The sequence below is a fragment of the Canis aureus genome, chromosome 16 (assembly GCF_053574225.1).
Source record: "Canis aureus isolate CA01 chromosome 16, VMU_Caureus_v.1.0, whole genome shotgun sequence".
NCBI lineage: Eukaryota > Metazoa > Chordata > Mammalia > Carnivora > Canidae > Canis > Canis aureus.
In genome coordinates this window covers 55164859-55236947 of record NC_135626.1, presented here as the reverse complement: position 1 = coordinate 55236947, position 72089 = coordinate 55164859, and positions in this window count along the sequence as shown.

Sequence of the window (72089 nt, the reverse complement as noted above, 5' to 3'; positions counted from 1 at the left end):
TGAGAGCTTTATCACAAGAGACAAAATGTGAAAGATAAATAAAATTTCTCAAATTAAAAAAATTCTTAAAAAAAATTCTTAAATTTATCACAAGCTGTACTTTGTGTGTATTTTTTTTTAATTAAAAAGAAAAAAATTTTAAGTAATCTCTATACCCAGTGTGGGGTTTGAACTCACAACCCCAAGACCAAGAATTGCATGCTCCACTGAGTCAGCCAGGCTCCCATCACAAAATGGAAAGCCTATTTGATTCTGGAAAGCCTATTTTAAGTTTTCCCAACTCCCTAGCACCCACACTTTACCTTTTAAGATTTTTAATATTAGAATTTAACTGAAAAGTTCTCAATAGAGAGCAATTTTGCTCCCTAGGGTACATTCGAAAATGTCTGTGACATTTCTTTGGTTGTCACAACCGTATGTTTGGGGGTGGGAGAGGTTGCTATTGGCATCTAATGGGTTAAAGCCAGGAATGCTGCTCTACATCCTACAGTGCACAGGACAGTCTCCACAGCAAAGAGTTATTTGGCTCAAAATGTCAGTAGAACTGAAATTAAAACTCCTGATTTTTAGCTTGTTAAATAATCTCTCCACTGTATGTCCTCTTTGAACCAGTATCCCTCACATATCCCTGGATATTCTCTTTATTCACAACTCCATATATTTGCTTGGGCATAATGTAAATAAATATATATGGATATGTAAATATACATAGATATGTAAATATATCTGTGTATATGTATGTATGTATATTTGACTTAGATTTATATAGGTCAGTGCTGGGAGATGGATTTATTTTTCTTTCCAGAAGGGTACACCAAATTTAAACTTGGGGAAAGGGTAGTAGGGACAAATCAGTTATTTCAAGAACAAACTTTAACATTAACCTAGACAACGACAGCCTTCTTTCTCTAGGCAGATGACACATCTTCTCTAGATTGTCTTGTAGAAATTATAAAACCCTATTTTTGTTGTTGTTTTAATTAGTACTCTGAGATATTCAGTCAGTATATGTGAAAATAAACATTATTCATTCTCTGGCAGATTAAACTTAATATTTGTCCTGTCACCCTCACCCTCCAGTGGAAGGTTAACAGAGACAGACTTGCCCACAGCCATAAAATAAGTCCTGACAGGCCCGGATTTCCATTTCCACTTTCAAGAATTAAATCAGCTGTCCTATGAACTAGAAATATGCATGGAATCTCCAGTTTTAATTTGGCATTTTTATTTGCCTAACTGCTTTTAATTTTATTAAGATTTATTTAAACAATTTATTCCTATGAGTAATTATTTTATTGTTTTTTAAAAAAATATGACTCATGTTTATGATACAAATTCCAAACAAAAAGAGAAGTCAAACAGACAAAAACCACAATTTCCCCTAATCCAGTATTAACCATTTCACATACACTCCTGACAATTCTCTCTACTGACACATACAGAGATGGGTGGATGCATAATATATGGATACAAGAAAGCAGGAATCTAACTATGTAGAAGGCATTTTCATGAATTACCTTTAATTTTCCTTAAATTTAGTAGTAGAAAAACTGAAGTAAAGCTGAATGATTTCCAAGCTCCAGATAAATATTTCATAAACACTAGTGGGATGAGTTCTTAGAGCACTTCTCTATGGCAGAAGCTTTCAACTTTGCCTACACACTGGCATCAGCTGAAAAGCCTGTAAAAATCGAAAAGACCTAAGAGCAATTAAATTAGAGTCTCAAGGGATGGGACTCAAGTGTTAGTGTTTCTTAAAGCTCTGAAATGATTCTAGTCGGTACCCAAGATTGTGAACCATTGCTCTAAGATTAAGAAAAAAAAATGACAATGAAAATAACCCAGAGTTAAAATCTATACTTCTTTTAAAAATTTTTTGAAGTTAATTGATTTGCTATAAAATATGAGGAAATTAACATTCTCACACTTTCTCCCACTATTTTGCTGCCTCCTCATTTTTGTGGTCTATAGTATTTTTACTTTGTCAGGGTTTATAACATTTATCCTTTATACTACAAAATTTCCCTCAGTCGGAGGAGTAATCAGAGAGATGATGAGGATGGAGAAAGATATTCCAGAACAACAACAGATCCCTAGGCATCAAAGAATTTATGAACAGAGACTGAAGTTTGGCAGGGGGCTGGCTACACCTGCAAGGAGAAATCTCAACCCAATTCTTTGTAGCTTCTTACTTTATTATTAATGAAGTATTTGTGTTTACTTTGGGAAATAGGAAGATAGATGATCAACTACATCTTAGATATTTTTATTCAACACTTTTTTTTTTTTTTTTTTTTTTTTTTTTTTTTTTTTTAGTTATCATCACCTGTGCTGTTTTGGGAGACAAGTTATTTTTAACTATTTTTAGACCACAGGCCCCTTTAACTCTCAGAACTATAGGAGTCCTGACTGGAGATGGAGTGAGGAGTACCAATTCTCAGAGTCCTGAGCCAATTTTAAATGGTTTACAGACTTCAGGGTAAGAATCTCTGTTTTAAACATTTAGTTTTGCCGGCTCTCCTCTTTGTTTATTCACTGACTAAATTGCATTAGGGTGAATGGGACCTTCCCAATGAAGGAATAGGTTTCTGATTGAGGGGGAAAACTTAGGAATACGTTACTATGTATGCTATTTGAGAGTGTACTTTATTTTTTCTTTCTTTTTCGTTGGAATGCTGCTAACTTCTTACAAAACATTAAAACATTCACAAAGCATGGCCAGGTAGTTCAGACAATTAGGGCTGCACAAGGTAAGTAAAAAGGTCTTCTCTAGAAATAGAGATGAGAATACAATTTAGTATCCTAAGTAGTTATGTTTAGAAAAGCAAAGATGGGTCTGGAGGGGAGCCAGTTAGTATAGCGAATTTTCAGAGCTGTGTAAGTCTTTCTTGGACATTGGGATTAACTCACTGATGTTCCCGATTCACCCATGACCCATCTGGGACATGATCCATACAGACTGGGGACACAGGTCTTTGGTTTACATCAGAATGCTAAAAAGTTTCCAAGACTACTAGTGCTTCTGTTTCTTTCTTCCATTGCTGTCCGTTACTGTCCCTTCCTCTCCCACCTTGAATTCACTGGGTAAGACTAGGGGTTGTTGGATTTAGGCTCCAAGGCAACTTTCAGACAATTTCCTTCCTTCCTTCCTTCCTTCCTTCCTTCCTTCCTTCCTTCCTTCCTTCCTTCATTTCTTCTTCTTCTCCTTCTTCTTCTTCTTCTTCTTCTTCTTCTTCTTCTTCTTCTTCTTCTTCTTCTTCTTCTTCTTCTTCTTCTTCTTCTTTCTTCTTCTTCTTCTTCTTCTTCTTCTTCTTCTTCTTCTTCTTCTTCTTCTTCTTTCCTTCCTTCCTTCCTTCCTTCCTTTTCTCTTTCTTTCTTTCTTTCTTTCTTTCTTTCTTTCTTTCTTTCTTTCTTTTCTTTCTTTCTTTCTTTCGAGAATTTTGTCATTATTGATACTCCATTTTCAACCTTGAAGACTATCTTTATAACTTCCGAGCAGATCTGTTTTGCTCTTAATAATAACCATTAAAATAATCCTTGGGCACCTAGGTGGCACAGTTGGTTAGGTCTCCGACTGTTGGTTTCAGCTCAGGCTGTGATCTTGGGATTGAGGGGTTGAGCCCCTTGCCAGGCTCCATCCTGAGCATGGAGTTTGCTTTAGATTCTCTCTCCCTCTCTCTTTCTCTCTCTCTGCCTTTCTCCCACTTGTACACACACTCTCAAATAAATACATCTTTTTTAAAAAGTCATTCTTTTCTTTATGGCATTCTGGGATCACTCTTCCTTTGTTTCCATAGGTCCAGTGATCTCTGTATTTTCTCTCCATGAACCATCCTCAAGTGTGGCCACATCTTAGATCTCATCATTATCAGAACAGCCCCAATTTAAAAGGTCTCAGAATGTGAAAATCACCTCTCAGGACATGACCTCCTTTCCATTCATATTTTCCATGCCGTCCCTCATGCTGGGTGTTCTATTTTTCTTCAGAGTAATTAAATTTCATTGGCATAACACTACAGATTTCAGTGGGATTTCTCATTCACACAAATCCACCGTGGGTCAGCAGGGCCTCTATCTGGGGTCCAGGCTCCTTCTAACTTGTGACACTGCTATTCCACTCAATATATGGCTTTGAAAGTTTAATAGTGGTAGAATAGGATGGAGGAGACACAGTGACCTTTTCACTGACTCATGGTTTAAGAGATGCACTTCATTTCTGCTTAAAGCCTATTGAATTAAGCTTATCATTTGGCCTTGGAAAGGCTGTGGTGGAAGCTCAGAGATGCACAGAGCCTGGGAGTATTTGGTGGGCCCTGATTGTCCCTGCTGCTTCTAGGATGCTTTCCAGTCTCTTAAGGTCTTTCCTAAATGTCTCTTTCCTGCTAGCTCCATGAACTTCTTTTATCCTTTTATCCATTATTCCTTTGGAATAATGAGGCCCATCATGTCATGAAAATTCTGACTCTCTTCAGAGTCCATGGGAATTTTCTTCACAGATTCCCATGTTATTGCCTTATTGATCCCATATCTCATATCCATAGGCAGCTTCTACTGCACACCCTTTCTTCCTGCTTTTGTGGTTTGCCATGGGCAATGTAATGAAATCATGTTAATTTGATACAAGGAAGATTAAATCTATACAGTTCCAGGTAAATCATAAAGTGCTCATTATTCGTATCTAGTTGACAACTTATTCTGTGATGATTTTTTTAAAAAGATTTTACTTGTTTATTTTAAGAAGTAGAGTAAGACAGAGATAGCATGAATGGGGAGGAGGAGAAGCAGAGGGAGAGTGACAAGTAGATTCAGTGCTGAGTACAGAATGTAACACGGGGCTCAATCCCACAATCCTGAGATCATGACCCAAGCTGAAATCCAGTGTCAGATGTTTAACCAATTGAGCCACCTAGGCACTCCTATTTTGTGATGATTAAACCATTTTCATATTTTTAAGTTGCTATCTAATCCATAGCTCTTCAATTTCAGCATATGGATTAATATTCAATGTTAATGAAAGGCAAAAGATCTGTGGCCAGTTTGTTGGAATATTCCTCAACTCTTCAACATTTTATCTGTTCTCAACATTAACTGTTCTCAACATTTTATCTTTGTTCATGTTCTCTACTTTGTCCCTATCTTAAATACTTTTTTTCCTTGCTAAAACATGACTCTTCATTTGTTGTCTTGATCAAGTCCATGTCTTTACTAATCATATGATGTTGTGTTTCGTTGACATTCAGGCTTTTCATTATTTAAACTTTTTCTTTCCAAATACTTCTCTAACTGTACGTATGCTAAATGTTTGCTCAGTCCTGAACTTTTTACTACAATATCCCCTTAAGCTACTGCCCTAAATCCCACCTACTTATTAGTATTAAACACATAATAGAGAAGTCTGTAGCTGATACTTTTGCAAAATAGCTTTACCTCCAAGTGTGGACACTTCCCTTGTTTGAAATCTACACATTTAGATGGTTATTAATGGTGTCCTAATTACTAGTTCTTTTTCTTTTTTTTTTTTTCTAATCACTAGTTCTAATTGTGTTTCATCATTCTTGGTATAATTCAGTCTTCAACAAAGTTTAATATTATTGATTATTCCATAATTTTCTCTTTCCCTAGCTCTTGTCATACATTGTGTACATACATATCTTCTACATTAGTGATGAATTCTACTTATGGATTTTTGGATGATCTAATTGTATCCTTCCTTTCTCCTACTGAATGCAAAAGACTGAACTCTATTTCTCTCAGAAAGAATGAAATTTTTCAAACTATAGCTCTTATAGGGGATAGTATATAAAGTATCCAGTGCTTCACTGCCTGAAGCTAAATAGAAATTCCTGCCCTTTCTGGTTTTTATTTCTCTTAAACATGTGGCCAGTCTCCAGCTAATTCGTAACAGTCTGAGGAAAATCCCACCATTGCATCCTGGGTCTTGTGACCTATGACCAACAAGGGAAACTTTGGATCCGTGATGTTTTGATGTATGAAAACCAAATCCAAATAAAATAAAACTAAAGTGAAGAGCTATTATCTGGAGGTTAGCCATCAGCTAATCTGACTGGTTATCAGCTCAGGATGGTTGGAGAGAGATTTGTCATGGACCCAATGTCAAGTCTGTAGCATTGGAAGGAAATAGAGAATTGGTTGTTTGCTGAAATGTGATAACTAATCTGTATAATCCAAGAAGAACAAGTGGAAATGTTGGTTCTTTGTGACACTTGACAGCTCCTAATAAGAATGGTTTGGCAATATTCATCTTCTTGAGGATTTTTATTTCTTTTTAGGCATCTTATCTGAGGTTTCGGTTGCTATCAGCAGGATCTTTTGTGAAATTACATTTTTCTTCATAATTCAAAATTTTGTTGGAATTTATCCATCTTTGGGTTTATTTCCATTAATATTATTCAAAACAGATTGAATCTGTTTAATCTCTATTTTAAGATGTTTAGCTTTGAGTTCCAGAAAATTTTCCTTAATTGTGGATTTGATTACTGCTTATTGCTAGGGTTGAAATTGTTCATTTTTTCCACTCTTGGAAATAATTGTGATTTTTATGTTTTGTATTTATCATATGTCTTCTTATCAGTTTTGGTCCTTTGTCCTTTACCTCTTCATTGTGGAAGAGCTTATCAAGTTTGTTCCAATTTTAGTATATGTGCTGCTGAAGCGAGCACTCAAGTTTGTTTTGAAGTTAGTGAAACTTTTTACATGCCATTACTGCTTTTAAAAATCTACCATGAAGATTTTAATTTTGCCATTGTAATTTTAATTGTTATGTATTTCTCCATGTTTCTCCTGTTTTTTTATGCATGTGTTTGTTTTATTTTGTTTTAGCTTATTGCCTTTGTAGCTTATTCTTTTTGTCTCTCTGTTTCATTCCATCTTTTATTAATTAGCCTGTTTGCTACTCATGGATTTTAACCTTTGCTTGATATAAGACACTTCTTGCATACTATGAAGAGTGATCTTCTGTCTTCAGAATTGTATTTTCTTCAGAAGTATATTCTTTATGAGTTTTTATTTCCTCTTATTTTAAAAATCTCCCTAGCCTTAGGTCCCAGTTGTTTTCCTTTTTTTTTTTTAATTTTCTATCCTTAAATGGTGAGAATCCATTCCCATTTAGTGTTTGCAAACATATAAGGTATGCATAATGTTCTTGGTTCTGTTCCCCCAATTATGAAGAGAAAACTCCCAGCCCAAGATTCACAAAATAAAGTAGGGTTTTTAATTTAAGAGTCACTTATTGAAATCACCTGAATTTTGGGTGGGTGGATGCTCTCTAGAGGTCATCAAATCCATCTCCTAGTTTCCTGGAATAGCTGTATCTAAATTGCCCTATGTATATCTCTCTAAAAACCAGGACTCCAATGTGACTGGCTCCCTCCCAAGTGGCTACTCCATCTCTCAACTCCCCGTCTTTCTCAGGGTTTGGTTCTAAGTCTCTCCAGGATCATATGGAGATAAGGCCTGTGGTTTCTGGGGTAGCCCCTGTGGAACCTAGTGTAGGGAGGCCTGTCCCCACCAAGCCTTGAAGCTCCAAGCTTCTCACTCCACATACAGCAGACCACGACCTGTGCCAATTTACTGGTTGTTTAGTAGCTTCAGCAGCCTGTAACGAAGCCTCAACCTTTGTGCAGGGTGCTCCTGGGAAAGGCCCCAGTACCTCTAGGGATCCTGGAGGATTTACCTACAGGATTATAGGCCTAATCATTTCAGCCTAACCAAGGTCTGAACTAGGCCATTGACTAATATCCAAACACAAAGATTTCATTTACACCAACAAAGCTTCTAGTACTTTAACAAATAATGACTTTTCATTTTCTACCACACTTACTTTAAAACAAAACTGCAGTGACCTGTGAAAAGATAGTCTATGTTAGTAACTGGAACAGATAATTTTATCTCCCCGTCTATATTTATGTTATGCGTATGTGTATGTTTTACTTTTCCTAACTAAAGATCCCTTATAGCCCTTTTAAACCAATATTCTTGCTCACTTTTTAAAGAGAGGAAAGATTTAGGCTGGATAAGTAGCATAAAACTTGATTGTCTTGTGTTTATGTGAACTTCTTAGAATTGTAGGAAGGGACTGTGATACTGGTGATATTGGTAATGGTTGATAAAAGCCTTTCTGCAGGCTAGTCAAGCTGGGATTAATTGCTAAAACCAGATGTAGAGCACTAAGTATCAACTTTTGTTAGGAGGAATTTGAGGAGTTACTGACATTCTTTGCAAAGGTGGAGGTAAAGTGAGGGATGGCCTGCAGAGGTCCATCACCGAGACAAGAAAAATCAGTGCCTTGAAATCAACAGTGAGACAGCTCACTTGCAGAGGAGAGCAGTTCTTGTGCAGCCCATGAAATTGTTCTGATATGCTTAGGGATGTGCTTTTGGAAAAAGGAGGGTGCCTCTTAGAATTCTTGACAGGACTGGCGAGGGCTTCTAGCGTCTTGCAGATGAGCCTGCTGGGGAAAGTGGTCTTCAGTTCATTCTTTTGTGACCACAAACAAATGAGTCTGGATTCTGAATGAACTTGGCCCTGGGTTCGACTGGTGATATAGTGGCTATAAATCTTCCCTTTTAATTTTAGAAGCCAGTCCCTTACTTTATTTGCCAGCCTTCAGTGCCTGTGATTTTGAGGGCAGCTCCCAATGCCCTCTAATAGCTTGAATTGGTGTGATGAAGATCAGTAAGGAAGACGTAATGGATAGATACAATAATGCACTTGGATATCAAGAAACTTTCCATGTTCCTGAGTCTTTTGAAGTTTTAGGTAGTAAAGATCTCAAGAAATCTTTTTTTTTAAAGATTTTATTTATTTATTTATTCATGAGAGACAGAGAGAGAGGCAGAGACACAGGCAGAAGCAGAGGGAGAAGCAGGCTCCATGCAGGGAGCCTGATGTGGGACTCGATCTGGGGTCTCCAGGATCATGCCCTAGGCTGAAGACAGACACTTAACTGCTGAGCCACCCAGGTGCCCCAAGAAATCTTATAAAAATGGCCCAAATACAAAACAAAACAAAGCAAAACAAAACATAAGCAAACCCAACACAATTAAAAACTGGAAACCAACTTTCCTGCCATTATATCCCCTGGAAAATGCTTTTTTTAAAAAAAAAAGTTTTTAAACTTCAAGTTACTCCAGTAGTTATACGAGTTAAATATTTAGCATATTTTATTTGTGCTTTTAAAAAATTATTTTTAATAGACAAATGCATATATGTAAATATTTGTGTGTGTAGAGATAGAGCTATACTAATTATATTTTTAATACCTCTCTTTCCTGTATCACCATTTAAGTTTTAAGTTCAAAGCCTGAATCTTACTCTCATTAACCCCCAGCCTTTTTGTAACTTTCATTGTTATTCATATAAGCAGTAGACCAGCTGTATAAGAAACTGAAATAACATAGCACATATTGTTAAGTACAAAAAACATTTCCACTTCCCCTTGTTGTGAACTGTTTAGGCAAGGGCATCTAGTATAATTATGGCCAATATGAAATGAGAGGAAGTGTGCTAAGGAGCTTGAAGGTAGGGTTTTGTGGCTAATAAAGAGAAGACATAAGCAAGAGAAACCTCCTTTTCCAATTTTGGTCACTGCCCTGTTTGCTTATGAAAGCAGCCATACTCTAACACTAAATGCTACAAGCTGAGAACAAAGCCAGGATGCTGAGGATCGCAGAGCAGCAAGATGGAAAGTGACTGGTCTTTGATGACATCTTTGATCCACCGAATTGTCCAGTCCTGGATCTACCTGAGCTGAGGACTTCTTCACACATAAAATCATGAAGTTTATCAGCTTATTGTTTTGCTAGTTTAATTTAGATTTTTTATTTTATGGGATTTTAAGGCATTCTGATTGGAAGAATCTGTTTCTCAGATAATAAAAGAAGAGCTTGTGGTTATTTTGTTCACAAAAAGTAGGTCATTGGGAAGTTAACCTATGGAGTCTTGTGTGATGGTCACAATCTCTTCTCCCAAAATAGTTTACGTTGCTGGTGGCATACAAGTTAAGAAAGTAATGATGCTTTTTATGGAATTCGGCTGGGATTTTTTATAACCAATAGGAACTTAGGAACACGACTAAAAATAGAAGCAGCTCCTCTTCTTTTTAACCCTCCCCCCACCCCCGAAAACTAGTTCCTACTGCTATCCAAGAAAAATAGGAAGCCCCAAGCTAAATCATACATGTCTACTTGCATAGTGCATGTGGAAAAGTGTTAGTATGTTTAGGTCTATTTGATTTTGTGATCAATGCAGTGACTTCTTGGAATTTTTGCAGAGTAATGACCCTGTGTTTTAAGACTAAGCACCATATGAATAAATTTTGTAACGCATTGTCACATTGAGTTTACTGTGGTGGCTCACAAAGCTTCTAATGGAACTCAAGAATTTGTATCTAGTTTCTACAGTTAGAGTAGAAACAATGAGAATCACTTGCCAGAGTTAATGGCCTGCTCTCCAGAGTTCTGAGATTCCAGCTCATCTGTAGGCAAAGAAATGATTCCTACTCAGTGACGCTGATGTGACTAAAAACAGAATGATTTTAGTATCTTAGATAAGATGGAAACTGGATTTGGATTTGCTTTCCATTGCTTTTACACTACCTTTGGAATATCCTCACACCTGTACACTTACCTAGGAGGTCTAGGCAACCTTGAAAGGTAAAAGACATTTGTGAGTGTGTGAATCATTAAATTATTTCTCAATTAGGTGTCACAAACTTCAGTGTTGTACCATAGCTCGGTTCAAGGGGCAGTAATCAAGTTGTGTCATGGTAACCAAGAACGTCACCATGTGAAATGTTTCTTTCTGATGATTAGAAGAATTGGAGCTCAAGGAGAGGTGACCTTTATTTAAAGACACCTGACTCCACTAGATCTACACATAGAGAAACTATGACTTAAACTTTCTAATAATCATTAATCTATGTTCTTTCTTTCTTTGTATATATTGGACAAATGACTTTTTAGAGGGGATAACGGAGGCTGTTAACCATACTAATAGGGATCCCTGGGTGGCGCAGTGGTTTAGAGCCTGCCTTTGGCCCAGGGCGCGATCCTGGAGACCCGGGATGGAATCCCACGTCGGGCTCCCTGCATGGAGCCTGCTTCTCCCTCTGCCTGTGTCTCTGCCTCTCTCTCTCTCTATGTGTGACTATCATAAATAAATAAAAATTTTAAAAAACCATATTAATAACATGCAAAGTCAATGATATCAGTAACTTCATAAGGGAAATGATAACCATATGTGAATGTAATAATGAGCAAGCGTAACTTAAACCCTATATAGAGTTATAATTATGGATGTTTCCAGCTGCTATGCAACTATCACTGTCTTTCCAAAAGATGAAAAATGCTGAAAACATTACAATAATTAATAAAGACATGGACACATTAAAGATATTAAGGTATAAAGCAGATTAGCTCTTATACAGGCAGACTTTTTGCACATGCTCAGTTTATGATATTTAAAGATGCTGGGTTGTGTCCTAATTTGTCTACCTTGGAAGACTGTGAGCATTTGCTGCAGGGACCATTGTTTCTTCAAATCTATAGTTTCAGAACTCAACAAGATATTAAGTAAATGGATACAAACTAAAATTATGTGAGGGCTAAACGAGGAAGAGCTGTGTGTCCTATAGAAACTGCAAATATTCGCTTGCAAAGATGTTTCTATTTTTCTTTAAGTCTATTTTGAGAGTTTTTGATAATTAAATTGTATTCAAGAAAGATTCTAGGGCAACTCTACACTAGCAATATAGAACATCAGGAGGATGTGTAAGTTATATTATGTAAATGAGTTATTTTAGTTTTTATTTAATTTGCACTCTTCATTTTTGGGGTTGTTAAATGTCTTATGTACTGGTGTTTCTAATTTGTTTTCCTTTTTAAATTTGCATACTTCTAATGGAAAGGAACAAATTAAATAACACTGAACACACACAATTACTTAAAAAGAATTTTGATTATGATAATGCCATGTATGATGTGTATTTTCCAACACCACCAAGCTCTTCTACAGTTCTCAGAGGGTACTGAGTGGGTGGCCCACAGTTTAGCTCAATTCTGCTATTACCTGGATTAGTATCACAGGTAAGGGCTCAGTCCCATAAGACTGCCCACAGTTAGTTGCCAGTTTCAAGTTCAGATTGTATATAACCTGTGCTTCTGACTAGAAGTTTCCCATAAACCCCTCCTTATATTTGATTAATTTGCTAGAGCAGTTCACAACAGTCAGAGAAAAATTTACTAGTTTATTATAAAGACTATTATGATGAACAGTCAGATCAAGAGGTTCATTGGGTGGGGTCCAGCAGGATCCTGAGCGCAGGGTTTCTGTCTCCACAGAACTGGAGTTCACCACCCTTTTAGCACATGAATGTGTTCCCTAACCCCAAAACTCTGGAAGTTTCTTTTTTTTAAGATATATTTATTTATTAGGGGATGGAGGGAAAGGGAGAGGGAGAGGGAAACCCAAGCAGACCGTGCTGAATGCAGAGCCTGACATGGAGCTTGATCTCACGACCCTGAGATAATGGCCTGAGTTGAAATCCAGAGTTGGATGCTTAGCTGACTGAGCCACCCAAGAGCCCCCTTTTTGGTTTTTATGGGGGCTTTGACTGATGAAATCATTGGCCATTGGTGATTGGTTCAACCTCTAGCCCTCCTCCTCTTCCTGGAGTCCAGGGTATGGGACTGAAGGTCCCAACCCTGTAATCATGGTTAGCTCCCCCTCATCCTTAGGAGCTTTCCAAGAGTTACCTCATTCCCATGAACTCAGGTATGGTTGAAAGGGGGGTGCTATGAATAACACGACACCTTCATTACCCTTACCACTTAGGAAATCTCAAGGTCTTAGGAGCTTTATGCTGGAAACAGGGACAAAGGCCAAATATATATTTCTTATAAATCACAATATCACACACAACATGATAGTGATAAGAAATGAGAACCTTATTGTCATGAAAGTGAATGTCAGCAGAAATGAGTGTGGTTTAGTTTTTAGCTAAGCTCTTTCTACTTGGTTGAAGATTTTGTGTTGAGGTATGGCTCACTTTAAGAAAACTTCCCTTAAAATATGTATTTCCAAGAAACAATGGAGGTCAAAATCTTTTTTTTTTTTTGGAGGTCAAAATCTTAAATTATTATAGTAACTAACATTTGAAATGAGCTTTAGAGTTCCAAAATTCAGATCCATTTCTTCTTCTCAGTCTTCAAATAGCCATGTGACATAGATAGGATTATGACATTCCCCCCAGACAAGCAGTAAATATAAAGAATAGAAGTTAAACTTAGCATTTTGGCTAAATATGCAAATTGCAAAATATGTCCACTTTCCCCTCAGAAGTGATTATTATGTTCCTTGCAAGAGCTCTCTGTTTTTTTTTTTTTAAGATTTATTTATTTATTTGAGAGAGAGAGAGAGAGAGAGAGAGCAAGCACAAGCAGGAGGGGCAGGAGGAGAAGGAGAGAGAATCCCAAGCAGACTCAGTACTGAGGGCAGAACCTAAGGGGCTCTGAACCTAAGGACCCTTGCGATCATGACCTGAGCCAAAACCAAGAGTCAGATGCTCAACTGACTGCATTACCCAGGCATCCCAAGCCCTCTCTATGTTTTTAAAAAGACAAATATGTTGTGAAGTTTCTCGAAATAATAAGACCTCTTATTCAGTGGCTCCTGAGTCAGAGTTGATTTGCCATACTTTCTGAGAACTGAGGCATTAAAGAAAGAAAGAAAGTGGGGAGGTGAGGGGAGTGGAGGGAAGGGGAAAAAGAAAGAGAAAAGAAAGAAAGAAAAGAAAGAAAGAAAGAAAGAAAGAAGGAAAGAAAGAAAGAAAGAAAGAAAGAAAGGTTGTATTACTTCTTAAAGGGTCCCAGATACCAATAAGAAAAGTGTTTTGGCCTTTGCTCTGATGCCTATCTGATGACATGAAACAATAGAATCTAACATATTTTAGAAGTCATTAATATTCAATATACTGCACCAATGAATTCATATCTACACATAGCAAGAAATAGAAGAATTATTGTTAATGTCCTTTATCCTGTCATGAATTCATGGTCTCTTGAAGGTAATAGTCATTATGAAAAAGGAATGCAAAGAAAATATCTGTATTCCCATGTTTTCTGTTCATTTGGGGTATATGCTCCACACTCACAAAATATAAGTGACTGGGCAGAGATAAGTTGCTATTCTTTAAAGTTTTTTAGGTAAACGTACATTTGTTTCATAAAGGCTGGTTCAGTAGTTGAAAAATCTCTTTGAATCAGGGGTCCCTGGAGCATACAACATAGTTCAAGTTTTCATCCCGGGTTAGGCAATGGGGGAGTTGCTTATACTGAGCTCCAGCTTGGGAACGCGAGAAATGTAATCTGAAGACTGAGAGGAGTAAATTCATGAGGTTACAAATATGCTATCATACTTGGGATTACTGAGGAGCATGTAGAGATATGCATGTTGCAGTGAAATGCAATTAATTCAGCACAACATAGAGTTTAAAGTGGCAGCTCTGGGTTGGGATATCTTCTTTTGAATTTTGGAACCAGGGTTTGGTTTGTTTGAGCCCCAGCAAGTTTCCTAAACTTCGCAGCTTCAGTTTACTGAATTGATAAATGTGTCTAATGTAGTGCCTAAGGAATAATGAGCTAGTGCTTGTAACATGCTTGGCACAATAAATAATAGCTATTACTATCACTGTTGTTATTACTATCGGTCAGCTACTTGAGTTTCAAATATGACACATGACGTTTCCTTAATAGGAGATCAACATAGATATAAGAAGTAATTATCTTCTTTCTATCATTTCTCCTACACTTTGTGCTTCCATTTCACTCTAAACAAGAAACCACTGTTTGCTCTTTTAGTTCAGTGTAATGTAATACATATTAAGGATCCCATGATAAGTAAATTTCAGAGCAATCGGTAAAATTTTACCAGGTAATGAAACCATAGCCTGGTTTCAGTGGACGTCATTTGTCTAATAATCGGCCTTCAAAACCATTTGTAACTTAAACTTGAATCCCACCAGATGTTCTATGTAATGATAGAACATTTTTTTTCTTCAAGATTAGGTATTGCCCATGTACTTGGGACACACCACTTTCCCTCTGCCTTCCCTAATCACCACAAGCCTCTGGGATATGAAATCATAGTATGATCAGAGTTGCCCAGATGTTCTGAAATCTGTTACTCAGCATTTACTATGGAAAAAATATATATAAGGCTATTGACTTTCAAAAAATGCAAACTTCTTTCCCAAAGCTAAGCAAAATGAAAAGAGAAGTAAAGGATTTACTCGTTAAAGGAGAGAAGAGCAGAATGGGGCTCACTGAACGTAGGAAATGGAGTAGTAAGAAATGTTCAAGTGCAGTAATAGGTTTCATTTTCAGATTTTGAGAGTTATACTTTGAGGAAATTTCTGCACAGATTGCCTTACAAGTTACACTTTGACTCAAAATGGGTTTTGTACGTACTCCAAGTCCTTTTTCTTTTGCCTTGCTGTTGGTGCATCTGCCTTATATAACTGTCATGAATTTTAAGAGATTTTTGCCAATATTAATTTATCCTCAGTCTATCTTCAGCACAGCAAGCAGCCAATCCTGTTAAAACATCAGTGATATTATGCGACCGGTGTGTTTGCATGAAGGCTCTCCATCTCCTTCAGTATAAAAGCTCAATGTCTGACAATATCCTCGTAATCTGGTCTCTCAGCACTTTATCACACACTTTTCAACCTCTCTTTCACTGGGCTCCAGCTGCACTTTTTTTCGCTGTTCCATAAGCCCCCCCCCCAGGCATCCTCTTGGCTTTTACCTTTGCTCCTGCATCTCCTTGGAATATTCTTCTCCAAGATACTTGTTTTGCTTGATCATTTACACCTTTCTCTTCTAATACCCTATATAAAAATGCAACTTCTTCCCTCAATGCTCCCTAACCCTAGCCTGCTTTATTATTATGATTTTTTAATATATCTCTTGCTACTATTTAACATACAATATATTTTATGTTTCCTTTTTGTGTTACCCTCTGAAACATAAGTGCCAAGATGGCTGGGGTTTTTATCTATTTTATTCTCCACTGCATCTTTACCAGCTAAAAGATCTCATATTAGGCATTCAATAAATATTTGCAGATTTAATTGGTTAAGTAATCAGTTGCTTGGCCAAGAGGTTTCAGGGAAATGTGTTTTTCTCCCAAATTTCCTGTTGAACAAAGAGTGGAATATGGGAGTGATTCTTTAGGTTTGTGAGGGATGGAAGTAGTTGTCTGTCCCAATGGTTCATTGTTAATGGGTCAATATTCCTCTCTCCTCTGAAATATTTTATGTGAATGGCAGACATTAAATGACCTTTCAACTTTGTGGCTGCTCATTGCTGCTGAGAAAGTAAATAAAATTCTCTTAATGATACTGCATTTCCCATTAGAGTTTATTTTTTTCTCTCTTGTATTATCCTTTTATTTTGCACAACAAGTTTATACTAATCACTCTTGGAATAAGTGGCTAGCTAGAGATGCTCTTAGATTGCATTGCAAATAGAATTCTTCTCCTTATCCACCCTCAAGATTTACTTCTCTGTTTTGAAGAGAGGGTCTGAAAGTTGATGAGATCTCCAAGGAACCAGTTGGAAGGTGGACAAGAATAATACTCCCAAGTCTCAGAACCCAGTCAGTGTCAGGCCCACATTGAGAGGAGGGAGGATGGGAAGTGTCGTTCAAGGTACCTTGTCCACGGTTGGAAGATTGTCGGGAAGCTCCTGATGAATGAGATGCTAGACTTCATCTCCTGCATTTCATCCTCAGGCCATGCTGCAGAACCCAGCCACATCTGTGCCTGATAGAAAGCAGATGTTTAACTTTTCAGGGAGAAAGCATTCAGAGCTATGGAATTGAGGACTCAGGCGCCCTTTCTCTTTTATTCCCTCTCAAAAAACAAATCGAGGAGGGAAAATTACACCAAGTAATGACCTTACAAGAGGACTTAACTACAACAGGTTGAAACCAATCTCATGTTTTAAGGATTTGTGTAATTCAAAAAGGAAAAAAAAAAGCAATATACTTTAAAGTTAAGCTCAGCCAATTGTAGAGTTTTGAGAATTTTTTTACATCAGGTTCTATTACTGCTATTTCTATAATATTTCTTTGTCTCTATCTCCTCATGTTAATTCTTGTGGTTACTCAGAGTCCCTTGACTTCTTTTCTATATTTTTGCTCTAGCTTTCTAATTTGCTTTCTCACCTTGTCTTCCCCATTACCAACTATCGTCGTGTGCTCTGCGGCTAAATTGGTTCCTTAAATCTTAGGTCTGATCATGTTACTGTATTCCTCAAAAGCTTTCAGTGGCTCCCTGTTGTCTACTGGATAAAGTCCATATCCCTCAATCTTGAATTTACATGCTTTGTCATTTAGACCCAAGCTGTATTAGCTTAGCCAATCTCTCGCTATATTCTTAGTGCTCCAGGTAAATATGAATATATTTCTGCCACTGTGGGGTTTTTGTTTGTTTGCAAACTTCCTTGGGTTTCTTTCCTAGGTGTTTTTGGTCATGATAAGCACTTCATTTGATAAACCCTCTGCAATAGTTTGCTGGGACTACAGTAACAAAATACCATAGACTGAGTGGCTTGAACAACAGAAATTTATCTCCTTACAGTTCTGGAGGCTGGAAGTCCAAGATCTTTATGCTATCAGGTTTGGTTTCTGGTAAGAAACCTTGGCTCTCTCCTTGGCTTGAAGATGGCTGGCTGCCTTCTCTCCGTGTCCTCATATGGTCTCTTTGTACACCATTCAATATATTGAATTAGGGCCCACCCTAAAGGCCTCATTTTACCTCAGTCACCTCCTTAAAGATCTTATATATATAGACATGGTTGCATTCTGAAGTACTAGGGATTGAGACCTCAATATATGAAGTTTGAGGGACACAATTCAGGCCATAACAACCTTCCTAATACACTCATAAGCAAATCCTATTTCTAAAGAAAAAAATTAAGTCTCCTCCATTATGTCTCATCTGCTCTTTTAGCTATCAATAACTTTGTTTTCCTTTCTCTTCATCTCATTAGTACATGTTGTTTCTCCCGTATAATATAGCATTTTCTATTTAACTTCTTTTTCCAGTTTTTTCCAATTTTATTGAAGTATGATTGATAAATAAAAGTGTATATATTTAAGGTATATCACATACTATGTAGAAATTTATAAATATATAAATATACATAGAGATGATTACCATAATCGTTCTAATTCACATATCCACCACCTCACATAGTTACTTTTTTTGTGGGTGTGGTGAAAATTCTTGAGACCAGTGCATGACAAGATTGGACTACATTTGCTGGTTTTCACCATGGGAACTACAAACGAAACCCTTAGTGCATAACTTTGTAGATGGCGAATCCAGTAAATAAGATTATTACGAATGTTGATTTTGTTCACTGGTGTTTTTTGAACTCCCTACCCTGTCCATTGGTACACCAAATAAGTGCATCCATATCACCTTGCAATGCGGTACATTCATAGAATGAATGAATGGCCCCTGCCTCTGAGAAATGTCTGATTCTTCAGGAAAGAATATATATAGGCATTAAGAGGTAACTACCTATATTAAAGGTAGGCATTTAATCAAGAGAGAATATGTGCTGGTGTGCCAGAGTAATTGCAAAATAGCTGGATTTCCCTTTCATGTTAGTTTGCATTCATTGTTAGCTGTCAGGAAGGGATGAGAATGGGCTTGTGGATTTGTCTCTTATAGAATTTCACTGAAATGTATGTAAGAGTCGGGATTTACCGTTATCTTGTGGTAAGCAAAATTTGGTTAAAGTAATCACTAACAACCCATTAAACCATGGTAAGTGTGTCACTTTTCATTTGAGAGGAATAATGGTAATAACCAAAGGGAAAGAAGAAGAGGAAGAGGGAGGAGAAGAGGGGAAGGGGAGGAGGAGGAAGAAGAGGAAGAGAAAAACACAGGAACGATAGAAGCTATCAGCTACTATTGTTTGGCAAATGTGTGGCAAGCATTTTATAAGGAATTTTCTAAATCATACTTTATTTTAACTTTTAACATAACATCTCATGAGTTAAAGATTGCTTCCCACTTTACACATGATGAACCTGAGGTATTCTAAGATAAAATCAGTTGCTTAAGTTTACACAAATAAGTGGCTGAACTAGGAATTGAAACTACGCTGCCCGAATACGGATTCTATCTTCTCTTTTCACAGTATCTCACAAAATAAAATTTATCAGCAATCCCAAAGTAAATAAGTGAAACTTCTTAAAGCCTATGATATTATAATGTGCGCTGTGAATCTCCAGTAGGAAGTTATAGTAAATACTGCTTCCTGAAAATATTTGAGTGCTAGTATTTTGTTTCTAGGAACATATTCAGGAATTTTGTTAGGAGGAAATGCTATTCTTGGGCATCAATACTATTTTGGAATTACAATGTATTATTTGTATCTGGTTTTATGGTCTCCTTTCCTTTAAAACTGTTTGTGGCATGTAACTTGTCAAATAACTTTAAATTTCTTTTAACATATGAATATATATTTTGTGAAGTCTTTTTTCCCCCCCTTTGGAAAATTCCTGAGGTATCAAACCACAGAGTATTTCTTTTAAGGCAGTATTCTTGGTGCTATGATTGGCCTTAAGATATTTGCATTGCATTGATAAGGACTTTTACAGAAATGAAGTTTAGTATAAATTCTTACCCAATCAGTATTCTTGTTTTATAAGCATTTTTCTATCAGATTTGTAAAATAGAGGACATCTAATGATCTTAACATCTAAAACAATGTTAGAGAGTATATTCAAATTAAAATCTAGAAAAATTTTATATTTCAGTGAAATCTAGGAAGTTTTGGAATATCAACTGTATAAAGAACATTGTAATGTTCAAGGGATATTAGAATGATATAGGATCGCTGTTCTCAGAATTTCACAGCCTGATTGATATGTGTATAGAATTTCCTATAAGAGAAATTCTTGGAGGAGAGTAGATTATATATAACCAGAAAGACCTGGAAAGAACCTCTCACCTCCTTGGTAATGAACTCTTCAGCAGCTTAACTCCCCTGGACAGAGGTAGTCTACTAAACCACCTAGGAAAGCTGAGGGTGTGTTTCTTTATAAGAAAGTCTCAGAGGATAGTAAAGTCTTGAACCAGCATCTCCAAACAAATGAGATTTTCAAGGCATAGTACGATTGGCGAAGGGTATGGGCTGCCATGGTACTGGTGTTTATATTGCATGGCAAATAGCTGTCTCAGTTCTACATGACTTAGAATCCTAAACTGTTATGGGGAAAAAGACATTTTCAACATTCTTTTTCCAAATCCCACACATTAAAAAAAAAAGCACAAATCCAAGACACATACACCCTGCTGGGAATCCATCCCCCATGTGTGGGCGCTGACTACTCTGTCTGGAATTTGCTTGTGTGTAGGAAGCATGAAGTATATTAGTTTTTGGAAATTTGATACCAGACATGGACAGGTAAGGAGACACCAGTCAAGTTAACTTTATAAAGAAGTTACTTTGTGAGTGTTTGGGAAAGTCAAGGGGGGTTTTTGAAAATGAATCTCAAGTGCTTAAAATGAGAGTAAAACTTGTCCTGTTTGATTTCTCTTATCTTCATGTCTCAAGAAACCCCTAAGCATTTTTCTATAAATTTTAGAATGGGATAAGCACAGGTTCCTAATCTTCTCTGTGAATGTCAGAAAAGAATTTTGTGGGTTATGTGCGTATGTATCTTTGAACTTTATTGTTAGAATAGCCTATGTAAGATCAGAATATCTGCATTCTAAATCCTGATTGCTAAATCCTGATTTGCTCCAACACTCTTGGAGAAGTTACTTATACTATACATATCTATAATTCTCTATTTGTAAAATTGGAGCAAAAATATCGATCATGATCTGTGTTATGGAGAATAGGACGGGACGCCTGGGTGGCTCAGTGCCTTCAGCTCAGGGCATGATCCCAGGATCCGGGATTGAGTCCCACATCGGGCTTCCTGCATGGAGCCTGCTTCTCCCTCTGCCTATGTCTGCCTCTCTCTCTCTCTGTCTCTCATGAATACATAAATAAAATCTTTAAAAAGAGAGAGAGAGAATAGGACATAGAAGTAAAAATGATAGACGTGGGCCAACAGTATAGGAACTTAAATATGAATTTTATGAATTAATTAAAAGTAAATTTGTACTTTTATGAATTAATTAAAGCATATTTGGACAAGAAGTGGAAAGAACCACATGAAGGGAAAACATGAATATTTAAAGTGGTGATATTTGGATTATTTTTACTTCTTTTTAAAAACTTCATTATAGATTTTTATTCTGTTTGAGAGATATAAATAATACTGGAGAATTCTACTTGCAGCAGGCCTGCATAGCTCTTGCCAGACCAATACTCTCATAGGTAAAAATAATGAATTCTGGACAAAATACAAAATGCAAATATATGAAGGCACTAAAAGTAATAAGCAAAGGCAGGCAGATAGTGAAAGGAAGTTGATGTTGGAAAGATAGTAACAGCTTGGTTGAGTTTCTCATTTTTCAGAGCTTTTAGCCTGAGGGCAGGCCCTCATAATGCAGTCTGTCTGCATTATGTAGAACAGCTGAAGCTCAGATACACAATCTTAGTCATATTAGCCTGGAAAGCCAGAAGAGTCTTTGGTGATCATAGTATCTGGGAAGTTAGGAGAGGAGAATCCCAGAAAGGGGAAGCTTTAAATTCTTTGTATAAACTTTTCCCAAGTCTCTAGTTGACTCTTGAATCATACATACATGTTCAAGGAAGACCCCAAGTAGCCTAAGGTTAAAAAAATATATTTCAGAGTTTGAAGTTTGAATTCAGTCAAGTATTACCTGCTTTATTATTATTATTTTTTTAAATCTTAGCTTGGCGTGGTCCTGATCGCAAAAGGAGTTCAGTATGTATCACGATGGGTAAGAAAATGAACGGAGAGGGGGGAAATCCATTCTGGCCCACAATATTTTGCTATGATAATTAATGCTTGCATTTTTATTTTTATTTATTTTTATTTTATTTATTTATTATTATTATTTTTAATGCTTGTATTTTTAAAAGTCCATATGCTTTAGGGAAACATAACTGAACCCAGAGTACCTATAACATATTTTTAATATCCAATGCACAAACCAAGGTTACTTTACATATAAAGTAATGGGGAAACATAAGCCCTTCCCAAGGGGAACAACAATAAAAAAATCAGTGGAGACTACTACCAAGATGGTTCAGAAGTGGGAATAATCAGACAAGAATTCTTAAGTGGCTGTTATACTTTTGATCAAGGACTTAAAGGAAAAGATGCTCATAATGAAAAAGATGATAGCAAATCATAGAAGAAAAACTATACTAAATCAAAAGCCTAGATAAAAAAATACTAGTAATAGGAGAACAAAAACTCATAAATCACAGGTTTATTCACCAAGAAGCTATTTGTGGAATTACAATATTTAATATGTATTTGGGAATGTTTACACAAGATGAGTACTCAGTAAAGTAAATGCCTACTGTCTGAAAATATGCAGCAGTAGAGAGAGAGAAGAATAAACTGATAGAACAAAGTTAGAGGAAGTAATACTACTAATAATAACAATGTAAACATGTATTGTTTGTTACCTTTTATGCCCCACGTTAAATCCTGATTTACCCAATTATCCATTATCTAACTTCTTTTAGTGCTATTATTTTTCCCGGAACACCGATAAAAAAACCCTGAGCCTTAGAAAATTTACATATCTTGCCCATGGTTCCATAGCCAGGAGTAAGTTGATTCTTTTAAGTATCACACTCTGAGGCAGCAGCTTGGTTAGAACACTGACCAGAAACCTAAAGAGCAGGGATCCTCTTATTTATAGGACTGTGATTTTAGATCATGTCTGCAAAGGTGAGGAGGTAGTTGCTGGAGGGGGAACAATAAAGTGTTGAATGGGCCTAGTTTCCAAAAAAAAAAAAAAAAAAATTCCTCTTCCACCTTAGGCTTTTGCCACAAATTTCTCTGTCAGAGGTGGAGTGTATAATTTCATCATTAGAGACAAGAGTGAAAAACAAATATTCCCAAAAGAAGAAACCATCTGACATTTAACAGTGTAAAGATATACATTAAAGTTATTCTTTTTCCTTGGATAGGATTACATTAATAACAACTTTTTTGAGAATTTATTCTATGCCATACACATTGCTAGGTGATTTATATATATTTATAAATATATATAAAATATTTTTATATTTTACTTATTGTATCTTGAGTATGCATTATTATCCTAGTTTACAAAAATAGAAAACAGGCTTAATGAGTTAAATAACTTTCTCAGTGTCATATTTTGTAAATGGCAGAAGCAAATTAAAAACTGAGCCTGACTGACTCCAAATCTTGATTTCTCAGACTCTACCAACTCCAGAGTTGGTGTCTATATTTAAAGGAAGCAGGTCGTATGAAGGAAGAAGGAAGCTAGGGCACAGCAAAGAGACTGGTGACACTGGAGACAGACTTTTCTGTTTGACAATATTTCCTAAGGCTGTGCTGTGAGTGACATAGGTTCACACATGAAGGGCCCTGAAGAGAAAAAGGTGTAGAAAGACCTTAAAGTGGTATGATTAATGTCTGACTAGGGGGAGCTTTCTCCCAACTTCCACATCCAATCAATCACGAAGTATTTCCAATTCTTTCTTCTTGAGGTTCTTAAGCATGTCTCTTCGTATTCATTTCTATTACCATAGTCCAGGCTACCATTATTACTCAGTTTCCAGTTCTTGCCTCGTTCCAAATTATTCTTTTCATTAGCAAAGGATGCTCTTTCTAAAACAAAAATCAATCAGAACACTTCTGACATTTTCAATGACTTCCCAAATTCCTCCTGCTAAAGTCTAAACTCATTTTCACAATTCATTGAATCAATTCATCTTTTAATGTTGGACTTTTATTCTAAATTTTTATTATAACAACCCTCGATGAACATTTCTATATATTTTTATATACATCCAAAACTATTTTATCACAGGGCCAAAAGTCATGCTCATTATTTGAGCCTATGTCTGATTTTGAGGATTCAGTCATCATCCTGGATACTGACCAGGGATCTAGGGCTGATCCATTATGATCACAGTAGTAGTCACAGTTTTCTTCCCAAGACACATGTTGTGACAGGCCAGTCAATAGGGATGAAATAGTAAGAAGGCAAGAACAATAACCAATACTTTTTGGTGTAGAAGCCTATTTATTCTTACCTCTATTATCATATTGAAATGGGAAGGATATGGAGAAGGCAGTAGCAAACACAACAAAGGTTTACCAACCATGCTTTGCCCTCAAGGAAGGCATCTAGGAAGACCTCAAGGAACACTGAGGAAAGTATTTAGAAGTAGAAGGGATGGTGAAAGTTAAGAGGAGCTATGGAGTGTGGAAGTGGAGTGGGGTATAGAAGAAAGAAGGGACATGTCAAGTGCATTTCAGTAATACTAAACGTCCACTTAGGCTAGAAATGGTGCATTGGAAGATAGCCCTTAGGAAGATGAATTCCTAACAGAAGGCAGAGAGAAAGATATCATGTCCACTTTCTGAAGATGATCTTTCAGATAGTTATCCCTATCATTTCAATTCTCTTGATGAACCATCATCTTCCTCAAAAAGGGAAGAGACTAAGAGAAGAAAAATATGTCAGATATACATGCATAGAATTCAAGAAGAGCAATCAAGATGATTTGAAATAATCAGTAGAACTGGGCATTTAGTAGAACAAAAATAAATGGTTTTGAGAACCCAATCAGAAGTTAGATGTGCTAGGTGTTAGTGATACTGAGAATAAGAAAGAAAGAAATCTAGAGACACAGTCTACATGAAAGTAAAAGTGGAAAGAAAGCAGGATATCTACTGAGATTTAAAGAAACATAGCAGAAAAGACTGAAGATGGATTCTTAACTCCACTTCATCTTTTTTGGACATCTTGTCTTTTCCCTTCCCATTTCCATAGCAGAGTGTTAAGTTTGTAAACTCGTGTTTTGAAATTATAGACCGATGATATATTCTCAATAATATGGAGGAGAGAATAAGATAAGTCTACCTAAGCTGATGTTATTGGGAAAGATTTGAAGATTGAGAAGCAAATCCAACTGACTCAACAGGGAAGATGCATCATTAAAGCCTTGAGGCATAATGATGTTCTTGAATAGATAAGCTCACTGTTGAACTCAATAAGGGACTTTAAGATCTTTAAATAAGCTGTTGGCTGAGAAATGTATTCAAGTTTATGAAAAAGGGTATATTGGTTTGCAGAAGGGGAAGGATAAACACCCTAAGCAATACTGAACACCAAATATAAAACATTTACAGGCATATAAAGTCGAGCAGCAGTAGGTGGCAGAATGATGCATGAGACCCAACTAGCACTGAAAGGAAGATGGCATGCTGCTTACTTACTTTAAGAGAAATGGGGAAATAGCTGCAACAAGGAAGTGGCCAGATCACCCAGGGAGCATGGACCAAGACCAGACCAAGGCTCCTCTAGGAGACAAGGAGGCTTGTGTGCAAGAGTCAGGGAACTGTGTGGGCAGGACTCAGGAAGATGTACTTTTTCCATGTTTCCAAAGAGAATAGAGAGAATGTTAGGAGAATAAGCTCCAATGGCCTGAAATCATAGACTTTGTCTGTTTTCCTTTGTAGAATGGGCCCAGACCCATCCTGGGAACAGAGAACTCTTTCTGGATAGCTTCCTCCGTGTCACAACTATCCATCATCCCCCATCTAGCAGTTTGTAAGTTCTACTCTCTTTCTTTCTTTAAAATATTTTAAATTCACTCAGGGGTACTATTGGTCTAGTTCAAGCTCTTGATTTATCAATCCTATTGATGCAGTACTCGTATAGTGCAGCAGTCAGACTAATCTTTCAGACAAGGGAAATCATATCGCAACTTATTGGCCCCCTGCTTAAATTTCTCCAACGATTTTCCATTGTTTTCAGGATTATGTTTCACATTAGGATGTACAAGGCCTATTATGATATAGCCCATACCTAGTTCCATTTCCATGGAGCACCAAACCTTGCCAAATCTGCACACATATACATACGTGTGTTCCCATACATGTATATACACATATGTACACATAGTCCTTACTCTGTTGAACTACTGAGCTACTTGCTGTTCTCTAAATAGTCTATGATTCATCTTGTTATAGCACATGCTGCTTTGGCCAGGAAAGCTGTTAGCAGTCTTTTCCACTCCTTGAAATCCAAGCTTCAATATAACCTCTTCCTGGAATGTTCCTCACAGCATAGTATCTGGTGGTTATCTCTGTCTCAGGGCTGGCCCTAACTCTATTAAAAATTAGATGTTACCTCATACATCCTCCATCGTGTGGCTTGAGTGTGTGGAGACCAGAGATCTCTCTCTGCAGATCTTCAGTAACTGTAACATACATGGACAAATCAAAAACAGCTCAAAGATAAACCTTTTTCTTAGAAATTATACAGTTTTATATATGATCCTGAGTTGGATCTTATAGTGGGGTAGAGGAGAGGAAAGCTATAAAGAACATTATAAGGATCAGTGATGACATTTTTAAAAAGATTTTTATTTATTTGAGAGAGAGAGCATTAACATGCAGGAGAAGTGGGAGGGGTAGAGGGATAAGTAGACTCCCTGCTGATCCCAGTGGGTTGCAGGCAGCCCAATGGGATACAGGGTTCAATCCTAGGACTCTGGGATCATGATCTGAGTCAAAGGCAGACACTGAACTGACTGAACCACCCAGGTGCCCCAAGATAACATTTTAATATAGACTGTGAATTAGATATTAGCATCGTATCAATGCTAAAATGCATTTTGATAATTTTGTAGCTATGTAAGAGAATGTCTTTGTTCCTAATACACAAAAACATACTATATAATAAAGTGGTATGATGCCTCCACCTTATTCTCAGAGGTTCACTAAAAATATATAGATGTACAGATAGAGAAATTGCTGCCTTTGCTATTGGAATTTAGCTCACTTAGTTGCCTCTAATGTTTTCATTTGTCTTTAGTCTCTTCATCTACAATTTAATGGCCCTGAGGACATGAGCCTTTTTTGGATGTTCCCATAGTGCCTAGTTTGCTCTAATGAGCAGAATGTAAGATCTGCTGTTGGGAAACCAGTGATACACAACAAATAATGTTCACTTGAGTGGGTGAGCTACAGTTTGGTGTACTGGAAAAAAGAAAGGACAGAGATCCAGGAGATCTGGATCCTCAACTACACTGTTTATTAAGCAGTTATATGACCAGGGGCAAGTCATTCATCTTTTTTTTTTTTTTTTTTGCTAGTGTCATGGTTTATGAAAAGAAGGTTGGACTGCATGACTTCTAAGATACCTATTAGTCCTAGAGCTATCTGCCTAAATATACAATGCTGAAAAAGAATGATAACAGCCCCAAACTCATTAATAATACAGTATGAAAATAAAAGGAAACAAAAACATGAATAATTAGCCAAAGCAGACAAGTGCAGATGATATTCTATTGTTGCCTACGATGAAAGGGATGTCCTTGCAAAGAGGAAGCACTACAACCAATCCATGAAAATCCTAAGTTATCATAGAGAAAAGAAAGAAATACAATGATGGAAAAGGAATGTAATGACTATCAGAAATAAATTAGACAAACTGTTATATATTCATGAAATATAATATATATATATAATATATATAATAATATATATATAATATATATATAATATATATAATAATATAATATATATATAAATATAATAATGAAAAACTCGGGGCTACATATAACATATTGATGAGGCTCAAAAGAACGTTTTGCTAAGGGTCACCTGGGTGGCATATTTGGTTAAGCATCGGATTCTTAATTTTGGCTTAGGTCATGATCTCAAGGTCAAGAGATTGAGCTCCATGTCAGGCTCTGTGCTGGGCGTGGAGCCTGCTGAAGATTCTCTCCCTCTCTTTCCCCCTGCCCATCCCCCACAAGAATGTTTTACATAAACAGCCAGTGAAACAAGTTGCATAAGGATAGAAATATATCCTATACTGTATTGCTATGTATGTACTCTGTGTACTAGTACTGTATTATACTATTTAAAAATACTATGTAATGCTATGTACTGTATGTATGAAGGAATAATAATAAATACCAAATTTTAGAGATTAATGACCTCAGGAAGAAGAGATCACTAATAAAAGGGAGAAATGTATAACTTTGGAAACTATTGGACAAGAAGCATCAACTTTAGAATAATTTCTTAGAAATTTGGGCAGGGCTTGGGAGTGACTGGGTGATGGGCACTGAGAGGGGCACTTGATGGGATGAGCACTGGGTGTTATTTTATATGTTGGCAAATTGAACCCCAATAAAAAATAAATTTATATAAAAAATTCTTAGAAATTTGGACCAATTCAAAAAATACTAAGATTTGACAATAGTAGTAAGTAAAGACAAAATATTGTTTCTTAGATTATTCATTATAACTTTCTGTGTGTCTTGAATATTTCTTAATGAAAGATCATATTTAAAAACAAGAGAGAGAGTAAAAAAAAGGTAAAGAGTAGTAAGGGTAAAAAAATTGGAGAAAGGAACTAAAAAAGAGTGATAAGAAAATAAAACTAGACAGAATACAAGAAGTGTTTTTGTAAATTTGCTCAGATAACCATAGCTGTAGAACCCATTTGCATTCTAAAGGCAGAGAGCTAATACCTTTATGTGTAATAAGAAAAAAAAATGAGCTGCATATTTCTAGCCCATGCTGTCTGAATTCAGGCATCCAGATTTTAGAGTATAAATCAAGCTTTTTTTTTTTAAGCTTTTTTGCTTAAGTTTCATAAAAAGATGTAGCTTTATTTGGGATATGTGTTTTTCCTCTTTGGGGAACAGGAACAAATGTGTTATATGGCCATTGTTTCTGACAGTTCATTTGTGCAGATGAAACAATCCATTCATTTGGTGAATCCATGGACTCAATGGCTTCCACTTTGTACTTCTTGAAAAATATACAGCATTTCAGGCCCCTGGATTTACATTCCACAGACTTTCTGGTATAATGGAATAGTTTTGGGTCCCTCGAGGGCAAGCATATGGCTCTGCAAGAGTGTTGATGGCTTTCCTACGATGTGGGCATGTGCATTTCTAAATGTTCTCACTTAGAGCAGTTCTTTAAAAAGCTCTTTGACATATAATGTGGGAAGAAATTCTTCTCAATGACCATTTATGAGAAAACTTGCTTATAGACTTAGGTCTAGGGCTAAAACGTGGCCAGCTCATCCTTTCCTTCAGGCAGGGATGCTTCTAAAATGAGAGTGAGTATCATTTTTAGTAGTAATTTGATGGAAACCTTTCTTTGGAACAAACATCTGTAAAACTCTATTTTCCCCTTCTGAGTCCAATTAGACATTTGTGGAAAGGAATATTTAGCACACGGAGAATTAACAGAAAAAAATTATATATGGGGTGGGCAAGAGTTTATCAGTTAACTGTGGCTTCATATTGTCCCACTAAATATAATAGGATGTTTAATGATGTTATAGTTGGGGTCATTCTTATATAACTTTACCAAGGGGACAATTGCACTGCTGCCACCAGGGTTCTACTAGGTCTATACTATCTGGTAGCTGTGAGCAGCCTGGCCACTCTGGGGACAGATGCACTGGGAGTAAACAATCAGTGACAAATCTATGGTATTTGTGGATAAAAATTCAGTATTATGTTCATGACCTTGAAAAATGTATGCCTATGTATAGAGACCTTGAGTAGCAGGATAAAAAGTTTATTTAAATGGTTAATTAATGAATGAGGATAAAATTGCTTTCAGCACCAATCTGTTTATGGTTTCATAGCCAGAGATATTAGACAAGCCATCGGTTGATTGAAGGGAATGCACTCCATTCCGTCTCCAGGAGCCTTGATACCTTGTTTCCTCATCCTTGGAGATGACTGTCTTGAGCAAGTTTTATGGGGAATAAATAAAAGATCAGAAGGCTTAATTATACTTGCAATTAAGTGAAAGAAATGGCTCAGAGAGAGGTCTTTCACTACCCCGAGCCATGAAAGAGGAAAGTGGCTGAAGAGATTCATTCTCCGTTGGAATTAATACTCTTTGCTTTGCCCTTAAAGAAAGTAATTTTATAGCCATTATCTTATAATGCCTTTTTATAGTCAATTCTCTACATGTCTGTCTGCTTTACTGTGAAGCAGGGAGCTGTAAGCCTGTGGAAAACAGTGCCTGATGGGTTCAATGACTGACTTCGGAGTTGAATTATTGAAACAATTGTGTAGGACTCTCAAGAGAGCACCAAACAGTCTAATTACTCCAGAGTCTTAGTGGCTCAGAGTGCCCTATCATCTCCTGATATTGCTTCAATTTACCCATGGAATCAATCTCAGCCTGTTTTCTTTAACATTATTGTTCTGTACTATTGTTAAAGCATGGCATGGTGATTTGAGTATGAGTTTGGAACTCTGACTGCTTAGTTCAAGTCACTGTTTCAAAATTTACTAACTTGAGATACATAGAAACTTATTTTACTTTTATGAGCCTCAGTTTTTTCACCTGTTGAATGCAGAAGACAATGTTATAAAATACATTGTGTATCAGTTGAGATGCCTCTTGCTGAAAGATGACAGGAGACCCCAATTCATGTTGGCCTATTCAGTAATGAAATTTATTATCTCACACAAGTGGAAGACAAGAAGATAGTACAGTTCAGGGGAAGTATGATCAATGATTCAATAGTACCATCTCAGGGCTCAATTTTTTTCTATCTTTCCCCTGTTCTATCTTATGGTGGCAGCGTGGGTTGCATTAACTCCAGATGTCGCATCCAGGGATATCGATGTGATGTAAGAAGAAAGATTATCTCTTTCTTGCACATACTTTTTAGGAGTAAGGAAATCATTTCCAAAAGCCCCTTAACAGGCTTCTTTTCATATCTTATTAGATAGGCATTGGTCATATGCCCATGCCAAATCAACACTGAAAAAAAGCATGCCATTATAATGGGTATCTTAAGATAATCACTTAGAATTCAGAAAGCAACCACCATGACTGCCACACAAAGGATTTTGTTAAATATTCGATGAGCTACTGCAGTTAAAGTACTTCAAACAATCCCAGGCACAAAATAAACTCTCAGTAATTTTTCTCTATTATTAGCCATTGATCAATTTACTAATTTTTACTGATGGGAAATTATAACTATTATTTGTTTCTTTAGGAAAATTTTTGTTCCCAAAAGTCATGGGATTTTAATTTTTAAAAAATATTTATTTATTTATTTGACCGAGAGGTGAGAGAGGGAGTAGGAGTAGGAGCAAAGGGGAAAGAGAGAGAAGCAGATTCCCCACTGAGCAGGGAGCCAGATTCAGAGCTGGATCCCAGGACCCTGAGATTAGGACCTGAGCTGAAGGCAGATTCCCAACCAACTGAGCCACTCAGTTGCCCTGCCTTGGGACTTTAAATAAGAAAAATATTTAAAGGTGTGTTTGCATACTTTGATGAGCTGAATTAGGAATCCATTTTGTGGGTTTGGGTTACTTTCATGGAAATCCATGCATTTGTTTAATAAGGGGAGTTACATCCTTAGGATTGCAGCTGCTGTTGGAACTGGGAAGTTAAGGAACTAACAGAAGTAAGAAAAAGAAGAGCAAAACAAAATTTCTCAACCACAACTTGGCCAAAGCCCCTTCCCTTCCTTTAGTGCAGTGAATTACCTGATCTTTATGGCTATTGGCAGCCCCTGCCAAAGACTTTAGAGGGTCTCCTTTAACCTAGCACCCTCATGCTATCCTGTGATTTTCTGGATGTAACCACAGGTCCAGAACAATACCAGGTAGACCCCATTTAGCTCCAGGAAGTGGGGGAGTATTCCTGCAAAAAAAAATCACTGTTGTTCTTGCGTTGTCTCCAACTCTTTCAGAATTCTAACCACAGAATGGAGAAAGAGAAGGAATGGACCCAAGGGTTTAAGATTGCTTGGTGTAGACTGAAGCAGGAATGGAAGTGAGCTGCCTCACAAATCATTCTTGAGGAGCTCCAAGGTGAAAAAAGAATCTGTTCCTAACAAATAATGAGGTGCCATAGCATGAATTTTCCCTCCTTCTGTGCATTTTATTTGTCAAGTGGATAAATTCAGAATAGGGAATAGATTATAGTTTGACCTCAGGGTTCATGTGAGGGTCCAATTTGACTACAAACTTGAAGATACTTCATAGATATTTTCTACATCTTGTATGATCAGTGTAACAAGATTGACTGGGGCAAGCTTTGTACCTTTTTCTATGACCCCCTCCTCAATTCAGGCTCATGACTAATAAGCAACAAGGGGAATTTCTTCAGCTTAGTGATGGGAAGTTTGGTCGAAAGGGGCAATGCAGGTGCTTCGAAAACCTGTATCTCAAATGTGCCAAGACTCTGGCGCCTACAAGATTGGTTTGGGACTCTTACAAGACCAGCCATTCTCTGGGAAGTTTCCAAGAACTTCCTGTTACTAGTCAGGCAAAAAGAGAGAGATGAAGAAAAAGTAAAAACAACTTCACTTCTTTTGGGGAGTTCAGCATAATTTTTGTGGTTTAAGACAGATTCAGAAAATGTTAAGCTTGCAATAAAATGTCACCTTTTTGGTATATCTGTGGGTAGACAGATGGTTACTGGTACTATTGATGGTGGTGATGAGGTTGTGGGGGTGGTATAGAGAAAATCATCAGAATTTTTCAGAACGCTTTCAATAACTATTTCTTGAAATTAGCAAACTTCTATTGATTCTAAATTTAATTAATGGCTGCATAATGTGTCCTGATATTCTCTGAAATATTTAAATACCATACTAATAAAATAAATACATCTAATACATACATACTCATGTAATTACCACTTTCAGTACTTTCTTTTTCTTTTCTTTTTTTTTTTTTGGCACTTTCAGTACTTTCTTTGAGACTTTTAAAAAAAAGACAGGTATAGTAAAGAAAGCTCTTTTTTGTTACTGCAAAATTTCCTAAAATCATTTTTTTTTCAGGAAGGAAAAGAAAAGAATATTGTTTAAATGTCTTAGCTACTACTGGTTGAGCTACAACTCAGGAAGCTCTTATCTCTCCTCTTTGACAAAGTTATTCAAGAAATGTTGTCTCTTAGTAATAAATGTTTTGCCTTCCTTGCTAACCACAGTACTGCATTTCAAAACTCACAATAGTACTTAATGTACAGAAGTCTCACTGCATTTTAATGTAAAAATAACAGAAGAGAAAACCAATTCTGAAAATCTGTTCAAGACAACATTGTGTAATGCATTTTAAAACAGAGTCCTCTTAGTGATTGGCTCTCTATCAGGAAGGAAGAAAACAAATACTGTTGACCTTGGTAACCAGAAGTTTACCAACACCCTTCTGTCTACTAAGCCTCCTCCCTGACTTTTCTCACTCCCCAGATATACATAATCTAACACACATTTTCTCATTGTAAATGGGTGGCCAGTTGATTTGGAGGTCTGCTATCATCAAGCCAGTTGCATAGACAATAGGTCAATATAGAAAAGGGAATGAGCTTCACAAGAGCATATTTATAATAGCCTCCAGCAAGGACCTTCAGTATGGGTGTGGCTAAAATCCAAGAGCCCCTACATTCCCATATAATTAAGGAACCTCAATTTAATAAACTAGAAAGCATGAATTCCAGTTTTAGTATATTTCAAAGTGTTATAAATTACTGTAGCCATATCTAGTGTTCATTCATTCATTCATTTATATATCCATTTATCTATATATACAGTAAATATAGATTGAACTTAAAATATCTATAAGTTACTGTTTAAGAACTGGGGGTACAAAGATGAATATACATACTCTTCACTGTTAGATATTTCCCTGGGGATAAGGGAAGGGAGATACAGACTCATAATAGAATGCAGTAAATGCAACTATAGAAATTTGAAGATGGGGCTCTCAGCACCTAGAAGAGAATAAGTAGTCATAATAGCTTAGGAGTGATCAGAAAATAATTTGTGCAGACACTACTGTCTTCACTGTACAGTAAACTGTGAGTAAAGAGATAGTCATACAAAAGGGAGTAATCTAACGGAAGAGATTTGAAGCTTCCAGGATAGTTTATACAAAATTATAGAGTCAGGAATAGTCTGATAGATGGGAGATTACAAGAAGTTTCATGTTGCCAAAAGCATCTGTCAAGGAGGGGGTATATTACCAGATAAGACTGTAGGAGGGGACAGTGGGTCTCAGAAGGCCTTCCTGTAACATTTTAAGAGCTTGAGTTAATCTTAACAGAAATTGGGAATCACAGAATTGTTTAAACAAATGTGTGGCATGGCTAAATTTTTGTTTTCAATACTTCATTCTCTGTAAAGGATACATTTGAGCAATGAATAATATGCTAGTGAATGTTTAACAACTGCCTGTTTGAAAGCAAATTCTTGATAATAGCATTTGCCAATTTCTATGTTGTAAATACTCCCACCTTGGCAGATTTTAAGCTACTAACTTGAAGCCACTGAATCCAGAGTTTGGAAAAGCACAACTCTCATGAACCAGGACAGCCTACTCCAGCCCATCGGTAGTAGTTTGGAATAGCTAAGACACATTAGGAGGCTTGCATCGTTCAGGTGAAAGATAACACAAGCTTGAACTAAAGGAGAGGCAGCTGATGTAGAGAGAGAGTGGCGTGGCTGGCTCGGGGATTCTTGGCATACAGAGGATGATAATGAATAAAGATGACTCCCAGATTTCTAGTTTGGGTCACAGGCTTAATTGCCACTTAGGAGGGAGAAATCTGGTAGGAACTGTGCTGTAAGTAGAGGATACTTAAGCAGAGGATACAGGGGTGGAACATCCTAACTGGGTTACATATCCAATCAGTGGTGGCACATGTGATTCTAGATCTGGGAGACAAGAAAGAGGTGGATATTTGGAGAAGGAGGATACATATGGGAGTTATTGGTCTCTAGGTGATGATTAAAAATATAAGTGAATAGGATTGACCAGGGAAGCATAGAAGCCGATGAGCAGAACAGAGTTTCCCAGTTGCTGTGGTGCCAGTATCCTGGCTTGCCTTAGTTGGGTTGCAAGTACACAGACATGTTGATTCCTTTAACTTTGGGGCTGCTATTGGGTGTCCTGGATCACATAGCTGGGTGTGGGCCACCAGAATCCCAGGACCAGCAACGTTCGGCCACAGGTAGCTTTATCATTCTCCTGTCCATATGCTGTAAGAATGTTATCACCTCTTATGTGTTACTTTATGTGAAAAAACATGTGAAATACTAGCATATTTTGCAACCACAGAGTATATCTTCATTTAAGGTAAAGGTAAACGTAAAGGAAAGTAATCTTTAGAAAGAAACTAAAGATCAGAAACAGTTGAGGAGAACCTGGAAAGAATAATATCAAGGAAACTAACCATTTAAATTTGCAGAATGAACCTTCTTGTTGGTGATCAGTTACCAATGCATGTTAATTCATTTGCTATCATCTGTCTCATTCATTTATTTATTCATTTAGGAATTCAGAGAGTCACATGCATGTATCAAGTCCTTGTGTAGTGTCAGTTGCCAGACTTTTTGAATATTGGTTATTTGTTTAGTTCTGACTGGTAGCATAAAAGCAAATGCACAAAACAGCCAGGAAGAGAACAAATTACTCTTTGATGGTTTAAAGATCTAGAGATCATTTTAGCATTCCTGTCCTTTGAGGGAAGGTGAGCAGGGTGACAGAGGGGAGGAGTGATCATCTCTGGAGAGAGTTTACAAAAGTGAAGGGGTTCATTCTGGAGTTTTGATAAGAAATCTCCTTTCAGTTACTTTATTCCTTCAGGAATACTTCTCAAGTCCATACTTGGGTTAGACATTGGGGTGAGAATTCAGGAGGCAAAACAGACAAAATCTTTGCCTTTATGGGGCTCACATTCTAGAAACAGGAGACAGACTATAAGCAAATGAATAACTGAAACATATATGTTGCCAGATGATAACGAGTGTTGGGGAGAAAAATAATGGAGGAAAAGGAGTAAGAATAGTTGGGAGAAATTTTAATTTTAAATAGGGCAGTCAAGGAAATTCTAACACATACAAAAAGATATCAGAGATGTCTCCTGAGTCATAATAACCAAATTCAAATAGGAACCCACATGAAAATCTAACGCATTTTACTTTTCCAAGGGAACTTATTTTCATTTAAGAACTCTCCAGGGACTGGTTTTGTACCCCAGACTTAGCCCATGAGTCCATGAGCTTATTTTGTATTTGTATTAGTTAATGACTAAACCTTTTTTTGCTCATTGTTCCAGAATGAATACCTACCATCAAGCTCCATGTGTTAAATAAATGGAACACTGGAAACATCCCTAAAACAGTGTTAGGTCTCCTCTGGCTTTGATATGGGATATTTTGAGTATCTTAAATTTTATTGTCTACACTGTCTCACCTACCTTATGTACTCTTTTATTTCTGTAAAAAGGCCCACTGACAATTTTATTTCTTCTGCTGATCCCCCAGAACCTGGTTGTTTTCCTGGCTGAGAGCTGGCTGAAGCCAAATCTTGATTTTCTAGCTTCACTCTGCCTGAGTATGCTGGGACCTGGCTGGAAAGTTGCTCATGGGAGTCTGTGCTATGGGGCGTCTAAGGCAGAAGGAACAGTGGTTATAATGAGGTCCCTCTGGTCCTTTGAAAATTAACCTCCCTTGGATGGCATTCAAGACAGATTTGTATTGCACTGAGTTTGGTAAAACAGGTGTATCTCATTTTACCTAATGTGTATGTTTATGAAAGAGTGAATGAAATCAGGTTTGGTAAGTCAAATCCTATCTAAATACTCTGATGAAAATCACTGAGAAATGACATCCTATAGTGAATCCTTTTGGGAAATGAATAATTGACATCAAATTTATCTTACAGTCACAGATTCATGTATTTGGGATATGTCCATTAGTGTTATACCTTTAGTGAAAATTTTGGGAACACTGAGTTATGCACTGGTCATTATGATAGTAAAGGCTTTATTATGTGAGATATTTCCTTGAACAGGAGTCTGTTGGCTAGAACAGGAGTCAGCAAAATTCTTCTGTAAGAAAACAAATAGTAAATATTTTAGGCTTTGCAAGCTAAAAGGTCTCTGTTGCAACTCCTCAACTCTCCCACGAAGTACACATGTAGCCGTAGACACCATGCAAATAAATAAGCATGATCATGTTCCAATAAAACTTTATTTATGGATACAAAAATTTGAATTTCATGTAATTTTTATGCGTTATAAAATATTCTTTCGGTTTTTCTTTCAACCATTTAACAATATAAAAAATATTCTTAGTTGGTGGGGCATACAAAAACAGATGGTGAACTGGATTTGGTCCATGGGCTATAATTTGCCAACTCTGGAGCTGGAATGTTATATTATTCAGGGTACTGCTCACACATCATTTTCTCCAGGTTTACATGATTTTTGTTTAGTGGAAGTTTGGAGCATTGTTTTTACATCTGTGTATCTAATGGATAAAGGTTTTTATATTTCTTCTGTATTGTCGGATGACTTATGTAACTTTCCTGATTCAGTTTCTTCACTTGCAAAATGGGAAGGATGATACTTGTAGGAGGATGATACCAAGTAGGTGATACGCAGATTAAATTATATGGTATTTGTAGAGCAGGCTACACAGTTCTTCATAGCATACACTCAGCAAAGTAACATTCAATGTATGACAGTAGGGTGACATCTTGTTTTCTCTTTCATTGGAAAAATCTCTTGTTGTTAGGGATTACACTCTGAAGGCAAGTATGTGGCGAACAAGAGGATGACTAGTAGTCAACACTATGATCCCTCTTGCTATTGTGGATTCTCTCTTTTCCTGTGTGGATGGTTTTAGCTACAGAGAAAATTTGCCCCTAGTGAGTATTTCTGTCCATTTGTGACTAGGCTATCAAGCTGGCAGTGTAAGTTGGCCTTTCCTATTGGTAGATGTGTTAACTTGCCATGCTTGATTAAGGTGAGCTACATGGGGAGACCTCCTAATTTTATTAGCCAATATATCAGACAGTCAATTTCCCTTTAATAGAGGGCCCTCTTAATTCCCTTTTACCAGTCACAAGGCATTCTGAAACATTGGTTGCTGTTGGTCATTAGTAAATTGTAAAGGGCATAGTATGAAGGGCTTTTTCTTCCCTGATACTTTTTCTCTTCCTTGAATATGTATGTTAGGTCACTTTGATACATTTTTAGATGGGTAGGAAAAATTCACCCTGGACAAACTCTATCCTGGACTGGAGGCAAAAAAAAAAAAATATATGAGGGATACAAGTCAATATCACAGCAGGATAGTGAGAACAATTTTGGAAAATACAGTTCCTAGAGGACCCTACAGGTTGAGCAATAAATAGGAAGGTCGGAAGATCTCAAAGATTCAGTGACATCTGAATAAGAAGAGGCAAGTTGGGGTTTGCTTTTTAACATCTGCTTTTGCAAGCTATAACAGCTATGGTTCTATTATATAGATATAATATCTGATGTACATAATTCTATTTTTGTTAACAATAGAATAAAAATATAGCAAAACCCCTCAAATACATTATGTTTGCTGTATTAAATGGACACATATTATGAAATGTATATTATATAGAATAGACAGTATAGCCACTACCAAGGGGTAGCATAAAATATTAAGTGTGGGTTCCCCACTGTCTGGGGGCCTGGGGCCATAAAGATGAGTGAGGAGGTGGTACTAGAGACTGCTGTTTTATGGCCACCAACAAGGAATTGCTTTACTTTAACATTCCTTCCAAATTTGATCACTTCTTTTCACTGTAGAAATGATTTTAGAGTAGATTCCTGCCCACTGACAGCCGGATTATAGTAAGAATTATTTTCATCAAGTCTATAAAAGCTGAACCTCTGCTTTCAGAGCATGGAAGGTAGTTTCAGTCTTAGTAACCAGAAGGTTACATTCACAGGTTTCCCTGTTTTCTGATCTACCTTCCAGTTCAACTTGGGAAGGAAGAATCAACAGAGACATCTTCTCTAGTTAAATTTGTTTGGGGAAAGGCCTTCAAACTTTTCTTTTTTTTAAGGCCTTTAAACTTAATAAAAGAAGAAGTTGCTAGGAAGTTAGCAAACTACTGGGCAACAGAGTCATGATTTAGAAAATAATAAATGTTGATGAGGATGTGGAGAAATACAAATTCTTATACACTGGTGGTGTGAATGTGAAGTGGTGCAGCTACTATGGAAAACAGTATGGCAGCTCCTCAAAAAATCAAAAGTAGAAGTACCATATATGATCCAGTAGTTTTCCCTGTGGGCATGTATCCAAAAGATCTGATAGCAGGGACTCAAACAGGTATTCGGACACCCATGTTCATAGTGTTATTCTCAGTAGCCAGAAGGTGGAAGAAACCCAAGTGTGCATCCGTGGATAAATAAATAAACAAAATGTGGTCTATATAGACAATGGAATATTATTGAGTATTAAAAAGGAAGGAGATTCTGACACAGGCTGCAATATGGATGAACCTTAAAAACATTATGCTAAGTCAAATAAGCCAGTAGTAAAAGGACAAATGCTTTATGATTGTACTTACATGAGGACCAAGAATATGTAGTCAAATTCACGGAGACAGAAAGCTGATTGGTGGTTGCCAGGGGCTGGGAGAGAAGGGAATGGGAGTTACTGTTTAATGGAGACATGGTTTCAGTTTGGGAAGATGAAAAAAGTTCAGGAGATAGATGGTGGTAATGGTTGCACAATAATGTGAAAGTATTTAATACCAATGAAGTACGTAAAAATGAGTAAAATGGTTAATTTCATGCCTTGTATATTTTACCACAATGGAAACAAATGAAAGAGAGAGAGAGAGAGAGAGAGAGAGAGAAATGTTTGAAATCTACCAGTATTGGGCCATAGAGACAATGCAATGGAAACATGAAGTTCAGAACTGGGCTAAAGTTAAATTCTCCATAGAAAATGCTATGTATGTAGTGTCTGCAGGCTGGGGATTAAATATTTCATCCCCACCTCCTTTCCTTGGGCAAAATGCTGGGAAAAGCTATCACTGTGCAACAATCCATTGTTAAAAATGTGGGCTTTTTAAAAAGATTATTTATTTATTTATTTGAGAGAGAGAGAGAGAGAGAGCACACACATGTACATGAGCAGGAGGGGGAGGAGGGGCAGAGGGAGAAGCAGACTTCTTGCTGAGTGGAAGCCCCCATGCAGGGCTGGATCCTAGGACCCTGGGATTATGACCTGAGGTAAAGGCTGATGTTCAAGTGACTGAGCCACCCAGGCACTCCAAAAATGTGTTCTTTTAGTTCAGGGCACAGTATAAAAAATTGCTGGATGTGATCTACTGAATGCTATGGTATATGGTACATATGAACAAGGAAATTATGTTCTAGAATAACTTGGTATGCTGAATGATCAAGGAGATTCCAATAGGAAAAAACGTGCATAATGCAAGCATGTTTTCTGGTGTTACCAGTCTCTATTACCCTCAACTTCCTCACTTCCTCTCAAATGCCAGACTGCATATCTACTCCCAAATGTACCTGGCTATCACTTGTCTTTAAGAATATTTTGTTTTACCATAAGGATGGTGTTAAATATATGATGAGAAGGTTGCAGGTCTTCCTTTGTGGTGAGAAGATATTATCTTAATCTTAAAAAAGTCTTTGATCATTCCCGATGATTCTGACCAGTTGACATCATCTTGAAGTGCAGCCTCACTGCCAGCTTTGAAAGCAAACATGGGGGGGGGGGGGGGTTGGGGGTGGTGGTGGAATAAGAGAGCACACATCTTGTACTTTCTTTCATTGATTCCTTCTCTGTCTCTATCCCTCTCTCTTTCTTCTTCTTCTTTTTTCTTTTTAAGGAAAGATTGGTTTAAATAAAAAATAAATATGAGTAAAAGAGATGGTGGTGTAGAGAAGGGTGAGGGTGGAGAAAAACACCAGGGTGTTTTTATTTTATTTTATTTTTTCTATATAGCACTCTGGGAAGTTTTGAAGGGGAAAAAAAAAAGATTTAAGAAGTGATACTTTTGAACTTCAGCCAAAAGCAAGCCATCAAAATGGGACACTGTCCCTTTAAGTGCAAGCCTGCACAAACGAAAGGAAATTAATTAAGTATCCGACGCTGGTGTGGCGCCATGGAAAGAATACACAATCTGGGTCCAGCATGCCAAATCTGAAATGAAAATGAAGGTGATCCGTCATATTTGGCTGTTTTTTTAAGACAGAATATATATTTTTGAAAGTTGACTAAGCAATTACCCAAATTAAAGAAACTAGAAAAGCAAACAGTGGTAAAAATGCTTTAATTTTTTAGAGGGTAAATTAGTTTTAAAATGTGTGCCTTTTATTATCTTAATACCAAAGAGAAAGAAGGAAAAGAAGAAGAAGAAAAAAAAAAAAAAAAGCCAGGGTGTTTCTTAACTCCTTAATGGCAGCATCTAGGAGAATTTATTTACTGCCTCTACCAATGATAAAGTTTCCAAACTTAAGGAGGTACAGGCTGGCTTCTAAGCTCTAAGGAAGAGATGCTTAGTATACATTTCTGAATCGGAGATTTATTAAGGGTCTTTTTCCTCTTCTGTGTGGATCTATGCTCCACTAACTTGGCTTACATGCCATCAGCAGCCAGATGGATTCTCTCCCCCACCACTACTCCTTACCCTCTGGATCACAAAACTCAGGGCCTGCCATTTGGCAGGTAAGGGGAGTTTTGCATTGCTGTGTTTCTGTGTTAGTCTCTGGTGATGGCCAAGGGAAGGAACATAAGGGCTTTAGAAAAGGGTCTTCTCAGAGGACAAGAGGACATGTGCCAAGAAGATTGTGTGGTCATCCGGACATTGATTGCCCTTCCTCAGCTTGGAAGAGAATTTCAGAGACAAAGCTCCTGGGAATTCCATCTTATTTCTCAACATGCTTGAGCTTATTCCGATACAGTAGGTGGAAGTAGCTGTCAGAAGGAGACACCTTCTAAAATAAACACAGTATTTATGGAGATTGTTGAAGGGAAGTCTATGTTAGAGACAGAATATCCATGACAAATGGTCTTGAGACAAAAGGTAGTTTGTTGTCTCTCATAATTAGAAAGGTCTACCAAAGGTCTAGTTTCACCCATGATTAAATTCAACACTTGACTCTATGTGGTGTTGACTGAAGTCTTCACTTTCTATTTTTGACAGTTCTTTCTCACTCTGAAGCTTTATTTTCCCCCACGTGTGTCTAGTGAGAAAGGAAGTTTCTGAGAGATCAAACAAAGGCTTTGGAAATTTTGCTGGCTTTGACTGGCCTAACTTGGGGTATGTGCCTATTTATAAATTCTTCACTGTGTTCAGGGACATGAGATGGACATATAGGATTATGTTTGTCAAATGTTCCAGAAGCTAGGAGCAGGATTGACTTCATCAAAATTGCCTGGAGGAAGACAGTTTGCCTTGATTGATCGCTACAAGATAGAATGGAATATTATGAGTGGCAGAAATAAGATTGCTTGCCTTATAAGTGACCTTAGTCACTTATAAGTTAATGTTTTAAACGACCTACAATTGCTTTCCAACTAGTTCCGAGAATTAGGAACGGAGACAACAAACTCCTATCAGCAAACACAATGCAGAAGGATAGTTATTGTGGGGAAATTGTTGGACGACTGGTGATAAAAAAAAAAAAAAAAGTTATAAAAAAGTATAACAAATATATAGAAACATTCTCAACATTTAAGTTATAACTTTAATAGATTTTCAAACTGAGTATAACCATGTAAGTAGTGCCCAGATCAAGGATTAGAACATTGCCAGGACACATACATGGGCCATATGCTACGCATATGTTTAGCTTCAATAGATAAAAGTAAACAGTGTTCCAAAGAGGTTGTACAAATTTATATATACTCCCACTTCAAGTTCTAAGAATTCAAGTTTCTAGTTATGCAACATTCAGAAGAATCTCATAAGTATTTTATTCTTTCCTTGGTGATGTCTAAAAGTCTTATCAAGACCTATAAATAGTCTACCAAGGAGGATCTTAGTTTAGCATTTCTCTTCTGATATAGACATATAAACATAAAAATATATAAAATATATTTATAAAATAAATTATATATATATATTTATATATATATACTTTTTTTCACTCTAAATGGAGAGGATGCTCAGCATGGCTTCTGGAGTGTGAGTCAAGGTGGTCTTTCTGGGCTTCTGCAACTTAGATAAGTCCCTCATATCATTTGACTTATCTGATTTCCTGGGATTTAAGATTCTTGGAAACATGGCATATGGTGATATCCTTTTTCTTCTCATTTGTGACTTCTAATTTAAATATAGATGACTCATTTTTATTTGGACTTGGAAAGAAGGAATATAAAATATATTGGTGCATTCATGATCTATAGCTAGGGAGTCTGAGATACAAAGAAGCTAAATAAGTTGCCTGAGGCCAACTAATACGTGACAGTAACTGAGTGAGGGCTAGAAATTTTGAGTGTAACCAGCTGGTTTTTACACTTAATGTGCGTATATTTCTATTTACTTGAGTCTCTTCTAGCATAGGACCCAAAGAGCCTGGGGTCGAGCTCCTTTTCGGGATCCCTGCTCAGCGGGGAGCCTGCTTCTCCCTCTCCCTCTGCCCTGCTGTCAAATAAAATCTTAAAAAAAAAAAAAAAAAAAAAGGAATGGACCCAAAGAGTCACATAATTATTAACTCAGGAAAGTTTCTTCCTTATTTGCTATAGAAATGCATGCTACATTGCTAACTTTATCATACTACATTGCCACGATTCTTTTTAGCTCCTTAATTTGACACCCTACTAATCTCTTCTTGGTTTTCTTACAGAGTACAATTGTGTTAATCCTCTCTTTTTTTAAAAAAAAAATATTTTATTTATTTATGAGAGAGAGAGAGGCAGAGACACAGGCAGAGGGAGAAGCAGGCTCCATGCAGGGAGCCCGATGCGGGACTCGATCCCAGGTCTCCAGGATCAGGCCCTGGGCCAAAGGCAAGCGCTAACCCGCTGAGCCACCCGGGCTGCCCTAATCCCCTCTTTACTATCCCAGCAACCTTATAAAGAACAGAATTATTTTTACTTATATTTATCAGAAACTGTAGGACTCAAAGGAAAATTATAGTCCTCTGACAGAACCCGAACTGGTTTTTGCAGTAGAAAGTACTGGGCCATTATCCCATGCCATTATTCAAAGGAGGATCTAAGTTAAAATGGGCACAGATACAGACTTGTAAGATGCTGCTTCACACTCAATATATGAAGAGGATGTCTTCAGACTAAATGAGAAAAAAGAACTTTGTAATCAACGTAGGGCAGTTCTAATCTAGGCTTTGTACTTTGGACCTTTCCACAGCTTCAATTTTATCATCTTATAATGGTGACAATACTGTAAGAATTACAGAGAGTAAATATAAAGCACTCAGCCCAATGTTTTACAATAAGTTTTAGCAGTCATTATCAGTACCGTTCATATTCTTCAAGTGAGATATATTTCTGGCACACTGGTATCTTTTATATTATTAAAGTAATTTGCTTATGAAGCTATGTCGAAACCTTCTAAAACAAATTAAAGCAGCCTTTTCCCTAAATGCCTAACACTTAATACAATATTAGCACAGATGTTAGAAGAACCACAATCTGTTTGTAAGTGCACTTTCAAACAGAAATGTGCCAGAACGGTGGTTCCCAAGTCCAGATGAGCATGAGTATCCTCTAGGACTTTTCAAAACATACAACATTCTGGGCTCCTTCCCTGAAATATTGATGGATATGCCAGTGTGGTGCCCAGGTCTGGAGCCAGACTGCCTTGGTGTGGATTCCAGCTCTTCCATTACTAGCTAGGTAACTGTGGAGTTATTTAGTTTCGCTGCCTAAATTTTCCCATCTGTAGCATAGAAATAACACTTATACTTGCCTGGTACATAGAAAGAACTCAAAAAATGCCTGCTTTCATTAGGAGGTAGGAGTCTGTATTAAAACCAAAACAAACTTCCTGACAAATCTGGGATACAGCCTTGTTTGAGAACCATTGACCTACAGACAGAATGTAGTATGCTATTCTGGATAAAAATTTACATCTCAAACTATAACCTCTTACATTCTTTACCCTTAAATATAATATAATATAATATAATATAATATAATATAATATAAATAATATAATATATATAATAAATATAATATATAATATAAAGGTTTTCTAAGGAATAATCAATTATATATGTAGTTTGGAATATATATAAATTTCTGTTTGCAGAAATTATTTATCCATATATAGTTCTGTCCTTTGTGTGACTGCATAGAAGTGACTCCCTTTAAAAGAGAGATGAATGGAGAGGGAGGAGCAAGACGGCGGAAGAGTAGGGTCTGCAAATCACCTGTCTCCACCAAACTACCTAGAAAACCTTCAAATTATCCTGAAAATCTATGAATTCGGCCTGAGATTTAAAGAGAGACCAGCTGGAACGCTACAGTGAGAAGGGTTCGCGCTTCTATCAAGGTAGGAAGACGGGGAAAAAGAAGTTAAGGAACAAAGGCCTCCAAGGGGGAGGGGCCCCGCGAGGAGCCGGGCTGAGGCCGGGGCGAGTGTCCCCAGGACAGGAGAGCCCCGTCCCGGAGACGCAGGAGCTGCACCGACCTTCCCGGGGGAAAGGGGCTCGCAGGGAGTTGGAGCAGGACCCCAGGAGGGCGGGGATGCCCTCGGGCTCCCCGGGACAGTAACAGCAACTGCGCGCCCAGGAGAGTGCGCCGAGCTCCCTAAGGGCTGCAGCGCGCGGCGGGACCCGGAGCAGCTCGGGGGGGCTCGGGGGCGGCTCCGCGGAGGGGGCTGCGCGGCCCGGGAGCGCGAATCCAACAGCGCAGGCCCCGGAGCACAGGGCGCCGGGACACAGCCCAGGATCCGGCCTCCCCCGGGACAGGCAGAGGCCGGGAGGGCCCAGGACAGCGAGGACGCTCCTGCCCCAGCTGAGCAGATCAGCGGCCCCGCCCGGAGCCTCCAGGCCCTGCAGACGGAGTTCCTGCCGGAGCTGAATCCAGGTTTCCAGAGCTGCCCCGCCACTGGGGCTGTTCCTCCTGCGGCCTCACGGGGTGAACAACCCCCACTGAGCCCTGCACCAGGCAGGGGCACAGCAGCTCCCCCAACTGCTGACACCTGAAAATCAGCACAACAGGCCCCTCCCCCAGAACACCAGCTAGACTGACAACTTCCAGGAGAAGCCAAGGGACTTAAAGTACACAGAATCAGAAGATACTGCCCCGTGGTTCTTTTTTTTTTTGTTTGTTTTTGTTTTTGTTTTGTATTGCTTTTTGATTTGTTTCCTTCCCCCACCCCCTTTTTTTCTCCTTTCTTTTTCTTTTTTTTTTTTCGTTTTTTTTTCTTTTTCTTCCCTTTTTTTTTCTCTTTCTCTTTTCCTTCCTTCTTTCTCTCCTCTCTTTTTCTCTTTTTCCCAATACAACTTGCTTTTGGCCACTCTGCACTGAGCAAAATGACTAGAAGGAAAATCTCACCTCAAAAGAAAGAATCAGAAACAGTCCTCTCTCCCACAGAGTTACAAAATCTGGATTACAATTCAATGTCAGAAAGCCAATTCAGAAGCACTATTATACAGCTACTGGTGGCTCTAGAAAAAAGCATAAAGGACTCAAGAGACTTCATGACTGCATAATTTAGAGCTAATCAGGCAGAAATTAAAAATCAATTGAATGAGATGCAATCCGAACTAGAAGTCCTAACGACGAGGGTTAACGAGGTGGAAGAACGAGTGAGTGGCATAGAAGACAAGTTGATAGCAAAGAGGGAAACTGAGGAAAAAAGAGACAAACAATTAAATGACCATGAGGATAGATTAAGGGAAATAAACGACAGCCTGAGAAAGAAAAACCTACGTTTAATTGGGGTTCCCGAGGGCGCCGAAAGGGACAGAGGGCCAGAATATGTATTTGAACAAATTCTAGCTGAAAACTTTCCTAATCTGGGAAGGGAAACAGGCATTCAGATCCAGGAAATAGAGAGATCCCCCCCTAAAAGCAATAAAAACCGTTCAACACCTCGACATTTAATAGTGAAGCTTACAAATTCCAAAGATAAGGAGAAGATCCTTAAAGCAGCAAGAGACAAGAAATCCCTGACTTTTATGGGGAGGAGTATTAGGGTAACAGCAGACCTCTCCACAGAGACCTGGCAGGCCAGAAAGAGCTGGCAGGATATATTCAGGGTCCTAAATGAGAAGAACATGCAACCAAGAATACTTTATCCAGCAAGGCTCTCATTCAAAATGGAAGGAGAGATAAAGAGCTTCCAAGACAGGCAGCAACTGAAAGAATATGTGACCTCCAAACCAGCTCTGCAAGAAATTTTAAGGGGGACTCTTAAAATTCCCCTTTAAGAAGAAGTTCAGTGGAACAGTCCACAAAAACAAAGACTGAATAGATATCATGATGACACTAAACTCATATCTCTCAATATTAACTCTGAATGTGAACGGGCTTAATGACCCCATCAAAAGGCGCAGGGTTTCAGACTGGATAAAAAAGCAGGACCCATCTATTTGCTGTCTACAAGAGACTCATTTTAGACAGAAGGACACCTACAGCCTGAAAATAAAAGGTTGGAGAGCCATTTACCATTCGAATGGTCCTCAAAAGAAAGCAGGGGTAGCCATCCTTATATCAGATAAACTAAAATTTACCCCAAAGACTGTAGTGAGAGATGAAGAGGGACACTATATCATACTTAAAGGATCTATTCAACAAGAGGACTTAACAATCCTCAATATATATGCTCCGAATGTGGGAGCTGCCAAATATATAAATCAATTATTAACCAAAGTGAAGAAATACTTAGATAATAATACACTTATACTTGGTGACTTCGATCTAGCTCTTTCTATACTCGATAGGTCTTCTAAGCAAAACATCTCCAAAGAAACAAGAGCTTTAAATGATACACTGGACCAGATGGATTTCACAGATATCTACAGAACTTTACATCCAAACTCAACTGAATACACATTCTTCTCAAGTGCACATGGAACTTTCTCCAGAATAGACCACATATTGGGTCACAAATCGGGTCTGAACCGATACCAAAAGATTGGGATTGTCCCCTGCATATTCTCGGACCATAATGCCTTGAAATTAGAACTAAATCACAACAAGAAGTTTGGAAGGACCTCAAACACGTGGAGGTTAAGGACCATCCTGCTAAAAGATAAAAGGGTCAACCAGGAAATTAAGGAAGAATTAAAAAGATTCATGGAAACTAATGAGAATGAAGATACAACCGTTCAAAATCTTTGGGATGCAGCAAAAGCAGTCCTAAGGGGGAAATACATCGCAATACAAGCATCCATTCAAAAACTGGAAAGAACTCAAATACAAAAGCTAACCTTACACATAAAGGAGCGAGAGAAAAAACAGCAAATAGATCCTACACCCAAGAGAAGAAGGGAGTTAATAAAGATTCGAGCAGAACTCAACGAAATCGAGACCAGAAGAACTGTGGAACAGATCAACAGAACCAGGAGTTGGTTCTTTGAAAGAATTAATAAGATAGATAAACCATTAGCCAGCCTTATTAAAAAGAAGAGAGAGAAGACTCAAATTAATAAAATCATGAATGAGAAAGGAGAGATCACTACCAACACCAAGGAAATACAAACGATTTTAAAAACATATTATGAACAGCTATACGCCAATAAATTAGGCAATCTAGAAGAAATGGACGCATTCCTGGAAAGCCACAAACTACCAAAACTGGAACAGGAAGAAATAGAAAACCTGAACAGGCCAATAACCAGGGAGGAAATTGAAGCAGTCATCAAAAACCTCCCAAGACACAAGAGTCCAGGGCCAGATGGCTTCCCAGGGGAATTCTATCAAACGTTTAAAGAAGAAACCATACCTATTCTCCTAAAGCTGTTTGGAAAGATAGAAAGAGATGGAGTACTTCCAAATTCGTTCTATGAAGCCAGCATCACCTTAATTCCAAAGCCAGACAAAGACCCCACCAAAAAGGAGAATTACAGACCAATATCGTGATGAACATGGATGCAAAAATTCTCAACAAGATACTGGCCAATAGGAGCCAACAGTACATTAAGAAAATTATTCACCATGAACAAGTAGGATTTATCCCTGGGACACAAGGCTGGTTCAACACCCGTAAAACAATCAATGTGATTCATCATATCAGCAAGAGAAAAACCAAGAACCATATGATCCTCTCATTGGATGCAGAGAAAGCATTTGACAAAATACAGCATCCATTCCTGATCAAAACTCTTCAGAGTGTAGGGATAGAGGGAACATTCCTCGACATCTTAAAAGCCATCTATGAAAAGCCCACAGCAAATATCATTCTCAATGGGGAAGCACTGGGAGCCTTTCCCCTAAGATCAGGAACAAGACAGGGATGTCCACTCTCACCACTGCTGTTCAACATAGTACTGGAAGTCCTAGCCTCAGCAATCAGACAACAAAAAGACATTAAAGGCATTCAAATTGGCAAAGAAGAAGTCAAACTCTCCCTCTTCGCCGATGACATGATACTCTACATAGAAAACCCAAAAGTCTCCACCCCAAGATTGCTAGAACTCATACAGCAATTTGGTAGCGTGGCAGGATACAAAATCAATGCCCAGAAGTCAGTGGCATTTCTATACACTAACAATGAGACTGAAGAAAGAGAAATTAAGGAGTCAATCCCATTTACAATTGCACCCAAAAGCATAAGATACCTAGGAATAAACCTCACCAAAGATGTAAAGGATCTATACCCTCAAAACTATAGAACACTTCTGAAAGAAATTGAGGAAGACACAAAGAGATGGAAAAATATTCCATGCTCATGGATTGGCAGAATTAATATTGTGAAAATGTCAATGTTACCCAGGGCAATATACACGTTTAATGCAATCCCTATCAAAATACCATGGACTTTCTTCAGAGAGTTAGAACAAATTATTTTAAGATTTGTGTGGAATCAGAAAAGACCCCGAATAGCCAGGGGAATTTTAAAAAAGAAAACCATATCTGGGGGCATCACAATGCCAGATTTCAGGTTGTACTACAAAGCTGTGGTCATCAAGACAGTGTGGTACTGGCACAAAAACAGACACATAGATCAGTGGAACGGAATAGAGAATCCAGAAGTGGACCCTGAACTTTATGGGCAACTAATATTCGATAAAGGAGGAAAGACTATCCATTGGAAGAAAGACAGTCTCTTCAATAAATGGTGCTGGGAAAATTGGACATCCACATGCAGAAGAATGAAACTAGACCACTCTCTTTCACCATACACAAAGATAAACTCAAAATGGATGAAAGATCTAAATGTGAGACAAGAGTCCATCAAAATCCTAGAGAAGAACACAGGCAACACCCTTTTTGAACTCGGCCATAGTAACTTCTTGCAAGATACATCCATGAAGGCAAAAGAAACAAAAGCAAAAATGAACTATTGGGACTTCATCAAGATAAGAAGCTTTTGCACAGCAAAGGATACAGTCAACAAAACTCAAAGACAACCTACAGAATGGGAGAAGATATTTGCAAATGACATATCAGATAAAGGGCTAGTTTCCAAGATCTATAAAGAACTTATTAAACTCAACACCAAAGAAACAAACAATCCAATCATGAAATGGGCAAAAGACATGAACAGAAATCTCACAGAGGAAGACATAGACATGGCCAACATGCATATGAGAAAATGTTCTGCATCACTTGCCATCAGGGAAATACAAATCAAAACTACAATGAGATACCACCTCACACCAGTGAGAATGGGGAAAATTAACAAGGCAGGAAACAACAAATGTTGGAGAGGATGCAGAGAAAAGGGAACCCTCTTACACTGTTGGTGGGAATGTGAACTGGTGCAGCCACTCTGGAAAACTGTGTGGAGGTTCCTCAAACAGTTAAAAATATACCTGCCCTACGACCCAGCAATTGCACTGTTGGGGATTTACCCCAAAGATACAAATGCAATGAAACGCCGGGACACCTGCACCCCGATGTTTATAGCAGCAATGGCCACGATAGCCAAACTGTGGAAGGAGCCTCGGTGTCCAACGAAAGATGAATGGATAAAGAAGATGTGGTTTATGTATACAATGGAATATTACTCAGCTATTAGAAATGACAAATACCCACCATTTGCTTCAACGTGGATGGAACTGGAGGGTATTATGCTGAGTGAAGTAAGTCAGTTGGAGAAGGACAAACATTATATGTTCTCATTCATTTGGGGAATATAAATAATAGTGAAAGGGAAAATAAGGGAAGGGAGAAGAAATGTGTGGGAAATATCAGAAAGGGAGACAGAACGTAAAGACTGCTAACTCTGGGAAACGAACTAGGGGTGGTAGAAGGGGAGGAGGGCGGGGGGGTGGGAGTGAATGGGTGACGGGCACTGGGTGTTATTCTGTATGTTAGTAAATTGAACACCAATAGACATTACTTCTATAAAAAAAAAAAAAAAAAAAACACCTAGAGTTTGTTAAACTTCATGGTGTATCCTCTAATTTCATGAGGCTTCTAGGCAAAGAATACCAAGGAGCTTTATTTAATTAACTGACCAAAAAAATGCACAACAGGTTTCTACTTGATTCCTTCCAATAAATGATGCAATAAAGTTTAGGTTTCCTTAGGGAAAAAAAAAAAAAAAAAAAAAAAAGAGAGATGAATGAGAGACAGACAGTGGTCACAATACAAGTCCAGGATTTTACACTTCCCAGCAGTCAAAGCTGATTTACCCTAATGGCAGAGGCCACTTAACCCAATGTCAATTGCACAAGTTTTTTTTTTTTTTTTGTTTTTTTGTTTTGTTTTGTTTTTTTAATTGCACAAGTTTTTAGGTAAGTCCTGATCTTAGCATTAGGGATTAAAGGAGCTCCAGCTTAATATTTGGGGTATTAGCCTCATGTCTCATTTGTGGCCTGTCTGGTCCAGAATTTGTGAATTGTCTTTGCTTTTACCCTTCCTTTGGTGCTGGGTCTGGAACAGAAATTTCTGTCTCAGTTTCCACGTTTGAATCCTTTCCTTAGTTTTTGCCCCAGAGCCTATAAAATTGTCAAAAGTTGGTTTTCAAACTGCCAATGCCCTTTCCTGGACCCTACCTTCATGTATGAAGTCCTCAACCTGTTCAGATTTCCCTCTCTGCCTGGATCTTTGAACAATATCTACTCTCAAAAGTACAGCCTCTGTGTTCTGTTTGTATTTTACAATTTTAGTATTTTGAGTCTTTTTACTTGGTTAGTCTAGCTAAAGTTTTATTAACCTGGCTGATCTTTTTAAGGGACTGTTGATTACCTTAATTTTTTTTGTCTATTTTTGTTTCATTTATTCCTTTTCTTTATTATTTTGTTTTGTTTTGCTCACTTTGGGCTTAGTTTGCTTTTCTTTTTTCATTTACTTAAATTGGAAGATTCAGTTATTGATTTGAGGTTATTCATTTTTAATAAAAGCATATACTGTGATCATAAACTTCCTTTTAAGCACTGCTTTAAATTCATCCTGTAAGTTATAGTATTTTGCATTTTTTTCTCATTCATATCAAAGTATTTTCTAATTTCTCTTGTGACTTCTCTGATGTCTGATTCTTTGTTAGTTTGTTGTTTAATTTCTACATATTTGTGAATTTCCCAAATTTTCTTCTATTATTGATTTCTAACCTAATTCAATATAGTTAGAAAATATACTTTGTATGATTTCAGTTCTTTTAAATTCATCGAGATTTGACTTATGACTTAACATATGATATATCCCAGAGAATATATCATATATATCATATGCACTTGAAAAGAATGTGTTTTCTGCTATTGAGGGACATGTTCTATTAAGTCTATTAGGTCTATTTGCTTTATGTTGTTGGTCGGGTCTTTCTTTTTTTAATTTATTAATTTGAGAGAATGAGAGAGAATGAGTGTGTGTGAGAGAGAGAGAGTGAGAGAGCGAGAGCACGTGCACTAGCAGAGGGAGGGACAGAGGGAGAAGTGGACTCCCTGTGGAGCAGGGAGCCTGATGTAGGGCTCTATCCCAGGAGCCCTTAATCATGACCTGAGCTGAAGTCAGATGCTTAACCGACAGAGCCACCCAGGCGCCCCAGGTCTTCTATAACATTGTTGATCTCCTGCCAAACTGTTTTACCCACTATTTGAACAGATATTGAAGTCTCCAACTATTATTGTTGAACTGTTTTTTCCCCTTCAATTCTATCATTTTTTTCATGTCATGCATTTTGAGGCTCTCTTGTTAGGCACACATATATTTATAATTGTATATATTCCTGATAGATTGATCTTTCTTTCATTATACAATGTCCCTCCATATATTGAGAAATATTTTTTTCCCTTTAAATTGTGCCTGATACTTGTATACTAATATATATTAGTATAGCACTTCTGCTTTCTTAGCGTTGATGGTTGTATGGTATACCCTTTTCCCCTCATTCTTTTTTTTTTTCCCTCATTCTTTTACTTATCTCTCTGAATCTAAAGTGTATCTTCCATGAACAGCATATAATTGTGTTTTTTTTCTGTATGATAACCTTGGCTTTGATTGGATTATTTCACCATTTACATGTAATGATATTAAAGATATGATGGATTCACTTCTATTATTTTGCTTTTCTGTCTTCTGAATGCCACAAGAATCTTTTTGTTCCTCTTTATTCCTTCTTTACTGCCTTCTTTTGCAATAAGTGGATATTTTCTACAATAAAATTTTAAATTCCTTTAATAATTTCTTTTTTTCTTTAGTAATTTCTAAATTATGTTAAAAGTGTATTTTCTTTGTGGCTCCTCTAAGGCTTACATATATTCTCAACTTATCTGAATTTACTTCAAATTTATAATCATTATATTCAAGTGAGATATAGAAACTTTACTCTTATAAAGCTGTATTCCTCTATAGTCTTCTCTCTTTTTCAGTGCTATTATCATGACGTGTAGTATGCTTGTGTATATGTTACAAAGCCAACACTATACATGATTATAATTATTACTAGATTTATTCAGAAAAGCCTATTTCCTCCACAACAAGCAACCTCTGGTGCCACTCCTCAAAGTGCAGCTCTGGGCATGTGCATAATCTCCCTGACCAATAGGGATGATTATGGTTTTACCCAGACTCTCTATGTCTCTCCCTTTCCCTGACCTCCCCACTAAGCTTCTGGCTGCTTTGCCTCTATTGATACCACACCCAGCTGTTAGCTTCCACTAATTGCTAGTTGATTGCTAGTTGATTTCTTTTCTTTTCTTTTTTTTTTTAAGATTTTATTTATTTATTCATGACAGACACACACGGAGAGAGAAGCAGAGACACAGACAGAGGGAGAAGCAGACTCCATGCAGGGAGCCTGATGTGGGATTCGATCCCGGGTCTCCAGGATCACGCCCTGGGCTGAAGGTGGTGCCAAACCACTGAGCCACCAGGGCTGCCCCTGCTCTGTTGTTTTCAACCACAAGCTTAAATTCTCCATCGACTCAACCAGTTAAATTCAAGCATCTTTTCCAGGTTAGTGTATTTGCAGTGTTTGAGGCATGCTCCAGCTCTAGGAGGAATATTCTGAACTGTCTTTTCCTCTCTGTTAAATGTCTCGTGGTCTGTTGTTTCACTTGCTGTTAATGTGAACCTATCAGTGTCCTCTTAATGGCTCACCACTAACATCTTCCTGGTTTGACAGAGTCTTCAGGCATGAATTTCCCCATAGTCTGTTCCATACAACCTCAGTCCCCTTAGGTAAAGTTACAGAGCTCTCTGTTTTTGTGGACTGCCTATTCTCCTGAACCACTTTGACAGAACCTTTGCATGCCTGCTCTGGAGTTGGGGGAAAAGGCAATAGCCCACGTGTTCCAGAGTGAAACTGTTGGGTTGGCAGGTGTCAGAGGCCCCAGTCTTCTTGCCTTGCTCCTCTGTGTGTGGAATCTCTGCTTCATGAACGCGCTGTAACAGGGGTGATCAGAGTTCAGTATTCTTTGTCCACCAGGTCTTTCATCCATTCTGCCCTAGTTCTTTCAACTCTGTCTGCCTAGAATTGTTCTTAAACATGGTGTTAGCTCTTCAGGCTGCCATGCCGGAAATCCTGCTCCTTTCTTGTCTTCTTTGCCTTATAGCAACATAATTTCCTTTTTGACCACAAATTTGGCCACAAATTTCTCCTTGCTTATTCCACTTTTCTTTTGCCTCTGGGAACAGTGGAACATGTGATATGAGAACACAATGCTGAAGGCAGTCGCAGCATTGGACATTAGGCTGTTGTTCTGATGGCCTCTTTACCTGATAGGTGGGTGAGGTTACTTTTCTCAAACTTTGGGAAAACCTAAAGAGAAAATTTTTACTACCACCAAAGGGAATATATGTTCAGCAGAATCCCTGTGACTAGGTTTATAGTGCAGGGTCTTCTTAAAAATAGCCTCATTCGCTTTCTCCAGTTTCTGTCCATAGAGCACCTATGTTATAACTTGATTTCTTGACTGTGCTCAGAGATTAAAGAGAATGTTCAGGGAACTGTATATGATCTATTGGAAAGTATTTTAAAGCTACTGGTGTAGGATCGTCGCAGATCTGGTTCAGATCTAGCCCTTTGCCCTTCTCCTCTCTAAGGGCCAAAGGAATATATAAAACTATTATTATTTTTAATGCTCTCATCCTCCCCAATAACAAGGTACCCCACAATTGATAGACATTGAAATAAGTCTGTGGATTATGAAGATGTTTAAGAGTTCAAATCCCTTCTAGAGCTACGTAATGGAAGTGGATACAGAGTGATATGAGGGAAAGGAATGTGTTAAAAATTATTCTTAGACCCTTAGGATTGTGCTGTAGTATATTAAATATCTTATCGGGAGTGTGCAAAGGGAGGACATAAAGGACTGAAGCTCCCAGGAATTAAAAGCTGTGGTGAGGAGAGTGAGCCCATAAGGAAATTGAGAAGTGGAGATCAGGTTGGAAGAAGGAGAAAATCAGGAGGTTCTGGGGTAAGATAATCTTTTATGTAAGGAAAACAGTGAAGGTATGATTTGCTCTTGAGACTTTATGACAGAGGAAGGCTGAAAAGGATCCTCTGATTCTGTGGCAAGGGTGTCATTGGTGACTTTAGGAGGAATCATTTGTGTGAGGATTGGGGTGGAGTTATGTTGTGGAGGTTTGTGGGATGAATGGGTTGGTGACTTGGTGGAGATGGACACTTGGAGGCAGGAGATGACTGCTTCAAACCTCTTTTCCTTTTTGAATCCGGGAGAGGCAGTTTGAGAGCAGGAAGGTACCAGAGGAAGGAAGAGATAAGTCTTACTGTGGAGAGGAAGTTTATCATAAGAAGGGATGAGGACATCAACTCTTCTACTATATGGAGTGAGCATGGAGTAAAACAATATTGGAATAGGCAACCATTCTGGCCCTGACACTTGTTGCTTGTGTAACCCTATGAAAACAAAACATTTAGTCTCTTTGTAGCTCCGTTTTCTCATCTGCAAGATGAAAGTAATGAAGGCTACGCTGAAAGGTTCCCATGTCAAATAAAATCATGTATTGATACAACAGGTACATAATAAGTTTCTAATAAATGTTTCTTTCTTTGCTTCACCTTGCTTGCCCTATTTAATTTCAAATGTAGATGAAAATGCTATTAATGTTTTGTTTCATACACAGCCACCTTTACAAGAACACTGGCTATTCCATTAAAATCATCTGATATTTATTGAGCACCTCTATAAACAAAGAAGGGCTTAAGCATGTAGGTGACACAGTTTGATTGCATTTAAATATGGTTGCTCTGTCTCAATTGTAGAGAAAAAAAAAAAAGCTATATACAAGAGTGTGTAGGAGCATAGGGAATATCTAGGCTCCTCATAGGCCCAGGTCCTGGGGACCACGATGGCTGTGTGGGAGACTGACTTGAACTGATTTGGGAAAATTCTAGGTGAGAGCATCGACAGACATGGAAAGTGACTAGACCCGGAGGGTGAGTGGAGAGAATGAGACAAAGATGATACTCTAAGTTTTGACTTGGACACTCAGAGGGATATTAGTGTCAGTCATCGAGAATTGTCTTGGTGATTGATCAGTTGAATGACTGCTGTCCCTAAAAGCTATGGTAAGCACATCAGTAACATACTCCATATATCTCACTCCATATATGCTCACTCCATATAGTAGAGGAGTTAATGTCCTCATCCCTTCTTATGATAAACTTCCTCTCCACAGTAAGACTTATTTCCTCCTTCCTCTGCTGCCTTCCTGCTCTCACACTGAAGCAGTCAGTCGTCTCCTGCCTCCAAGTGTCCATCTCCACCAAGTCACCACCCATTCATCCCAGAAACCTCTACAACATAACTCCACCCCAATCCTCACACAAATGATTCCTACTAAAGTTCAGAGGATTTCTAACAATAGTGTGGAATTAAATGAACTTTTGGCGTGATCTACACAGGAGAGTATGAAATATATGAAAATGTCTATAAATTTTTTAGGCAGTAGTGCTCTAAGGAGTCCCAGAACTAATTATTGCCACATTCAGTTTTGCAGAAAATTTTTCGGTGAATACTGCCAATCATGTAAAAACTCCATGTGTTTCTACACGTGTCACTTATAGAAAAAGTTGCTACAGGAAGTTAGCAGCCTTCCCCATGCTCTTTCCAGACGTGGAAAGCTCAGCTATGGCTACTGTGGGGGAGCGGGAGGAGCGAGGTAAGATTCCACTCAGTGCTTTTTCTTCTGTCTGTGTTTTGACTGTCATCCTTTCAGCTTGTAGCAAAAGGAATGGGTTTTCCTGTGGCTAGATGGGCCTGAGAGGTTTGAAAAGTAAATCATTAAAGGGTTTCATGATGAGATTGAAATATATTATTGATATGCTGAACACCACATGGGTATAAAACGAAAGCAAAGTAAACAGAGAATGTCTCCCCACTGACCCTAGCGAGGAATTTCCAGATGCTGTCACAGCAGGCTCTGTGGATGGAACCTTTGCTGCTTCCCGGAGGTCAAATTTATGACCTTTCCTGGACACACACACACACACCCTGGACACATGTGTGCATATACACACATTTTTCTAAAGTTGATTATTGTAAGCTTCTGGTAGTATCTGTTGCTTTCCTGCCTTGAGTGGACTTAGGACAATTAAAATGAGTTTCAGGGACATATATGATTTGAAGAGCCAGGAGAATTTGCCTTCTACCAGAGGAAGCCTAGATTCTACATTAAAATCATGATGGACACCATTGAGGTTCTTTTTTATGGTTCACAGTCTAATAGAGCATCAGAGATACGAGAGAAATCTTAGCTCAATACCTCAATATTACAGATAAAAAATAGCAGAAGGTATAAGTACTTTATCATAGTTATGATATCTATAAACTATATCATAATTTATAGTTTATATCATATATCTAAAACTATATCATAGTTATGATAAAGTACTTATATGAACATATAAGTTCAGGCAACTGCTCTGTGGCAGAACACAGATTAAAACAAAACAAAACAAAAATCTTTCTTTTCCTTTTCAGCCACATTTTATAATGTGTTATCTCCTTTTCAGTTTTTCTCAGTGACTTTCCGAGAGACATATGAATAATCCCAAGCAGAGAATAATCTGCGAATCAGTTCTTCATTCCCTTTGTTTTCCCTAGAAAAGTTTTAGGTGAGTTATACTTCCTTTAGATTATTTTGGTTTATGTGTAACCTATCGCTGCAGGGGTCCACGTTCCATGAACATGCCATGTGGCAGAAGAAAAGCAATCTGAGATTTAAACAATTAATTTCTTTTTTTATGATTTTATTTTTAAATAATCCTCATCCCTAATATGAGGCTTGAACTCACAACATGAGATAAAGAGTCACATGTTCTATCAACTGAGCCATAAAAAAATGAATTTCTACCTGTAGAGTTCAATGGTTTAGTTATCTGAGATTAAACATAGCTGCTTTTCTGTTTTATTTGCTGCAATATGCATGCTTTAATGCATGTTCTAATGAGGGTCACTATACCTCAGAACTGTATGTACTTTCCATCGTACAGTTTGCTTTAAGTATATTTATATTCTAAAATGCATTAAGTGTATTTATTTCTAAAACCTAGTTTATGGCAAAGTTTATAATTTATACACTAAAAATAAAGTAAAATAAAGTAAATATAAAAAAATAAAAAATAATAAAGTAAATATACTCGAGGTAGAAGGGGGATCACGGATTTTAGAGTAAAGTGAAACCTGGTTTCAAATCCCATCTCCTCCAGTTCCCCGCTTTGAGAAACACACAGGCCGATCCATGTCCCTGTTTTTTCAGTGGCATTGTGTGTAAACTGTGGATCCCATAGCATAGTTGCAAAGATAGTATAAAATAATACTCTTAAAGGCCTCATGCACCGTAGACAGACAGTTCATAAGAGGCATGACAAAGCGAGCCAAGCAGTCCATTCCTATTTGCTTGGTTTAATGTTCTATCACAATTCTGTGAGCTACATTTGGACTATATCATCCTGTTAGGAAAAATTAATAATAAAATAATTAATTTTTCCTTCTGAAAGGAAAAATTCTATCCAATGCAAAGTAAAATGAAAGGATAGCATGATTGTCATCCTTTTGGCATTCATGAAATTATTAGACTATTTCCAGCATTCTTCCAGTCTTGAGAGAATGTGTATGCAAAGGGAACTTCCAAAGGAGCAATAGGGTCCCCATTCAACTCCACTGAACATGACAGTGGCTGTAAGCAGGTTGGTCAGTGCTGGTGCTGTCACAGCACACCCTGACCAGCAAAGGACCACGGCTGCTGCTCAGAGTGGGACACGTGTATTACCTGTTGGTGAGGGTCTGGCTTTCAGCTGTAATTGCTGGACAGCCTCTCCCAGTGATCTCATCCCAGTCTCTCATTTTACAGACATGGACATGAAAGTATACAAATTCCACTTGAAAACTCAGTGAATAGATTTGGCATCTAACAAACAGATGACCTAAGTAGAGTGTTCTGAGGTGAAGCAGGTTATGCAAGTTATCAAAAAATGTGAAATGACAGTGCTTTCAGTTTTTAAAAATTGCTGTGTTTAGTTTTAGTTTCTCTAGACATTTACTTTTATTTTCCTTGACTTTAATTTTCTTTCACCCTATGGATGATTGATAGACAATTAATTCCAAAACAATACTTTAAATTGCTATATGAAGGCATACTTTTTTTTTCTTGAAGTTCCTTACTGAGCAACTGCTGTAGACAAATGCCTCCCTGTTTCTTTATTCTTTTTTTTTCCCCAAGAGATGAGTGATTGTTTCCTTCCACAGATTAAACTGAATCTCAAGGTTAGAGCATGCATTTTAGCTCTTAGTTCCACTGATTTAGTTCTTTTTTCCTAACATGATTCGCTTGAATACTATTTGCTTTTGTGTGTGTGTGACTTTTCTTCAATTATTGATTCATGTGGTTTAGGTTCTTGGTTTGGGTCCTTTTGTGCAACAGCTTTTTAGAGTAGTCCAAGTGGGAACATAAAGAGGCTATTTTAGAGGTATTTTAATCTTTGCCCAAAGCATCTGGAACCTTCTGAGTGAATACATTCCCACAAGTATCATAATCTGTCTGTAACAATTTTAATGAAAAAAATTGTAAATACCAGCCGTGTGATACTTGCACGCCTAAAGCTAGATTCTCTAAGAGGGGAAATAAAAGGTGTTTCTACACTAGCTTCATTGAAGCTGCATTATCATTAGGGGCGAACTGACTTCTATCATGTGCAGGGGAAAGGGGCCAGATGTGAGTTCTGTATATCACAGACATACAAGGCATATGGTGGAAGGTGCTGGAGTTGGTTCGTTTTCTTCACAGAATATGATATAACCAAAGGATTCATACCTCTATTGAGTTTGTGAACCAAATTCAATTCATGTTTTAGGAATTTTACAGGGTTAAATTTTAGAGATAGAAATACTTGGGTTTTTGAGAAAAGAACAGGGTTAAATTTTTGAGACAGAAATATTTGGGGTTATTTTCTCTTTAATAGTTCCAAGGTCATGCTGAATAATGTAGATGAACCCTGAAAATGATTATTTTTATGTGAATTTTCCCAAATATTAGTTGGTAAGATTGAGATGAGTAAAATATCTAAATAACTTGAGTTACTCTTTCACTTATTTATGTGTTTACTTATTATTTTTTTTGGGGGGGGGGGAGATTAGGAATCATATAGTCATGTCCAGCCTATGTTGGCAGAAATTTGTTTATACCTAAGGTAAATAATAAAAACCTTGAGTCGGTTAATGGACACTGTGTTTCCCTTCCTTTTTTCTTTTTTCCTTATTTAAATTGTAAACAACGTATCTTATGAGGAACTGGAGAAGCAGTGAGTAGTCCAAAGCAAATAATTACCTTTTCTCTTTGTTTACGAGGTTCAGAGAGAACTTCTTTTTCCTTTTCATTAAAAAAAACCCAAAACAAAAAACTCCCTCTTCTTTCTCCAGAAAAATTTAATGGTAAGAAATAATCCCAGCCCCACTAACATCGTTAATAAGAATGGAAAGCGCTGGGCATCAGCCTCACTGCCCGATGCCTTCTTTCCCTTCCTGAGTGAGGAATGTTAACTGCATTGTGCTGTAATGAGCCATGCCCAAACTACTGTTTTCTGGTCCACTGTTTATTTGATTTCTTTATTGTAATGAAACTCAGATGGTTGGTGTTTACACTAGCAGTGTGCTGGGCGATCACGCTGGGAACCGTTCTAATTAGCTGCAAGTGGGTCTCAGAATTAGAATGGAGGAAAGAACAAATTTTTAGTAACGACTTTAAATTGAAGCCCTCATTTATTTTCATTATGGCCAGACCAGAAGCAAGCTAATGTTTCCCAGGTCTTTCCATGCAGGGCCTGTGGCTGAGCTCAGTGGAGTAGAATTCAACTATTTCAGATGCACTCAGCCTCCAATGCTCAAGGAAGGGGAATTTTAAGATAATATTAGAATGGGCACCCACTAGAATTGTCAGGGCAGAAGACAAAGTGCACAGGAGCAGTGTGGTACTTTTTTTCAACTTTGAACACAGAGAAAGTTATGTTTTTTGAATTCTGTGATCTAAAAACACCTTTTCTTCCCTGAGTGTATTTTCAGAAATGAAATCTTTTGGTGTCCATAAAGAGTGACCAGTGAATTACATTTTACCATTCAGCACATAACAGAGACCACAGGCTAACAAGAAAATGGCTTGCTCTAATGAGCCAGTGTTTATATATCTTCAGGATTTGTGGTATTCATTCTTTGGAAGCAACTAATTGGTCAATCATATGAGATTGGAACTATCCAGTCATACTTCATGTAGAGGGTATCTCTAACACATTTTCTGTAGCACAGAACATCTTTTTAATGAAGACAGCATGTAGCCAGATGTCTTCTAAGACTCCTTTTGAAATGTAATTCTAGTATGTGAATTTGTAAAACATGATTTATAAAATTATGCACCTTGCAGGGATAGTCAGAAGTTCCTCTCTGTAGAAGCACTTATGTATATATCTTTGCATATTTATTTTATTATCAACCAACATTAGGGATGTCTTTAAAAAAGTTTTTTTCAAGATTTTATTTATTTGGGTGCCTGGATGGCTCAGTCGGTTAAGCGTCTGTCTTTGACTCAGGTGATGATCTCAGGGTCCTGGGATCGAGTCCCTCTTCAGGCTCCCTGCTCAGCAGGGAGTTCATCTCTCCCTCTCGCTCTGCCCCTGCTCTCTCTCTCTCGGTCACTATGTCTCTGAAATCAATGAATGAATGAATGAATCAATCTTTAAAAAAAAGATTTTATTTATTTGAGAAAGAAAGAAAGCACAGTCCGGGGCAGGGGCAGAGGGAGAAAGGAGCAGACTCCCCGCTGAGCAGGGAGCCTGACATGGGGCTTCATGCCAGGACTCTGGGATCATGACCTCAGCTGAAGGCAGACACTCAACCAACTGAGCCACCCAGGTGCCCCCATTGGTGATGTCTTTAATGAAAGTTTAGAAAAAAGCAGAGTTTAAACCATTTGATGATTGCTATATAGAAACTCAGATGTGTTTTGCAGAAATAATACACTTTTTATAAACTTGTACTGGAAGACTTTTGTTTCTGTCCTTTAAAATGTGGCAGTGTTAATAATCTGACTTTTCTCCTGATTGGGAACAAATCCTACATTTGATAAGGTACTTGTACCTAGAAGAAACATTATATGTTCTCATTCATTTGGGGAATATAAATAATAGTGAAAGGGAATAGAAGGGAATGGAGAAGAAATGGGTGGGAAATATCAGAAGGGGAGACAGAACATGAAGACTCCTAACTCTGGGAAACGAACTAGGGGTGGTAGAAGGGGAGGAGGGCATGGGGTGGGGGTGAATGGGTGACGGGCACTGAGGGGGGCACTTGACGGGATGAGCACTGGGTGTTATTCTGTATGTTGGCAAATTGAACACCAATAAAAAATAAATTTATTATTAAAAAAAGAAAAAAAAAGAAATCTTAACAGCACTTCATACTCACTGGGATTGCTGTAATCAAAAGACAAATAATAACAAGTATGGGTGAGGATGTAGAGAAACGAGCTCTCATTCTCTGCTGGTGAGATTATAAAATGGTGCAGCCACTTTGGAAAATAGTCCAACAGTTAAGTAAGAATTACCACACGAACCAGAAATTCCACCCATAGGTATAAACCCAAGAGAAATGGCAACACGTGTCCACATAAAAACTTATACATGAATATTTTTTAACAGCATTATTCATTATAGTCAAAAGACAGAAACAGCAAAAATGTCCATCAGCTGATGAATGAGTAAATAAAATGTGGTATTTCCATATAATAATAGTCAAAAGATGGAAACAGAAGAAATGGTCCATCAGCTGATGAATGAGTAAACAAAATGTAATATTTCCATACAATGGAATATTATATAGCTTTAAAAGGAATGAAGCACTGATACACAATACAACTAGATGAATTTTGAAAATATTATACTAAGTGAAAGAAGCCATTTACAATCCAGGTTTTATGGTTCCATTTATATGAAATGTGCAGAAAAGGCAATCTATAAAGTCAGAAAGTAGATTAGTAGTTGCTTAAGGCTGGTAAAGGGGATGATGGAGTTTGGGGGTGATAGCTAAAGGATGTGGATTGTTGAATATATTCTAAAATGTATTAGTTGGACATATCTGTTAATATACTAAAAAATTGACGTATTTTAAATGCCATACAATTTTAATTGTATGGTGTTGAATTACAGCTAAAGAAAGCTCTAACAAAAATATAAATTGATGCTTACATGCTTTGACTTTACATATATATATATATATATATATATATATATATTTTTTTTTTTTTTTTTTTTTTTTTTTTTTTTTTTGTAAAAGAGAATGGACCTATGGAAAAATTCTTTTGCAGCAACCAGGCATGCAGGACTCTGCAGTTCTAGGAAGTACATGTATTTCCTTTTCCCAACTTTTACTGATCTTGTCCCTATCTGGAAAGTTTTTCCACTGTATAAAGCCTTCTCATTCTCTGTGGTCTACCAGAAATGCTCTTTTCTTCTGTGAAGCCTTCCTTGATCAATCTGTCTGAAGACTTTTTCCTTGGTATTCTTACAGAACTGATGGGTAACTATCACCTCCTGAATGTTGATCAGAAGCATCTCTTAGATATTACTTAATTGAAATCATTTTATAGATGAGAGCACAAACATATATAGAAGAGGAGTGCCTTACTCAAAGTCACACCACTATTTTAAATATCATCAAGGTTTCTCTATAGAGTCTTGACACCAAGAATGAAGTGCCTCCAACCCTCAAAAAATGAACAGGGAAAAAATTTCTGTTTTTTCCTTAATTTTGTCACCATAAAATCATCTTCTTGCTCTGATACACCTGACATTTCTTGCTTGATTGTGGAACTACAGGAGGTGATATTGGAGGAAAGAAGTTCTCTCTGGGAGCCAGAAGGTGATGCTGGAAAAGCAGGCCAATTTAGAGGTTTATGGTAGGTTTGAATTTCAGCTCTGAAGATTTCTTATACACTTCCATCCTATTTCTAGTAAAGATATGTGTGTTATAGGGATAACCAAATTTTTTTTAAAGATTTTATTTATTTATTCAAACTAGACACACACAGAGAGAGAGAGGCAGAGACACAGGCAAAGGGAGAAGCAGGCTTCATGCAGGGAGCCCGATGTGGGACTTGATCCCAGGTCTCCAGGATCAGGCCCTGGGCTGAAGGCAGTGCTAAACCGCTGAAGGCAGTGCTAAACCGCTGAGCCACCCGGGGATCCCGGGATAACCAAATTTAAATGGTGATTGTTTCCTGTATGAGATAATACCCATGATCTTTATAACTTCTCCCTTGCATAATGTTCAGAGACATGATGTATGCATGATGTAAAAGAGGTAATAGATGGAAAAAAGAGAATAGCACAGGCTTTATGGGAATTCATTTTTAATCCAGTTAACCATGTAGATTTTGAGAGAACAAATTGGATCTGAAGGGGTCTAGTTCTTGAATGGTAACAAACTTGTTCTTTTCTGTGTCTCCAGAAGAAATGATGGGTGTAAAGTAAGTAATACCTCTCTGCCTCATGGTCCTTCTATGAGAGTGCATTAGAAACTATAGAAGCTAAATTTCTGGAAGTTGCAATATAGAGTTTATAAGAATTATAATCTACATTTTCTCAACTTAGTTTAAAAATTATCTTTCTGTTTTTATGGCATCCTTACTGTTGTACTAAGAGCCACAGGCAGTTAAAAAAAAGGCACTGGGTGTTATTCTGTATGTTGGCAAATTGAACACCAATAAAAAATAAATTTATTATTTAAAAAAAATGGCACATGAGATGGTCTCTGTCTTTGAAAGCACTCCACTCTCTTTTTCTTCTCCTGCCTGCTCTAATGTGGATCAGCAGGCAAGGGAAGTTGCTTCTCTTGGCACAGAGTGTCCTGTCCTCCAAATTCTCTTTCTGCAAATGAAGGCAGAGATATAAATCAGGTCAGTCCTCCTATTCCAATCTATTTTCCATCAGAAAACCCTGAGTGAATCTAATTTTTAAATCTTATTTAGGCAAGTCATCATTGCACCTATTTTCTCCATCAGATAAACACAGAGGGAAGTCTTAGATTTGCAAACCTCCAATATATTATGCGTGACACAGGAAGATCCTTAGGGTAGAAATTCAAAGTGATATTTAGGGGCAGAAATATAACTTGAGAGAGGAAGACCCTGGAGAAGCCACCATGGCCATCCTTGACTTGTTGTTTGCAGGACCTAATATTATTGACATAACTGCATTTTAAGCACTGATTCTGGAATTAGACTGTTAAAGCTGAGCTATACTAATCAGCTGAATTCCAGAGGGGATACAGAACAGGTGTGCTTGGCATTTTGCTCTGTGAATGTTTTTATCCTGTCTTCGATTGGTAATGATAAATCATATGTTCCTAATTCTGTTCTTCTGTGTCTTATTTTTAACTTCATCCCACATCAAGGAAAACAAGACTGAGGGATGACTGCTGGCTTCCTTGTCTCCTCTGCAGATTCCTGAAGTTACGTCTTCTAAATACTGTAGGTTTTTAATTCTCCTTGGATTATTTAATCACGAGTGTCTTGGTCCTGTTTGTGGATTCATACGAAGCATCTCATAAAGGTGAAGGAAGGATAAGGACCCAGAGGCCCTTAGAATGGAGGCTATGTTACCATCTTGGCTTGAAGTATGGAAACATCCCTGTGATTACTGTAGCCCTGAAGTTAAAAGGGAATTTTCGGAAAGTTTTAAACCATAGGACTATCTCCAGGGGCTCAGATATTTTATTATTATTATTCCTTCATTATTACTTTAGAAGGAATGAAATCAATTTGGAAATTGATTCGATTCATACAGTAAGAAAAGTATTAGTAGGAGAAAGAGTTTTCAAAAATGAAGAAAGAAACATGCATTGATTTGGGAGGAATGAATTTTATTTCATGCAAAGGTTAAATCACAAAGGAAAAACTAAGAAGATATCCAAAACCAAAAACATTTCCTGTAATTGCTTTTAAAAGTGGGACCAGGAGAAAGGAATATTTTAGTTGTGACTATATTAGGAATGATAGCAATGATAACTGTGGCCCAAAAACATGGAACAGATGACAAGGGGCAAAACTCAGAAAGGAAGCAAATGACTTCCTCAGAGAAAAATCATATCTAGATATTATGGGAAGTCCCTCTTAAAGCTAAAACCAGGGGCACCTGGTGGCTCAGTAGTTGAGCGTCTGCCTTTGGCTCAGGTCCTGATCCTGGGGTCCCGGGATTGAGTCCCACATTGGGCTCCTTGTAAGGTGCCTGCTTCTCCCTCTGCCTATGTCTCTGTCTCTCTCTCCATGTTTCTCATGAATAAATAAATACAATCTTAAAAAAAAAAAAGAAAGCTAAAACCACGGGTTTAATGAAAGAAGCAAATTGAGAACCAGAGCTACTTAGAGCAAATTTGGACAATTTGAGAGGGCATCGGTGGGAGGATCAGAATCCAGTCCTGCTAGCACGATTAGGTTGAGCCTGAAGATGACAAGATTATTAAAATGGGGCAGCAGGTTCAGTCTGTACCACTGGGAAACATGCTCTTGGGACTTTTGATTTATGAGTCTGAGCCAGCAGTCTCAAGTTGGCTCTCTTTGTCCTACAATTAGGCCCAGAAACATATTATGTTCTGCTAATACAGTTTTTAAAAATATTCATTTTCAAATGAGTAATTAAAAAAAAACTGAATAAATCCCCGGACCCAGCACCTCACAGTGCAGCAGTCAGCTGGAGCTGAGCAATGGAAGTCATCCTTGGTGAGAATTCTTACCTCTTTCCTCTTGTTAATGTCTCCATTTGCCCAGCTTCTCTCCTTTATGTCACCCACTTGGCCTCTGCAGGCATTTGGGCCTGTGACATCTGTTAAAAAAGAAAAAGTTATACTTAAAATGAGACAAGCTAAAGGGAGCTGGCTGACACATAAGAGCATAGTCCATACCTGGGTGAGATAATGGAGTGAGGGAGGGTGTCATGGGGGTAAAGTTAGCCTCCCTCAGCCTTGTAAAATTAGGCCAGCTTTGGGTAAATAAGAGATGATCTTGGTAGACCCAGGAAGCATTAGTTTCATAGCTCTTATTGGTAGATTTTTTTTTATAATTTTTATTTATTTATGATAGTCATCAGAGAGAGAGAGACAGGCAGAGACATAGGCAGAGGGAGAAGCAGGCTCCATGCACCGGGAGCCTGATGTGGGATTCGATCCTGGGTCTCCAGGATCATGCCCTGGGCCAAAGGCAGGCGCCAAACCGCTGCGCCACCCAGGGATCCCTCTTATTGGTAGATTATCATAAGAATCCATCCATCCATCCATCCTCCATCCATCCAGAGCTGTGGGTAGATTATCACAATCCAGAATCCAGAGATGTGTTGTTGAACAAAGAAATTTAAAGAAAAAAGAAAAAAGAAATTTCAGGGATCATGGGTCAGGTGCTCAAATCACTGTAGATAAATGGTTGAATCATGCCAGCTGTGTGGCTATAGGGACTTGCCTGACCTGTGGCAAAGGAGACTATCTATACCTTCTATAAAACTGTTCAAATGAAAAACAGATAAACTCTGGGGCTTGTCAAGACAAAACCTATCAAAAACATGCTTGCAGGACACTAGAATTTCTGGTTTATAGAGCTTGAAGGAAATTTATGGGGATGGCATTGCCAGAAGAAGATAGAACCATAAGAGAAACGGTTTTAGTATGAAGGACCCCACAACTGAATACTGTAAGTGGTATTTTTGTTATTTTTATTGTTATGTAATAGAATTTTAAAAATTCAATTAAGGTATTTTAATAGTTGTAACAAAGGGCCTTAACTGAAGTGGAGGACTGTTTATTTCTTTAGGAAAGTAAGTATAATGTGGAAAGTGAGGACATGGGAATATGATGTATTCAGAGAGTAAAATGTTTGTATGTTTTCCAAACTCATATGTTGATTTCCTAGCCTCTATTATTGGTATTATTAGGAGATGAGGGATTATTAGGAGATGGGGATTTTGGGAGAGGCGATCAGTCATGAGTGTGCAGCCCTCATAAAAGAGATTAGTGCCCTTATAAAAGAGATGCCAGAGAGCTCCTTTTTCCCTTCCACCATGTGAGGACATAGTGAGAAGACAGCCATCTGTGACCCAGGAAGTGGGTTCTCATCACCAGATCTGCTGACACCTTGAGCTTACTGGCCTCCAGAATTGTGACAAGTGAATACTGTTTAAGCCACCCAGTCTAGGGGTATTTTTTACTACAGCAGCCTGAATGAACTAAGGCAAAATAAACTTGCATAAGAATAAACACAAGTATAAAGATAGAAGAGAACAGAGGTGATGGAGAAGAGTTAGAGATCAGAAGGAAGCCCACCAAGAATTGTGACCTGCGAAAACTTCCAAAGCTCAGGATATCCAAGAGACATAAGAACAAGGAACAGCAATGAGAACAACAAAAGGGAAACGGACTCATAGCTATAGAGAACAAACTGGTGGTGGCCAGAGAGGAGGGATAAGGAGATGAGGGAAAGGGATTAAGAGGTCCTGACTTCCAGTACAAAATAAGCAAGTTATGGGGATGAAAAGTACAGCATAGAGAATTTAGTCAATAATATTATAGTAATTTTTTATGGTGATAGATGGTGGACTACACTTATCATAGTGAGCATTTCTTAATGTATACAATTGTAGAAACACTATGTTGTACACCTGAAACTAATAAAATACAGTCTGTCAACTATACTTCAGTTTTAAAAAAAATAGGGATAATCAATATTCACTACTATTTTTAATTATATGTGTGGTAACCTCCCTCACATATAGAAACGTCATGAAAATCTACTTACTGTAGAAATGCCATTTTTTTGTTTTGTTTGTTTTTGTTTGTTTTTGTTTTTGTTTTGTGGCGAGGTGCAGGTGAGGCAAACAGCTAAATTCCACGTCTGGAGCAGAGGAAAGAAAATGCCCATAGGAGATGAGATACAAGCAAAATGAACTGAGATCAAAAGTCCAGCAAGAAAAAGAATTTGAAGCTAGATGTGACCATGAGAACATGAGACTGGTATTTTGCAGGGATCTTGGAGAAGTTTTAGGCATATCCCGCAGGATGTGGAATAGGGACTCAAGCCAATTTCATTTAAATCTCAAAGGATCAAATGACCTTAGGCGACATCGCATTACAATGTTAGTTTGCCCAATGCAGAATACCTGATGCTCATTGAGTTTTCTTTCCTTTTAATAAGCTTCCTGCTGATCCAGTAATAAGCTGGCCAATGCAATGCTAAGACCACCTTGGAACACCACCTCCCGGTGTGAATGTGGGAAGAGGCACTTGAAGGGGTTGCTGATTCTGGGCTGAGGGTTTTCCACTTGGAATCCTGGTTCCAAGTTATAGTCCCATTAGAAGGATCCCCAAGGAGTAGACAAATGTGCTCTAGTATCCAGTCACCTGTTGGCAGACTCCAAATAAAAGTGAAACAAGGAGCCTTCAGAATAACCGAGTTTATGGTAGTTGGCTGGAATAGAGTTTGAAAAAATAAATATCGCCTTCTTCCTTGGAATGTGCAATTCCTGTGTGCCAGTTGATGAGACTGAAGAAATTCTTGTATGTGAAACATTCCTATGCTGAAATCTCGGTGGTAAATCAAGAGGATATGTTTGTGGAGACTAAAATCTGCAGTTATTTGCAGGGACTAATGGGACCAGGATAGATAAGTTTAGTAGAAAACTTGATTAAAACACTAAAGGCTTTTCTTCTGTGGATTTAAACATATTCAACTAATTTATTGAGGATATTACTTTATAAAACCTTTAAAAATTATATAGTTCGTTTGACTTAGCAACAATGAGTCTCTCAAGAGAAAAGGGGGATGAAATGAAATCAAACTTGGCTGAGGCTGAGAAGTCTTCCTTTAGTACTTTAGACTTACCTATGTCCTTTTTTTTTTTCTTAATAGTATAGAGTGGCATAAATCTTATCTCCTTATGGTAGTTCTTGCATATGCTGTTTGGTAGTAGTAAAATTAATGTATAGTAAAAAAGATAAGGTTTCTGAATATTGAATGAGCCAAACTCGATGTACCTTTAAAATTTGGCTCAGGGTAGGGCCAGGAAGATTTTAAAATTCAGCAGTAGTTGCTATTCAGAAGGTTGTTCTAGTACCATTGCCAGTAAAAACTCAAAGTGAAAGGTCTAATGTATCACACATTGGATTTGAAAAACTATGTTCAGGGTAACAAGGCAATTCTGGCTCTCTCTCTCTCTGTCTCTCTGTCTGTCTCTCTCACACACACAACACACATACTTCAGAAGTGTCCCAAATTGCTGTCGACTGTGCTGATGTCCTGAGCAAACAGGGTGAGCACAGGCAGGAACGTCTTTACATCCCCATTTTTGCCTTTGCAAATCCACATAAAAAAATAATTAAAATGATTAATTCATGCATGAGTTATTTGACACTTTTCTTTCTCGTAAGTGAAGTGTAACCCATTTGGGAAGGTATAGTTCAAGCTAGGAAAGGCAAAAAGGAAAGGAAAGAGGGCTTGAAAGTTGGATTCAGAAAGTACTGTGTTGAGGCTAATACCTGGTGATAGAACTGAAAATATTGGCTGCCAATGAGATGAAATAGGACTTGGGGGGGGGGCGGTCATAATAGCAGGAGCCTCAGGTCTACTGTGCCAGGTTCATCTGATTGTTACTTTGGTGGTTTCTTCCATATTGACTTTAAAGGATTGTCCCATTGATGGCCACCCCGAGGGCTAAAAGAGACATTAATAATAGCTACCATAACCTGAGTTCCTATTGCATGCCAGGCTCATGCTAAGCACTTAAAAAAGAATTCTGTAACTGAATTCTTACCATTTTATGGAGCAGATATTCTTATCCCGATTTTATACATAGATGAATACTGAGCTAGAGGAAATAATTTTTTTCCTTCCTATTTTGTATAATTGAAAGACAATGAATTTAGAATAATTAAGACTCGTATTTAGATCTTTCACCTGACCTGGGTTGTGGGAGAAACCGTACATTGTAAATTTACGTAGGGAGAATCTTTGTTGAATGTAA